A 70,852-nucleotide genomic window follows, 5' to 3' on the forward strand; every position below is an offset into this window, starting at 1 on the left:
AGATGATTATGTGATTCTTACTGCTCGATATATGGCCAGGATCTACCTTGCCTCTTGCCTAATCACTTGGGGGTTGCAAGGGGCTCCGTTCACCGCCACCTTGCACCGGAAAGGTTACGCAGATAATGTGTGGATGTGTGCTTGACCACAGACATGACGGAATCCAGCAAATGGACTGGTTCAAATTACCTAGGCCGGTTAGACTGCAGTACTGAGTCGCCGCAGTGATGCTAACTGCTAATTATTACACGGTGAGACAAAGACGTGACTGAAAGAGCTAAAAAATTGCAAGGAATTGAGCGTTTTATTGCAAAAAATTAATTTAACCATCTGCAGATATCAAGTTTCCGTCTGAGTATTTGATTTTAGCTCTTTTCTTTGACCGCAATATTTCACCCAGGTTTTTAGTCATGATTTATCTAAACCTTTAAATGTGGAGCATATTCATTGATTGAATTTTGATGTGGTCCAATCGTGAATGTGCAGCAAAAGCACACGCCTTGTACTTTTGGGGCCCTGCCATCTGGTCCCCTGGTGGGACATCAGAGGTTAGTGCTTGCTTACTTGCTACTAATTTTTATGTGCTGATGAAGCAAGTGGTACTCGATGGAAAACGGGTACATTTTGTGCCGATCCCCGAATCCAGGATGGAAAATCTGTTTACTAGATTTCACAATTTAGGTCATTATGTCTTCTTTGGCATTAAAAAAGAAATTCCACTGCCCCTTGATACAAACATTTTTTTATACAATTTCACAAAGTCATTTAAAGTTAACCTGACACTCCTGCCAACCTTTTTCCAATACTGGAAGAGACTTAGCAGCTTCTTATAATAAGATTTTGTACAAAAAGTCAACGGAAAAGGGATTCCTGGCTCAGGCTTTGTCAATATGATTCAAATTTTATGAAAATGTAAATTAGAAGAAGGAACAAAGAAACATGTTTTTAGTGGTCATGTGCAAGCAATGTTTTACACAATCATTTATTTGTTATGAAATTGGAGTATTTGATCCAAACTCACGATTATGTAATGCAATAATTATGACTTCTTTTTCATCAGACCATCATAAATCTTTCTGAATTCTTACACCGTGAACAATTTTCACTCCTTGGAAAATGTCATAAATATCATAAACCCTCCCGTTAATATGGAAGTGAATATGAGTGGAGCATTATATTAATTATACGATTATGAAATCTGACAGAGATGCTGCGAAGGGTGGGACAGTTGCATATTACTATCGCCGCTTGTCGCATGGTCTCGATAGTAAACATGAGCTAATGTCGTCAAACTTCTCTCTTTGTCTGTTCGGGCAAGGTTAGCTGTCTTATCGATTCTTTTCTTTCTTCTGCAGGACAACATCGATTTCATTCTCTGCTTAATCTTCAGTACCTCACACTGGCAATTACGAGACGAGTCTGACTAAAATAATGGCTGAATTCATGTCAGAAGAGAAGATATGAAGATTTATGAGAGGTTCTCCCAAAAGAATTAAGATGATTATCTACGTCTTCAGTTCTGGCAAGGTATGGATACGTTATCCCTTGATGGCCTGCTTAATTAGAATGACTGAATTATCGCTTGTTCACACGTATGGAAATTGCTATATGATTTTTATCCAATTCTGCGCATGCACCAAATGATCACAACTGTCATTATCATTATGTTGATAAAGAGTGCTGCCGCTTAACAGTTTCACTAGCCAGTTTCACAGAGAAGCGCGGAATGGAAGGGGAACATTTTGTTAATTGGAAATCGAGTGCTCTAATAATAAGCTACGCATAGCGAGATTTGCCTGGAAGAGCCGGCCGGGCTCAGGATTTGCTCGAAGTGGAGTTATAATTGGCCCAAAGATGAGGAGCTCAAGCCAGCTGTAAGCATTCAGACTGTGACAGTGGACTCATATTCGCTTCTCCTCCGTGAAAATGAAGATTCACAGCCTCGGGAGACATAATACATGTCACAGCCTACAATAATGGTTAATTTGAAATCATGTAGCAGCCCTCTCACTCCGTCGCCATCTCCCCCTTCTAGTTCACTTCCCCTCACTCTCCCCCATTCATCCTAAAAATGGTTTTCATCTTTTCCTGCCTCCACCCCCAGCCAACCCCCGCACACCATTAGTCCCATCCCTCCATGCTCTAACGACCAAATGCATTTCCTAGATTTTCTCTGTAGCAACCATTATTATCCTGGAGCTAATGTTTTAAATTCAATTGCAGCAATCCATATCCAGGCCAAATTACTGTCTCCCCGTTTTAAGCGGGGATTCCCAACACAAGAAAGCACATCTGTGGAGCGAAGATAAAAGCAGCTGGCTCAACATGTATGCAAGAATTCCCCAACAACAAGCACATTTGTTCATAATATATTCACACAAACTGCCTCAACAATACTCAACCTCCTCCACCAGCCTTTGAGCACACGAAAGCCAATGAGCTGCTGAGCATCCGGAATTATATACATTAATAAAAGTGATCACACACACACACACACGACCTGCTTTGCTCTCTTTCCAGCTGTAGGAAAAGTGCAAGGAGGGCTATTAATGTTTCACCACATCGCGTATCTATGTCTGTGTCTCCGCTTTTTTTTTCTTCTTTCTTTTTCCCCCCCCAAGACCACACGGCCACAGGGAACACGTGGGATGGGTTTGCTGGAAGGTTGGGTGTTCAGACACAGACAATATTTCCCCCATCTCCCATGCCTCACTGCTTCACTGCTCGCCAGACTCAATCACATGTGCGCTGTGCTTTCATGAATTAATAACAGGCACTTTGGAGGCCAGGCAGGAACATGGTGACCACATGCTGATGGAAGTTTAATGAGCAGCACGGGGACTGCGCTGCCATGGCACCGGCGGGTCTCCCGGCGCAATAGGCCATGTCCCCGGCCCTCCCCGCAGAGGCGCAGTGTTTGGGCTCTCATTACCTAGATAAATATATCTGCCCCGTCGATCTGCCCCACAGGCCCCGCTTCTTCCTCCTCCTCCCACCCGAGGGATGATATCACGACCCTGATTACTGTGCCCTGCCCTCGGGAGAATGGCTGGTCTGGAATCACAAGGAACACAAACATCAGTCTCGCTTCTAAATATCAGGCAGGTTGAGGGTGTTCCGGGCTCAGATCGCTGAAAGCTGCAGCTCGACTGCGTTTCCTAATAACAATTACCTGAATTGGATAACATTTAGTCACCCAATCATTAAAGAGGTTCGTATCGCCAACCGTAGAAGCCCTGCACCCCACCTCCGCTCAGAACCTCCTGTCTCACCTTCACTTTTCTCCTCACACCTAATGTCAATCTCCCTCATCAACCCTGTTCTCTCTCTCTCTCGCTCTCCTTTCTTACACCTGCTCTCAGGGGACGGTCCACTGATGAGGCTCCGGGATGCAACACGCTCATTGATTGAAGAGCCACCGCAGACATTGATTTGAGATGGCCGAGCTAGCGGGGCACGGAGCTTCCTGTCCGCCTTAATGACTAGATCAAATGCATCACACCTCGTCAACGAGCCGGTCCAATATTGATTATGCTCCCGACCAAATCCAATCATTTCAAGTATTGTGTATTTTGTGATCCTTCTTTACTTAAACAGCGAAGGCTGTGATCCCCGATTTGCACCAAATATAGTGGAGATTTGACTTAAACACGCACAGCTCCCTGCTGGCAAAATGGTTGTTTACAGTTGTTTATAACGGGGATGCACTTATAAGCTAAACCAGCATTCATATAGGAGCTGCGGAACCGTCTGGACAGACACCCATTTTTAGGATGGAGGATGGACGGCGAGGAGTTTTTAAAATGATGGACTAAGCAAGGCCGGAAAAGGGTTTGTGTCCATCCCTTTATTCGTCCTTAACCGGGTCAAGTACCACGAGTATAGAATTCAAATATTTGCACTCAGCAGAATGAAATCTTTTGATGCTAATTGCGTGTACTGGCCCTTTAACTAAGAGCGGGCGAGAGCGCGAGAGCGACAGAACTCAGTGGGCAAAAACAAAAGTGTAGAGAAGTAGTTGAGGGCAAAAATAACCATCTTATGTTGAATTTCATTTGAGCAAAGGGATGCAGTTCAATAAATCTCGACAATGCAACACCGGTCCGAGCTCATCTGTGAATTTGCTTCGTGTGACAGCAACAGTCTTAAAAAAGGTTCTGGTACACTCTGTAACGATAGCTGTGTTTGGCGTTGTTTGGGGAGTAAAATGTGTCTTTCAGTGTTTATAATATAGATAAGACCCCATTTAATACGGTGGAGACTGTATTAATGCATATAGAAATCCATTTTTATGGCTAAATTTAGCTATTTTGGCTTTCGCTCAAGTGTGTTTTGTAGTCCGGAAATTACGTTAAGGGCATGAAATTAGCCAGCTAATATTTATATGGTATGGTCAACTGCTAGTTCTAACGCTAACTGCGAGCTCCCAGCCGATGGGTTTACAAACTGTCAATTGTCGTCAAAGTGAAGGTACAAATTTGGTTATCGTTGACCATATGGTTATCGTTACTAAGTTTTAAGTTTCTGGATTACTTACACCTGTGAGACAGTTATCGTATGATATATCGTGATAGCACATTCAAAAATGTGGACGCATCTGCGACGACTTACGATTAAAGGCTTTATGATGGTATGATGACGAAGATAACGTGACCCCGGAGAACATCTTATTTCTATTTTATAGGTCAAACAGTATCTCCGAATAATTTAATTTTTCCCTTCACAGCTCCACTCTGTAGCTATTTATTTATTACACTCTCTATCATGTTTACACACAGCACACTCGGGTCTACTTGCAAATATTAAATTAGTTAGCCAAGACTTAGACTTGAAAAACATAACCATAAAGAATCAGGTACTGTGTCTATGGGATGAAGTGGATCAGCAAATAAAGTCCTCAAACATTGACATTTCCTAGCCAGTGCCGTACGGTTCATAATCACATTATTTCAAATTCTTCACCATGGTATTCCATCGTGAAATTCCAAATCCAATGTGACTGCAAAGCATCCGAATAAGTCTCGTCGAGCGCGCCGAACAAGACACCCACGACATGCATTAATATAAAAGCGCCGTGTTTGTGCATCTGTATTCAAAGTGCAACTACTGGCTTTCGGAGTCAGATGTAATATGCACGTGTAATGAAATGGGAGGACCTCTTTGAATTCCCCGGTGCGGCCGGCCGGGCCCTCTTGGTTTTCAAACGTCTTGCACCTCTTGCTCTCATGTTTATATAACAGCATCGTCTCAATCATTCTCTCCAGCTGGTTGAAGGTTACCCGGGGCACTAGGGGTAACAAATGGGCTCGGCGCGCCATCTGAGAGCGAGCAGGCTGAAGGCTGGATAATGGCCTGTCATAATGGACAATATAGGCAGAACCCTCCTGAGACCAGGAAACCAAAGAACAAGTAGGCTGAATTATTCATGGTTACCATGGCGGCCCACACAGCTGCATTGCATTAGGCTCTTCATTAGCCGCGGCGTATTCTACAAAAAGCTTGAAACTAAAATACGACCAATATTTCCCATTGAGAGAACACATTATCATAAGCTCTCAAGGGGGTTTATTCCTGCTTAAATGCGCCTGAGTGCTGACCTTCGTCACCACGGTAATAATGTGGTAAGGATTAAAATGTGATTCCATCCACGACAAGAGCTTCTCATTCTAAAGATGGCTGCACTGTGACAGCTTGGGCTGCTCTGACATTGCAGTCATTTCCCACTAATAAGACACTTAACACAGGGCCCTCTCGCCTCTCTTGTCTCTCCGAACGCCGCAATGAGGTAGACACAAGTAGGATGGGAAATTGCTCTCCGAGTTGTATTTGCTTTTTAGCTAGGTGCAAATGCGTCTGTCTGTCATTTCATAGAAATGAGATCATGTGGAGTGTGCTGGGAGAACAGAAGATACTATTGTTTTCATCACTAAACAGTGTGAGTCCAAATGTCACAGCTTCTGCTCTGGATATTGAAATGCAATAATCTAAATCCAGGATTTTAGGCATAGCTGTGACACTTTTGTTTGGAAAGATAATTAAGTTACATTTTGTAGACTGCAACAGATGGGCTTGGTTAATCGATCAATAATTAATGCTGAAGAACGGTGTCATCTGGAATGAGATAGCACTGAGGTTATTCTGTTTTGCTGACACGTCTTGTTGTTGTCTAATCTAAATCGAATGGATTTTAGCCCGGGCAGCCAGTGGCGCAATTTAAGACCATTAAGTCCAAATTGAAAGAGGTCAGTTTGCAAAGTCAAATGTGATGCTGTTTTGTCAGTCACAAGGTTTTGTTTTTGTCTCACCCTGACAACATTTGACCTCTGCCTTGTATTCATCATGTCGCTAATCTCAGTCTTTGTCAATTTAGTGCAATTAGATTTTTTTTTTTTTTTTTTGCTTAAACAAAACAATTAATATGTTGCTGCGATGATGGTGACATGATGTAATCGATTCTATATACTTTACTGACATACTGTTTAAAATGCTTAATTGGTTGCTCTTGAAGTAAAGTTGCATGAAGCCCATCCAACATAATTGGAAGGAGGAGCTTAATTCAGCAGAATGTAAATGATGTTGCAATTTATTGCATGTTGCACATACACTTCATAATTTCATCTTTCAGGATGATCGGTCACTACCTTCCAAGACCAATACTACAAAATAAAATAATAAGTGTCTCGTTTAGTTCCGTATTTCTCGTACTGGAGGATATTACTGCGTTCAGACCGGATGTGAGCTGAGCAATTCTGGAGGCATGTTTCGATACTATTCGACACACTTTGCGCGGTCAGGCGCGGATGCGTGCCGGGTGCCGTAGATGATGCGTTTGAAGTGTAAATTTTGCTTCTTCGCACATTTCGCCGTGGTTGAGAACGTATTTACATTGCACGCCGCAGCAGGACAAGCACGGGCTGATGAAACTAGCAACGGGGACGGTGGGACACTATATGACAATATAATCCTTGCGGTCTGCGAAACCGAAATGTATCGAACACAGCCAGGTTCCAAGATTGTATGGGACTGGGCCAAAAAGGAACAGGCATAGAGCGAGGAAGTTAGTGTATCTGGTGAGTGTATTGACCTGTTTACTGCTTGTGAACAGTCAACCAAGATTGCGGTCAAAATAATGTATCAGAAAGAATTAATTCTGGAAAAGAAGTCACACTTTCTGGTGAAATTAATTTTCCAAAAACCTAGACCAACGACAGTAGAGTTCGCACCCCAAATCCCCGTTCTGTTATCGTGGCTGTGTTCAGAAATACGCTTCGAGCACACATATATGAGCTCTTGATGTGTTTATAACATAGGCTGTGTTTGTAAATTATTGGGAATAGGTCCACGATCTGGCTCTCCGAACACACACACTCCATGAATGGTGTTTGGACGTCAGAGTGAATTTCTGAACGCACCCCCGTGTTGATGGCAGCGAACGAGTTCCGATTCGATTGGAAATCTCTGCTTTTAACTGTGGAAATGTTTGAAAATGCCTTACCTTCACTAGTATCATGCGTTGGCTATTACACATTTTGGTGCTTTGAATCCTTTTTGTAAGGAAGCTGCTAAAGTAGCGATACGTCACACATTAGTTGCCATGACAACACATTAGCCTGAACACATTTGCTGCCGTCCACATGATTAGAGAATGGTGATTTTGCCCGCCAGTCTGAGCTCTAATTTGAATCCACCCAAGTCGCATCCGAGTATAAGTTGCAGGACCATGTGACTTGCAGTTTGAAAAACACGCTGTTGATTTTGAGGCACTGAACTGAACTTGAATTCGGGCAAGTGGTATTTAACAGCAAAACGGATCTTTGATCTAATATCATAACCGGGAGCCTGACACATATCCACCTACATGTTCAGTTTCATGCATACTGCATGACAAATCGAAACGCGTCACCTCTAAGCAGCCTGTTCTGCACGCATGACCTTTCATGCATAAACAACTGCTCAGATGCAGACACAGACGTCACGCTCACCCGAACACACACGCACACTGGATCCAATTTCAGCAATGATTAGCCCCGCTGAAACATGAGCAGTTATTAAGAAGTCAATACATTGTCATCTTAGTGTGGATTGTTCCCCCAGAGTGACGATATCGATCCATTCATGTGCTTACCGGTCATCGACCGAGCCTATAATCCCCCCCGACCTCTCTCACAAGCGGATGTCTTTTATAGAATCTAAACATACATTGAAATGGAGTCATCACTTTTGTGGGGATAGAGAAACGTTTCAGCAATTATGTCGTTACATAATATATTTAATAAAGGCTTTTTCTAACGTTGACCCAAACACAATCAGAAGCACTGACCTTCATTTATAATTTACGTAAAATGGTAATAATTGATGTATAACAGTCTTTTTTCTTCATTTCATAAATGTTTACATTTTTCCATCCTTTCATTTGTTCATTTACATTTTATGTTGGTCCCTCTGATTGGTTCGAACCAAATATGCCCACCAAAGATAATTTTACAGGGCAATGCAATTAAAAATGTGTTTTTAAGGTGTGCTTTTCATTAAAAGATGGACTTTGTGAGGCTAGTTCAACCTACACCATTGCTCGCTGGCGTTTTTCAATCCGGAAAATGTTTGGGGTTTTTTTGGGGTCACTATTGAGTAGCTTGTATGAACATTACATGAGTGCTATCTTACACAAACACACCGGAGCAGAGAAATAAGGTCTGCATGACTATCTTAGGCAGGGGTGGGCAAACCTTTTGATTGGCGGGCCACAATGGGTTCTAAAATTTGACGGAGGGGACCAGGAGGAGATGGATGGAGTGTTTTGGTAAAATCAGTTCATCAGATTAAAAAAAAAACAAAAAAAAAACATTTCATTTTAAATGAAAGTGAACAAAAGCATTACAACAAAATATATGTCTACCACAGTATTTAGGAAATAAAACATTAACATGGTTTATTCATTACATTTTTTTCAAGTTCGGCGGGCCTGATTAAAACATCTAACGGGCCGCATGTGGCCCCCGGGCTGTAGTTTGCCCACCCCTGATTTTAGGTAAGGGAAAAACTCTAGTGTCTGCAGAAAGTGTAATTGCGCAAACAAGTATCACAAGTTATTCTACGGTATTCTGTCACATCAAATATTAATAGTTTTCTACTCATTTTGTCCTCACATCAACTCTTTGACAAGTTTGCTTGTTCTACGTGATTGCTTATTTGTATTTTTCCGAGGTGATTCAAATAAAGGTCTTGTCACCAGGGACGCATTTAAATGTGACTGTAATCCTTTCATTTTATGTATGCTACGTGATTCACCAATAAAGCGGAGCAAAACCTATTGGAAAATAAAAATTTCTTTCTGTAATATTCATAATCCTTTTTGAACTGTAAACTCCATCTGTAGTTTAAAGTGATGACTCATTCAAAGCATAATCTTAATCCTTTTTTACGCAGCTTAGTCCTGAAACCAAGGGGAACAGGGGAAATTGAAAGCTGCCATCAATGCAATAAACCCGATTCGGCTACAAGCGGAAGGGCACAATGTCATTTTCAAACAAGGGCACTAAAGCTGTTCATCTGTGTCCCTCGGCGGCAAGCATTGTTACTTACACAAGCTGCAAAAATATCCTGGTCCTCTGTTGTATGTGTCCATTTAACGTTGCAACATTTAGGAATGGATAGTCAGAATGATCTTATTTGTTTACTTTAAACCAGGTGTGGGCAACCTATGGCCCGGGGGCCACATGCGGCCCGTTAAATGTCTTAATCCGGCCCGCCGAATTTGGAAAAAAATTAAATGGATAAATCTTGTTAATGTTTTATTTTCTAAATACTGTGGTGTGTCAAAGACATATTTTGTTGTTATGATTTTGTTCACTTTCATTTAAAATTAAATGTTTTTTTTTTCTCAGATGAGGTGAGGTTACCAAAACACTGCTTCCATCCGGCTCCTCTGTCAAATTTTAGAACCCATTGTGGCCCGCCAATCAAAAAGTAACCCCCCCACCCCTGCTCTAAACAGATCGCAGTCAAGTTAAGCGACTGGCATATTTCACTGCGGTCAACACAATGTAAACATACGGACACCATAAGGGGAGCTGCAATTCGGAATATGAAGCAAATTCCTGTTCTGGCATTGTACCCCGACACTGATGGAATTGGCACAATAATAGACTTGTCATTTTTAGCTCCCACCACTTTTTTTTCTTCAGCTTCACATCCATTTTGGCAGATCCCAGCTAGCTGCTAGTGTGCCATACAGCATTATGCACTTCTCCTGGGTAATCACACCCACTCGCCCTGATTTTCATTGCACAAGAGGTGACATTTGTGTTGCCGAGTTGCGGGCTTGGAGAAGAGCCAGAATAACCTTGCGCTGAGCCATTTTGTCTCATCAGTTTGATCGTCATGAGGCAATATTGAGTACAATGACAATAAAGGGATTTCTAATTTCTAATATTGAGGTTAAAAGTGCATGACGGTTAAAGAACTTTTTGGCAATATGTTGGTTATGATTGATTGGGTGATTTTGTCCAGGGCATATTATGAATTTTGTTATTTTGGTCAATTTCAGGATTTTTTGGGGAGGGCCATTCTCAAAAAAATCCCACTGTACCATTAAAAATAGCCCCGGTTATTAACATTAGGAGGATGTTAATACCTTTCGGTATCATGAAGGAAGAAATACATTATTATGAATGTTTTATTGTTGTATAGTATGTATTTACCATTTTATTCCAAATTAATGTAATAAGAAAAATATATTTAAGCCTCCCACACATTCTGTAAGAATGTCATAAATTAGCGCAAGTGAATAATTATATTTTACGTGACGTTAGTACATTTATTTCTATCCATTGTAAAAAGACTGTTCCTTCAAGAATAATTGTGCATTCTGGAAACGGGAATGGCAATGGCCAACTCCGTCTATTCTTTTTCTAGCTTGGGGACAGCGTGGCCTTTGGAACATCAAGGATCCTTCTGTCTCCTTTGGGAGCCACTTGGCTGAAATATTAATGCAGGCCGTTTGCTTGTTGTGATGCCTTCTGACCTGTTGTGTTGGGACTGTCTCTGGGTGATAATGAGAACGCTCAGTAAACTCTAAACTCTGGATAACAAGTGAGTCACAGAACAATCAAGCTGATAAGTCTGAGTCAACACAAGTCCTGGCCAGTCAATAATTCTCTTTTATTTCGCAATCAATAGTAATGTAAATGAACCCAGCAGTCGCCTTATTTATTGATTACGTATATTCACTCGATGGACTAAATACTGGGACCATTACTGATATAGGGAGTGAAAATAAAATAAAAGAGGACTGGGTCTTATGCAGCTATTTACAGCTTTTTCTCCTCACTTGGGTGTCAATTCATTCAAACGAACATCGTGTAGTTCATCCGAGAGTTGTTAAAGTGACAATGAAGTTATGCCGGCACAGAAAAGGCTCTTCAAGTATTTCCTGTAATCACTGTATAGCGTTACTGTTTATTCATCATCTTATTTGTCCCGAACAAATGCACTGATGCATCGCAATTTTCACTGATTACCGAGTAATCCAAAAAAAAAAAAAAACATTTTTTAAGTGTGTCAGGTACAATATCTACAGAGATAGTTAGCGGATCCTTCCTGTCCTTGTCTGCACCTGTTTTCATGTTGTGAGGCGATGAATTGAGCACCGGGTTAATTAACAGAGAGAGCTCATCTCATTAGACAGCGGCTGGCATCCGTGCTGAGTCGCCAACATGCAGTCTGAGTGCTGATGATACATTCCTTCGCAGACTTTCTTCAACAACACCATTTGTTGGGCTGTGTTTAAACGGTCACTACTTCACTGTTCAACACATGGATCGCTCGCTTCATGTGCCATCCCGCTTTGCTCACACAATAGTATACACCCCATCCATTATGCTCATAAGCAGTGTGTTTTTGTTTTTGCAGTAAATGACAGATTTATATGGCACTAATCTACAGTATATGCTACTGGCTGGCAACAGTTCAGGGCCGCCGCGCCGGATCATCACGTTGTCGTCGTGCGGTGGCAGAGTACCCATACGGGGAAACCAAGAATGATCCAAAAACCCGGCGTCCGAACCGAAACTCTGTTTCGCTCCCGGACCCACACCTCAATGAATAGAGGTGTAGCCATACGAAACTTACTTACAGTATATGCTGCCAGTCTTTTTTTTTTAATTTTTTTTTTTTTAGGTCTGGTCTTTCACGCTGCCTTTCAAAGATGCCATGTTGTCTGCCTTGTGTCCTTTTTGCATTGAAACCAATTTTACACATCACTGGCAAGTGTGGCAATTGCATGCGGTTGCAGCCATATCCTGCTTCACTTGGTTCGGTACACATTTCACTGTACATTTGACTACAGTCTATTTCATATCGGACATTTGTCCATAGCCGATAACGATATAATATACGTCGCCCATGATGTATGCAATCAGTTGTCTTGTATAATGTCCTGACAAGAGTGAATCTAATTTAATCCAAACTAGGAATGCATGCTACAAAATGTCCACAATGTGTCTGAATTGAGTTTTCCCATGCATTGTCATAAATGTTTAATCAATAATATCATACACGTATACTGTATTTGCTCTACCAAGTGTGTGAATCGATATGATCAAATAAGCACAAATGTTTTCAAATATTGAGATTTCAAATATTTTCGTAGACACAAAAAAATGACATGTTCCTATTTAAGTATTTGAACATTTTTGGTCAGTATTTGAAAACGTTCTATTCTTCTGTTTCCTCGGTCCTGCTAATTAAGAAAGTGAAGGAAAAAAAAATCTTGACAATGACTCGTTTAATTTCTCATTTTGTAATCAAGATAACCACAGGGGGCTTTGTGTGTAATAGTCCAACACAGATCATTTGACAAATCGCCTTCACCCCCACCTCCACTCCGTCTTAATGCCTTGTGCATATTCATAGCTTTGTTAAATTTGCCATCAGCGGCTGGCAGGTCTCCGGTGCGAGCTGTGCCTCATTTTGCTCTCTGAATCATTCATGCTGTTTAGCTCACAGTTGTTTGGGTGCATCTGGCTAAGGGAGGTGCGAGGCTTGGCCAAATGGAGAGGCCACATGGCAGCTCCAGATGTTTTGCTTTTGTATACTCGCGGCTCATAAAAAAAAAACAGCAAGCAGTGCCACCTTGGAGTCCCTGCCATCTGGGGAAGACCAGAGGAAAGCATCCCATCCCCCCCCCCCCCCCCCCCCCCCAGGTGAATTGCTGGTTGCAAATTGTTTCAAAACATATGAGGTACTTTCAGTTAAACCCGTAAGGCCGTCGCCACATCAAGAGAAAACAAGCTAGCAGTTACTTGTTAATCCATTATCAGAAATTTAACAAACAACTTTTTCTCAGACTGCCAGGGGGTTTGAATCCGTGTGAAACTACAAATCAGGGTGGCCGTGGGTTATCCAGTGACTGAAAGCTCAGTGCTTAATTAAATTAAAACTATAACGACAAACTATTCTAGAGGAGCATTTGGTTTCAGCCATGCTAAAAAAGGTAAAGCAATCTTTGCTCTTCTGAGATCAGAACACTTCGGTGTTTTCATTGCGCTTGATCATTATTATGAGAGCGACGTTCAAGAGCCGGGGTTGTCTTTTTCGACAAAGTTTTTAAATATCCGTCACATTGCATTATTCCGAGTTGTCGTGAGCTCTGTTCTCCGCAGGCTCTTTGCGTCCGGCCCCTGTGCACATCACACCGCTTCCCAGATCGCTGCCACTCTCAGTCAAATCATTATTTAGTCCTTTTGTAAGCAAGCAGTGTCCCAGATCACAAATTAATCTTTCATACGTTTCCAAGATCTGGCCCTCTGTAATCCCATCTGTATGAGACACAACAAAGCACAGCGAGAGAACCTATAAATTATTCATTCATTTCTCATGAAAGCCTTTCGTTATGTCTGTCATGTTTCACTCTTGCGAGGAAAACCCATTGATCCTTGCCTTCTCGATGACAAAAAGAACAAACACGTGACATCACACGCGGCCGCGCATTTTTCCACACTCGTCACAGATCTGAGGGAAAATGCGCCAACGATACGGCAACGAATACGATGCATAAGCGGCTAATCTGTACACACATTATGTCGACGTGCTCACACGCGCGCCGCATTAAACACATCGCCATTCTCTTAACTAATAGCTGCCAGTGCAACCTGAGGGGAAATGTTCCAACGAGAACACACAGGCACTGTGCATCAAGTCACATGCGCCTTGCCACAAATCATTTCTTCGCAGTGGTATCATCTAATAGGCATGACTTGGTTCTGACATGTTGACTTCATAATTCAGCACAACAGAATAGAGAAAACAGCATTGTTAACAAGAAATTGCTTTAAATCACAAGCGTGGAGTAAATTTCCTGTAAAATATTCATGTGGAAAGTGTGTTTGTGTACAGGGAACAAAGGGCAGAGTGTTGTACATCAGTGGGCTGACAGTGCTGCAGGCTCTGCTTACTCGAGCTGTGGCACTGTGTGTGTGTGGGGGGGTGTTTGCGTGTGTGTGTGTGTGCGGGGGGGGGGGGGGGGGGGTGCATTCATTTATAATGCATAGGCCTGCCAGAGCATGAGGTGTTGGGTCTGCTCAGGTTGTGTGCTCAGTTCACTGGCTGGTCTCCATCTCACCCCCGAGTACTTGCCTTATTTACTTTAAAAGCTTCCCTCATGTTTGGAAACGTGGCCTTAATGGATAAGAGCGATTCAATTCTCTAATACGGGGAATCGGACAAGTATGAGAGCAGACACAAAGTCACGCATTGTAAGCTCACATTAGTGTCTTGTACGCTGGGGTGTAATACGTTTCAGCAGGTGACTGACTGTTGGCAGGACCTTCTTACGGTGCCATTATGATTTTTTTTTTTCTCTTTCCTCTTTTCATCAATATAGTATAATCGAATCGTATACTCTTTTTGCTTGAGTCAGTTGCAATTGATTACTGTAGGTGTGTTTCGGGAGGACGCATTGCGTCACGCGGTGGCCGACGTGCTCCTTTGAGCAACATGCCGCGGAGGTTTTTGCACGTGTACGCGAATAGTTAGCCAGCTAATGAGCATTAAATCGTCTGTTAAGCCGTACGGTCAATGAAGCCCATCTGGGGATCATCATCTCTATCGTTAGTTTGCTTCCACTCCATCACGGATGGCAACAAACAAACGAAGGACGTCAGCCAACTTTAGCTCCGGAGAGGCCGTCTAACCAACTCACTCAGCTTGTCCGCAGCAATGACGATAAGATTACGTACAAATCAAACGGGTCTCCTTACCATGGCCTGCATGCAAACAAGTACCATTGCTCTCCTCTTTTGTTGATGCCAACCGATAGTCCGAGTTGATGCGAGACCAAACATGTGACACCTGTGCCTTGCTTTTGTCTGCTCAGGTGTAATTATCTCACATTTGCCAGCTGCTTCGCCATGACACCAGTGGCTAGCGCTGATTGTGCGCACTTGACTCTGCCCGTTTCCAGCAGCTTACAGGAGAAGAGTGCTGTTGTTGGCTCATGCTGCCTACTCCCCGCCTGTCAGCGCCAGGCGGAGATGAGCTGGTGGCCCGCTCTGTGTGCTGTTAATCCTGCCTGTTCTGCTTTGTCAAAGCTGCTGTTTGAACAATGGAGCTGTCTTCTTGTCTGCTAATTTAGGAACAAACATTTGTCTGCACGGCAAACAAGCTCTCCCAGGAAGTGCTATTAATAGGATAATTAAGCAGATGGTAATGAGCAGGATTACTGCTAATTATGACAAGATTTGTTTTGGCATTTGCCTGAGAGGCAGCAGAGTGTTAAAGTCTGCACAGGAGTTCAGCACTGCACCGTGCGAGCGGGCACCTGAGTAAATAAGCTTGGATGCAATTTGGGGGCGGGGCATATGTACGTTCATATAGGTGTGGAGTGGGCAGACCAAGCATACGTAGACTAAACATGTCATGCTCATGTTTTGATATGCTGTGGTTGTGGTTTGAACCGTTACACAATATGCAGTCATGAACACTGTTGGGATTGCAACAGTTTCTATCAACGCCTTTTTGATGAAGTAACTGCTGACAAAAGCAGCAAGATGAATTCTGAAGCCGAGTCAATCCCCTGACCTAAATCAATTTCATTTGCTGAAGACAGAACTGCAACAAAAATTTCTGCCTTTACAGAAAAGCTTTTTCTATTGGCCTTTCTTAGATTCGGATAAAAGTAGTGATTTGGCATTGGTTATAACATTTGTTAGGTTAATAATGAATGAATTGAGTCTAAATAGTTTTAATTATTAGCACTCTTTCCCGGATAAACAAAAGAAAATATATGGCTGAATGGGTGGCTCAAACTAAAAAAAAATTTAAAAAAACCTCTCAAAAGAGAGAAAAAAAAATAGTCATACATTTCATACTCAAGTGGCAGCCCATTTTTTTTTTATTGAAGTGGGACACCCATTTTTCAAACATTCTCGTCTTGCTGCATTGTTAAATGTAGTTGAATGATTTCAAGAAATGACAAACATGCATTGTCATTCAAAATGTCTCATCCAGTGAAAGCAATTTCGAGCTCGCCTTCAAGTGGCAAACAAGTGTTTGTCGTCAAACTTTCTTTTTCTAACGTGAATAATTCTGTGATCAAATTTTGCTCTCTTTGCAAGTTCCCCCCCCCAAAAAAAAGGAAAAGCAAAATCTGCCCCACTCATTGTAATATTATTAAAAGCTTTGTTGCCAGAGATTAAACTTGAATGTTCCATCTTGGAAGCACAGTCGTCAGAAGAATTAAACCGCGGGGTGACTTTAACCAAGACGACATGAGATTCAATCAAAAACTGACAACAAACATGCCTCGTCGAGGTGAAGGCGAATCTTAATGCGATTCGAGCTAAAGCTCAGACGGTGAGCCGCCTCCATTAAAGCATGCCACACGGCCCAGATAAGACAGCTGAGTCTGGGATTTACAGCTTTGGCTTATCGGCATCTTCACACACTGTCTCACCGAGAGCAAAGTACACGGCCCTTAAATCCTCCGCGACTGGGAACCAAGTTTGTCTTTAGGCTGCAGGTGCCGCCCAAATCGGGCGCAGGTACTACTAATGGCTCGGAACGCTTCGATAGGAGCCCCCTCGTTCGGCATTCGGGAAGCGCGCGGCATCTTCGCCGATTGCCAACATTTCACATTCTGTAGCAGAAGCTGGGATAAGATTATGGAGAGTGGAGCACTGTTTCAGAAATAAAATTGCTTTTATTCCACCCAACATGTGTTCTGTGAGATTAACGCATAATCTTACAACGTTTAATAAGTGCCGGTTTGTGGGCTTCCGGCTGAGGCAGGAAAAGTGGAGCATGCCTGCTCTGCTCTACTTTAAATCCTGTTTATTGAATTATAAAGAACCTTAAAGGATCACAAGTGTGACTCATACATTTAAATACTTCATAGTAGTTTGATGTCAAAGAATGTCATCAAGTGCGTCGAACAACTTTTTTTTTTTTTTTTTAATTCGACAAATTCATTTTCCAAATATCACAGATGGATTGTGCAAATCCGTGCCAAGACTGAATAAGTGACTGAAGAATTAGCGAGGATACCGAGTAAAGCATCGGTAATGAGCACTTAATTTAAGGCACCAACGAGACAAAATGGTAAAATGAAGAACATTTGCCCCTCGACTAACATCCAAATCCTGCTTTCTTCTCCACCATAAGGCCATACTGGAAATCCCTAACCTCAATTTATGTAATCCAAAGCCCTCGCATGAACTTCAGCTTGAGCTGCGGCTTTCGAGAGGTATTTGGAAGTTAAAGTCTCAGATCAGATTTGGACAGATTAGAATTAAGAGTTGGGAGTCTGGGAGGGGTGGATATGAGGATTTGTACTGCTCCACGAGACGGCCTTGTCACTGATAAGTTATACTGAGCCGTGGGTAAGAGGATTGGCCGGACTAATCCAAATCAAAAGACATACCATGTGAATTACATCCCGAAACAGGTTCGCTGACAAAGATTAGGAACGTGCATGGAAATCCTGTCATACTCTACTTGCTGCTGGAAGATGAGCCAGCAGAGTCCAAACACAAACATGTGCTTTGTACCCTGCTGCTACTGCCAGATACAGCTGGGCAACCAACATCCTCTGGTTCCTTGATTGCAGCGGGCTTCGGTTTAGTTTGTCCAAAATCAAACCATCGAGTTCAGTTCAGCTCACCGCCGACGGTTGGAACAATGAAATGCCTCATGAGTGATGCTATCTCACGACATGGTTGGAAGTGAACAGGAGTGTTGTTTTTAAAATTTTTTTTTTTTACATGTCATTCACACCACGAACTGCATCATCATATTTTCACACGTATCCTCACAGGCGCCAGTTAGTCATTAGTGTGCTACACAAACCAGAAACATTCTCCTCAAATATATACGTCTGCGGCAGCAAATGCATTTCAGTTGACAAATATAAAGAGTGAATGAGTATTTTTTTTTTTTTAATGAAACGCTTTTTAATTTGATAGCATTGTCGTAATGAGCTGTCATGATCTGTTTCGATGATTTCTGTTTTTGACTTTAGTTTCATGTTCTGCCTTGTGTTCCTGTTTCTTCTGTCTCGTCACGTTGATCGTTTCCACCTGTGTTGACCTTGTCAGTGTCCATGTCACTTGTCTTCCTGTCTGTCTCGTCAAGCCAAGTTAAGTCCTTGTGATTTGTTTTGTACTTTTGATATTTTCATTTTTTTCCCCACGCCTTGTTCGATTTACGTTCAATTTCCATGAAGTTACTCCTGCCTCTCTTCCCTGCGAACTACTGTACCACTGTGGACAACAAGAGAAGGTTTCCAAAAGTATATTACCAAAAGGTTGTTTTTTTTTTGTAATCTTCCATATTTTTTTATAGAAATGTAAAAATCTTCGAGCGTTATGGCTTCTCTATACACCAATCCGACATAGACCGTTATGTCCAACTGTCGCGGCAGCCTGGAAATCATTCCAGGTCATTCCACGTCAGGCCGGAAAACAACCAAAGAACACAAAAGCCGACGGAGACGCCAACTACTCTGGACCGCATGCGTGAGAAGTCGGACCCCTCAATGTCATCGGCGGCGAAAGTCATGAATGGGCTCTTCCGTCCAGTAAGTCGTTATCCATAGAGGAGCTGTGAAAATGATTTGCTAGCTAACAGCCAAGCTCATCAAACCCGAGAGCCTGACCCGATTCTACATGTTGAATCGGCCGAACACTCCCCAACAACGACTCCGACTTTACGACGTGGCGCACAACACCAATCAGACGGCATGTTCCGACTTTCCGACGGCCAACATCGGATTGGTACGTTGAGGCTTTAACGAGCAGTGTTGTTAGGTTAAAACAGGTCTTAAGATTCCAGGATGGAGTCTACGGCATGCTAATTATTCCCAGCGCTCTGGCGACCTTGCTGAGACTCAAGGTTGAGAATTACACTTCCCAAGAGAACCGACACCCACATGCTATCGCAGCCTCCCCAGTACTCATTTTCTCCTCCGCAATTCCTCTATCCCTCCATCACTAAGCTGTGCTCTGGTTCAATGAAGCATTTATTTCTCTTCCTATTTGACATGGGGGATTCTACCAAGGCATCTGGCAGCAAGCGTTGTAATACAAGGATTTCTGTTCTGTTACTGTGGTGAAAGAAAAAAAAAATAGCTTGCATTTCTTCTCCTCACTCCCGCTCCAGAAGCACTGAACAAACAAGACTTGTATCCCTGGCCCAGAAATGCTTCAAAGAGCACATGTCTGCTGGGACTGGCTGTGAAATGTAGAGCAGTGTTGGCTGCTTAGCTTTGCGTTTCAGCCAGCGTAAGCTCTTAAGAGGACCGCGGAAGCCTGGGCAGAGCTGTAAACCAGGGAGAGCGGGGTGCGAGGCCAAACCTCTCGCACAGCGGCATCTTGAGGCGCTGCAATTGCAACCCAAGCTCCCTGCGACTTCATAAATGATGATTTCATCTATTCTGGTCTACATGCTCATTGCTGTGATCAAAACGACATGTGATAAATAATACAACACTTTAAAGACAGGATTCGTTTGTTGGGCCTTGTACACACACGGAAGAGATGGTAGTCACACCCCCTCCCATCCCATCAGGACCTGTGAAAAATGCAGCAAAGCAAAGCTATTTTGTTGCCGATTGAATAGATGGAAATTCTGGAGGGCACGCTGTAAACGTAAAGCACTGAGACGAAAGCAGCAGGAGTGAGCGTAAGAAAAACCATCAGGCAATTGTGCAGAAGTCTGTGCAGCTCTATGGAGCATGCCGAATAGAGGTCTCTCGCTGCAGTATAACGGCTCATAAAGCCGCAAATGGTATTTCCACTTCATTCAGTCTCAAGGCCAGGTTCCAAGCAGCTCCTCAACGCCGGAATTGAACCCATTAGCAATCGATTAAAGAACCAGCAGGCAGTCACTACTCAGCCGGTGGGGAGGGTGGGATCTGGCGGCCGTGGGGGCCTGTTGGCGAGCGGAGACTCCTGGGGATTGAGGTTCAAATCTTTGTTTATGTAGAAATAGTGTCAAGCACTCTAACCCTTGGATTGCACCCCTGCGGAGCTGATGAGGGATGAAGCGCTTTACGGAATTTCAGATTTCATCATCCTATTTTTTTAAGTGGTAGATTATTGTTAAATTATTTTAATATTCAGGCGTGGAACAAAAACTGATTTGAATCCAAAAATTGGTTTTGAATTAAAAGATGACAGCGTATTGAACCGAATCTTTCCACTTTAAAAATGTAGCATCCTTGAATTTTATCACGTATTGAATCAACTTTTAATGGTGAGGTAAAGCCCACTAGCATACATGCCTGTAAAGACGTCACCTTTTAGACCAAAATCAAAAATCAAAGCTATTCAGTCCTTGCATTTAATATACTTCATATTTGGTGATTTTGTATTACTTCCAAGATATAATTTAAATATATATTTGTTACAAGCTACACAAAAAACAGTAGTTGAAAAATTAATCGCAATTAATCATGGACATTTTTTGTGATTAATTAGTTAGAAAAAAAAAAATATATATATATATATCCATCTGTGTTCTGTTGTTCCAGCTAGCTAGCGATATGCTAAGCTAACCGTCGCGCCGGTCCTGCTCAATTCGAGTCAAGCACAGCTCTAGTATATCTGTATTACGTGAATGTAATGGTGGTCTAAAAAGAACCCCTCTGAATCAGAAAATGGGCTTCGATTTAAAAGACGCGAGTGTATCGAATGGAATCATTCCACTTTAAAATGTACCATCCTTGAACCGTATCACAACCGCTGTTTCGAGATAAGTATTGAATTGTCTTTAATTGGAGAGATGCCCACGCCTATTTATAGATTCTACAAACAAACTGCGAGAAAGAAACCGATGTCAACTCTATTGACTCATTTCTGTGATCACCACCCAAATTCCGCACCAAGGCAAGATGACCGTTAGCTTAAGATATTTCCACAACTTCCATGCTTGAAGTTATTTTGTTTGCTGCTCGATAGTTTTTGCATGTACACTCGAATTATGAAACGAAAATTTCCAGCCGCTCTCACAGTAAGCAGAGCATGAGCGCTTTTGATGGACGTTTCACGTCACTGTTACACAACCTGCCACGCATGCTGAAGATAAAAAGGGAACCCAAAGGACACCTGCTTTGCCTCATGGCTAACCAATTTGATGAAAATATTCATAAGTCCAATCGAATCTTTGAGCTGTGGATATTTACCCAGACCATGAGATATGAATGATGAACAATTTGACCTTTGTAGGTGCATTTGAATTTCAATCAACTTAGCACAAACTAATTCACGAAGCTATATATGAAAATGCAGAGTGGTTCCATGTAATTAGCTCAGGCTTACAACAATGTGCTCTGGTCATTAGCACGGGTCCGTTGGGCAAATAATGAGCGTGCATGTTGTGGTTGGGGGGGGGGGGGTGTATTCATTCAAGCGTATAAAAATAGAATTCATCCTACCCGCCAATACAATACGCGCTCCATACATAGCAGCCTGTCAGCTTTTATTCATGGAGTCGACCTTTGTCTGCACGGGCCTCATAACTGACATTTTCAATTACACTGCAAACAACTTATCAATATGCATGGATTTGCGAGCCAATATCAGAGCAAACAGAGTCGTTTGGCGAGCCGAGTCTGTCAGGGGAGAGAAATAGGGCAGACATGTCAAGGTCAGGATTTTGTTAATGAGGGACGGGCCGCTGAATAATTGAATGGGCTGAGCAATATCGACTGTTGAAGCAGAAGCGTTTAAAGCGTTGGCGATCGTTAAGGAAAATCCTCCCAGCACTTTATGTTCTATGGCAGTAATTTATGCACGGGCATCCAAGCGGGTGCCCGATGGTTCACAGCACTGAAGGCACAAAGCAATGAGTGGATTAGCCAAGCACACTTTAGAAACAGCAGCCAAGCGTGGAAGTCATCGCTGTGGATGAAGTGATGGCTCTGCTGGTGCAATTCTTCGGCTGTGCATTTTAAATACGCTGATAAATGGCAAGGAGAGAGGTGCTGAATATGTGCTTTGTGCACCTTGCGGAAACATGGAAAAACGTGGCGAGAATGTCAATTCTGAGAGTGCTCATGCGTCACACTTTCAAAATCAGACGTGCTGCAGACGTGACCGAATGCCTGCTGTGGTTTTTGTAAATGTGTTTCTGAAAGAAAAACGGCATGGCTTGCTCACGTCTGGCAAAAGAAAAAACAATGACTCCAGTAGTGACTCCAGTACTCCAATTTCTTCCGACATTTCAAAAAAATTCTTCTTAGTTTAATTGAAGATTCTAAAAAAGTGGTCTCAAACGTGCGGCCCGGGTTCTATTTGCGGCCCACGGGTTGCGATTTTGCGGCCCCCTTCAGGACATCAAAATTTTACGTTTTGTAATGTTAATAAAAATGTAGTTTTGTTGTTGTTGATTTCACTTATTTTTTTAATCACTTATGGACTACCGCAGCTCATACACACAGCAGCTTTCGGGGAATCATAATTGTGAAGTGACACTGAATGGAAGGAAACGACGTACTTGCACCTAGACATGCCGTTTTCAAAACCTGCCATGAACAAAAAGATTGATGAGAAGAACAGACATAAAAAAAATAGAAGAGGTTATGTTTTTTTGTTGAGCACAGGGGGCACTCTGACATGTCGGCAAGCTGAGGAGGATGGAAGATGAGAGGGCGGACCGGGTCACCAGTCTTCTTCATGTTATGAACTGTTACTAGTAATAATTCAGAAGGTTGGCTTTGTGGTTGTTGTTTTTTTTTTTTTTCAATACTTGAACCCACTTGATGCATGAGTACAGACACACCCAGACTTTATCTCCAGTGGCACTCGCATAAGTTGAGTTTGAGACCTCTGCTCTAAATTGTTGACATATGTAATGTGGCAAAATGGCCGCCCCCCGAAATGGATAAAAAAAACTGTGGTGACTGTTGACTTCCCATTTCCCAATCCCAGCTAGCAAAAGATGTTAAATCTTTCAAAATAATGACCTTGGACAGAGTTTTCCAAAAGCTTATTTGTCAGTCCCTCAAAATAACCTGCACCATAAACTGCTCAGCAGTTGTTGCGGCAACAAGCAGTTCTCATGCCTTAAACCTTCAACTATCTCTTTGCCCTACAGGTTGGGAGCTACTGGGGTGTGCACCTAATCCCTCAATGCAATTACCGCTCCTTGCAATGACCACAGCAACTCAGTGTAAATCAGATTAGCCGCTCTAAATCGCTTTCGTTTCTCTCGAGCCCATCAAAGAATTCCTTATCTCCACCCAGTGAGCTAAACAACGCAGAGACAGCTCGCCTGCCACCTCCCACCCCCGAAGACACAGCTTGTTTATTTACTAGGCGCAGTAAAGCAAGTGCTTTCTACACGATACACAAACAGATTGGGCACAACCGGCCTGGCTGGGTGGCCAGAATGCAAGCGGAGGCGGGAATGACGACATGCAGATAAGCGCCACCATCACGTCTTTGTAGCAGCACAAGCGAGGCGGACGCGCCGAGCGGACAGCAACGTTGCTCGACGTGCTGTAAATAAAAGCTCGGCGGACATGATAGAGATGTATTACTCCTCCCTCCGCTGCCTCCTTCCCATCCAATTCATTCCTCAGGTCTTACATTTACAACTTTAGAGAGAAGAGGAAGTGGGGGGTGGCGCCGGGTTGGGGCTGCTGAGAGGAAATGCGGCTCTTCAGTGGGAATAGAGACAGGCTAAAGTAAAGAGGGGGAACAAATGAGGTCTGTGATCCTGGCTGCCCCCCCCCGCCTTTTTCTCCTCCTCCCTCGCAAGCAAGCCCCAATCAGGTTGAAGCAGAGCTCTCAGCATGACAGCCAGCCTTTTGTTGCTGTCTGAATGGAGGTTAAATATCCCTCCAAATCAGAGCTCTTTGGCTTTCTGGAACCATCGTCTGACAGCAAGTACCTTTCACATGCTAATGCACGTGTTTTTTTTTTTTTCTTTTGTAACCATGGCTGGACAGTGGTATCATGCTAGAGGACGATGAATAAAGCGAGTGAATTTGTTTTTTTTTTCCCTTCAACTTTCTTTACTCACTCGTTTCTCTCATCCCTCTTTTTATCACCATCGCTTACAGCCAACCCACACTCCCACCCCCCCCCCCCCAAGAGGGGCGGGGGTTAAAAAAAAAAGCACAGATGGTCTCCCCTGACCCGCTATTCATCATTGTGTCAAACGCTTTGTCAGAATAATGCTCCCCAACAACTAGCTGGAGGATTTTATTTGTTTCTATTGATGAGGCCCGTTAATTTCACAGGCGTCTCATTAGGCTTAAAACCACCAATTAATTCCTTTTGTTCTCATTAAGCGGCTAATTCCAAACATGAAGCGCCATGACAATGAGTGCTGCTCAGAGCTAAAGCCAGACAACACACAGCCAGTGGAGCGTGAAGCAGGTAGGTAGAGGCAGAAAATTGCGGGGTGGGGGTGGGGAGGGGGGCGAGAGGGGGAGCTTGCGGGAGGCGTGAGCGAATGAAAGTGCTTGAGCAAAGAGCAGCCCTGACAAAGGCTTCTGTTAATTTGGACGGCGCCTTAACACTTGACAGCGACTCATTAACTGCTGGAGATGTCCCCCGTCCACCTCAAGGTTATCAGCACAGTTCGAGCCAGTTTTCGGGATAGAGGCTCCTCATTGGCAATGAGGGTGGCACATCCAAATCTTCACACTCTTGGGAAAGGAGATGGTCTCTAAGGCATCATTTCGATCAAAACAGGAACTACTCGGCCTGTAATGACTGTCCCCGTTGGCAAAAGGCAGTAGAACAAGTTCTAGAACCAATGGTGCCTTTTAACACGGAAACAACTTTGCTCATTAAAACAGAACAGACCCAAGAGAAAAAAAAAAATCAAGCTTTATTTAACGTATTTTCTGAACTATAGAGCGCCCCTACTGGTGAAAGAAATATCCACAGAAAAGGCGCACCGTTGTATCAGCCCCATTGTTCAAAATCTAGGAAAAAAGTAGCGGCTTGTAGTCCCGAAAATACGGTAAACAGATTCATCCGATCATTTCCATCCATCAGCGCCCGCTGCTGTCGACTGAAATTGAAGTCAGTGTCATATTGCGGCCCACCTGTTTCTAGGTAAGGTCATGTGATGTTGGCACAATTTGATGCAATTTGAATAATGCATATACCGTATTTATGTTTATATATTAAGACATTTCACCGCGATCATTAATGCTGTATTGCAACTATAGATATGCTAGATTGTGATTTGTTGATCCCAGAACTGTGCATACGGGGTGGGCGGGGCTGTATATATGCATGTTTTTTTTTTAGTTTTTGAATGTCAGGACCGGGACGCCTCGCCGGTTTACGACCTGCTATTGGTATTACGCTTACTGTCACAACTTTTATTACTGCTACTGCTATTTACAAATTGAGCGAGTCTCTAAAGCACTGTGTGGATGTTTGGTGTGATGGTGCGCAATAAACAAAAGGAAAACTATAGTCCATTTGGTCCGCCGTGTCCGTTCTGGCAACTCCTTCCCGAGGGAGTTAATTTGAGAGTTAAAAAAGTTGCGTTTAATTAAAAGTGGAAAACCACCGTTGGTATGCGGGAGACAAAACACTCTAATAAACACACATACTGCTCCGATTGGCTGGCAATCATTCGAGGGTTTGCTGGGATAGGCTTGAGGTACTCGCGACACTAATGAGAACAAGCACCATAAAAAAAATGGAAAATGTGGCTTTTGGTCTGGGCATGCAGTATGATACTCGGCTGTCTCCTCAGGCTCATCTCAGATCAAATGTGTTATCTCTTTGAGGCCAACAGCTACATACCAAAAAGTAACTAAAGGACACATCGATCCAATATTATTGTTAATATGCCTCATTTTGAGTGATAAGGTCCGTGCGGAGATATTTTGCTGCGGACCACAGCGCTATTTTGAAGTGGAAAATTGACCATTGGTAGCCAAGTAGACTTGAGGCGGTCGTGTGCAGTGGAAAAGAGGGCAAAGTGGTTTCTGTTACTGGTTTCTTGAAAAATGGAGGCCATTTTTTCAGTGTGCACGAGTCACAGACTAAATATTGGTAGAACGCGGCATTGTTGGAGTGTAAATTTTCTAGAGCGCAAAATGGCCTCGCTAGGCCGAGGTAGCACAGGTGACCAACTTGCGTCCTTGAGGCCCACTATCCGTCTGTTTTACGTTTGCCTTCTCCAACACTCCTGATTCAAATCATGGGCTCATGAGCACCCTCTGATAATAATCTCGATAATTTGAATCGGGCATGTTGGAGGAGGGAAACATCACAAACATGCAGGATAGCGGCCCTTGAGGACCGCAGTTGGACACGTGCGAGGTAGTCGAACCAGCCAAGCGCCACAGAATAATGATATTTAAAACAAACGAAATATTTTATAGTCATTAATGGTGACATCTCACGTGTAAGTCTTAGTCTTGAGTGTCTGAACCTGCAAACCTGCCAAACAGAAAATGTGAATCAGGGCCAAGGCCAAGGAAACCTATTATGATCTTTATTGCCTGCAGGTGTTTCCTTTACGTCAGACTCAAGTAGACCTTAGGGAAAAGTGTTGCAATCATGAGATGGTACAAGTGGCAAACACGTTTCAAAAACAAACAAAAAAAAAGAAAAAAGGAATAACAAAACAATTCAGTATCCAAATGGGGATTTGAAAACATGAAAGCGAGACCGCGGCAGTCATTTTTCTATTGGTAGTGTACTCACAAAGTCGATGTGGTGCCTCCACTCCATTATCAGAGTGCAAGTTGTCATTATGGCCAAGGATATATGGAAGGCTCATAATATCCAGAGATTGCTAGTTTGCTGGACAGCAGCGTGCAATTTGCTGCAGCCTTGAAGGATCCTTGAGCCTCTCCTGACAATTTACCAAGGGAATTGCCCAACGTTGCCTTTTGTCTGCTGGAGACATGGGGCAATTATCCAGCCCCCAGTAATGTTTCCCTGACTTTAATCTCTTGGCTGAGCGCGTAAAGCAGAATGGGTAGTCAGGTTTCAGAGTGCCTCTGGGTTCTATTAAAACACAACGGCTGTTTCTGCTCGGGCCAGGCGGCCCAGAGAGGAGTGCAATCTGACAGACGGCTCTCCCCTGGGCTTTTAAGGAGAAAACATGATTATGTCATAATATATTTTTGAAAAGAGATCCATTCCAAAGATTGCTCGTCTGTCTTTTCAATCTAATGTGCCTCTGCTTTTGTAAGGCTCAGTGGGAATACTGGGAGTGACGGATGCTTCAATGGACAACAATAAATAGATATAGTGTTTTACTTGTGAGAAAACAGACGAGGGGACAAAAAAAAATGAGTTTGAGAAGCCAGTTTCTGCAGCAATTGAATTGAATGTTGGCATTGCCCTGGAAACCAAAAAGTTGACTTAGGTCATTTGTAGTAAGCTCGCTGCTAGTTATTAACAAAGGGATTTTATCTTGATTGTTGACACAAAACATTAAAAATAGAAAGACTAATTTAATGAAAACAGAATGCAACTTAACAAAAGAAATTTTTAAAACGGGTTACACGTAGCAATTTTTTCCAAACAGGTTTAACGTTGACGATTGTCCGTCCTGACTGGTTTCTAAACAGATCGTTGAGGAAAACCCACTCTTAACACCCCCAACAGCACAACATAGGGTACTCAGTCAGGATAGTCTTTTACAAATTGAGCCTTTCCCCACCTTGACCGTAAGGCACCAGAATCTTTCAGAAAAAAGACTTACCTTTGTTAGTTTGTTGAATATAAATATTACAATAATCGTATGCAGACCTATCTTCTTACATTTTTCAATGAAATGGGTGGTGTGGGAATACCATACGATATTCCTGTCAACTGTTTAGGAGTCAGTTGGCAGTGCTAAATATTTTTTTTAAATTCTAATGACTTCTATAATTCACATTGCTGTATTCCTCCTATGGGCTCTGCGGTGGTAGATGGAGAGGGCAGTGCCATCTTGGTGATCTTCTCAGCAATTTTCCTTACTCTCTTTAGGTGTTTGCGGTCTATTGCAGTAGTGCTGTGATGCAGCTCGCCAGGATACATGCCACATTTTAGCTGTATATGTTGGAGAGAATCTCAGGTTACTCTCTAATCTCGTTGCACACTGTACAATGACAATAAAGGGATTTCTGATTCTTCTGATTCTGATTCATCCTCCTGAGGGTGTCTGCTAAGCCTTCTTAATCAGCTGTGTAGTGTCCAGGTGAGGTCTTCGCTGATATGAAGGTGCAGGTATTTCGCTCCTTCACTAATGAGTCTTACGGTATTCCTGTGATCTCCTCGGCCAACTTCAGGATGATGTCTTTGTGCTTGTGGGTGAACAGGAAGGGGCTGAGGACGCATCCTTGTGGTGCGCCCATGTCCATGGTGATTGTGACTGAAATCCGGATTCCAAACGAGATCACTAAGAACGGAAAAGAACGTTGTAAAAATGTTTGAAAAATGGCACGCATCTAGTGACCTATCTCATTTAAAAACCTCTCGTGGGACAACAACTGTAATCCTGCGAAATAATCCCTTTTTTTGAAAAATCTACCTGTAATATGATAACAGTTTTTCTGTAACGCTCACAAATTGGTGTTACAATTTTGGGCTATCCTGAATACGCGACACCAACACGTATTCTGTTCCTCACCAAGGCTATGTCTGTATTCGTATCGCAGGGGTCCAGTGTGTCTGGTATGTTACTCTGGATGTGGGCCAACTCCACTCTCTCAAAGCACTTCATCATGATTGGAGTGGGTGCTACTGGTCATTCAGGCAGGTGGGTGGGCTCTTCTTGGGAAGAGGGGCGATAAATATTCTTTTCAAGTTGAAATGTGTTACTTACTTCCTCGTTGTCACTGCTTGGTGTTGAAATTTGTGGAGTTACTTACATGCTGGTACGTTAGTGTAAACACAACCGTATACATCTCTTGACATGTAAGGAACACGTAAAATAAAGTTAAACAATTGAATAGCCATGAGTAAATGGGAATTGGGCACTTGGAACGATGTAGTGAAAATCCAGCTCAACTAAAATAATTAGGGCTGTCAAAATTAAAGTGTTAACTAAAGATTTTTTTTTTTAATTAACACAATTAAATATTTTAACTCAGTTTTAATTATTTTAAAAAGTATGCATTAATTACCAGATATTAAGTAAATACCTGTTAAAAGCCTCACAAAAAGAGTAGTAGAAAAAATGGGATTAATCGCAATTAATTAGGAAAGTAGTAAAAGTAGTTAAAAAAAAATACAGATTTTTTTTACGATTAGTTTTAAAAAAACAATTTAATTATTTTTAGCACTAAAAATAATAACATTTACTGTATGTTACAGAAAAAGACATTTTTTGTAAAATGACTAAATGTGAATAGGTTATTACTTTCATCCAAACAAAAGAGCCAAATATAAACACAGGCACACAATTAGGCCAGAAAAAGACGGAGCTCCCGACACTGAAGCTCCAGCACAATTTTTCTGTGTAATTAGTCATGTTGTATTAATACTGAACCTTCTTCAAAGTATGTGTGTTCAAATAAAATAATTATGTTTGCATGCTGAGCCTGTGCATAATATTGACGTACATAAACATATATAAAATAACATTTGGGAAGATGCTTGGCACAAAATCAGAAGATGGCTTTGAAGAAACAAATCCCAGTTATCTGTACATCAGAAAACTATGAGAAGATTTGGAAAGATATTTTGAGCTCATCTATAGGTCGTTGGTTGTGTCACGTCCCCGCTAAGACTGAAAAACGTGATAATATCATGGCCAAGAGATTACCACTTTACACCAACTGAGCGCACCATAACTCCAGTAAAACTCTCAAACTTCCTTCAGATTTTCAGGTTTTAGTCTGAGACTACGAAAATCGGCATGTAGTGTGTTAAATAAACCTCAATCCGCGCTAGTCTTGGCTAACATGCTAGTTGGATGAACAAACACCATATATTTAGCACTACTAAATAATTTTGGGACAAACTGAATAGTTTCGCGAGTAACCTATAATGAAATGACACCCAGGTTTGGAATCACTGATCTAAAGTCGCATCAAGATCATTATTTTACTGATGTCATGTCATTCCACAGAGTCAACTCCAAACTCAAGTGCACAAATCGTAAACACACACACACACACACACACACGTAAAAGAAAAAAAAAAAGTGTAGCAGCAAAAGCAATCCAGCCTAATCCAAATGAATCCTGGTTTTACAGGCTTCTTCCACCCTGGTTGGAAGCTGATGGCGGCTCGCCTTGGCTGGGTCGCTTATCTTCTGCCTGTGGTTGTTCGTTGGCTGTACGGGCCTCGTCTTATCAGGACCCGGCCTGCTAGGATTGGAGGGTTCATGGGAAGTAAACATAGAACCTGTCCTTTGCTTATCTACCCCAGGAGGCTGTGTGCGTGTGTGTTTGCGCGCGCGTGTAGGGGATGGAGAAAGAAAAGCCTGTTTCCATGACAACCTCTTCCTTTAACCCCCCTCCTCTGGAGGAGAACCCCGGTGGTCTTTGTGTAATGCGATTCCACTAGAATGCACTGTGGATTAGAGTTACACAGCCTTCGGGCCCAAGGCAGGCCAGTGAAGACATGATTACCCAGATCAAATGCTGTAATCACTTGGCACTGGAGGCTTTCACATCCATTGCAGATAAAACCTCCAACTGGCAATACTCAGGTGATTAAGGGATTATTATTATTCATTTCATCATGGTGCCAGTCCCCCTCGTTCCCTTGCCGTCGAAAGAAAGGGTGCGATGAGGGTGGAAACACTCGGTTGGCAGACTGTGGCCAAATCCTGGCAGCAGTCATTTGCGTGTATTGCCATTCGAAATCGCCCCCCCCCCACACACTTCTCCTTTAATTTTCTAGAGGGTCTTAGCTTCAACAATACAGGCTGAAGTGGAAGACCGGACCGTGTTCTTATGTTTGCTGTACAACACTCTTGTTTCTCAGTATGGGCTCCTCCATGAGAACCGACTGAAAGCCCTCAATTGAGAGGTGGCTCGGCGGAAGGCGAGACAATGACCCCTGAGTACGCAGCAATAGGTACTCAGCCATACAACTTTTCATTGGGAGATATTCCACTTGTTTGATTAAGTGAGGAAGAAAACTGTACTTGAGCAGGAAGCTTAGGCTGCAAATGTTGGAGGAAGAACACACTTGAGCCATGTGGGAAAAGAAAGACTATAGCCGTTAACAAATGGGCCCGTGAGAGCGGGCCACGGCGGTTGGCTCCATGCTGAAAGCATCCGGCCCACCTATTAGAATCTAACAACAACATCTGTGAAGAGGTAAGCCGTAAGAAGGGCTCACAAAAAGTCCTGGAGGAGCTTGGCTGTGGAGTGGAAGGACTGGGGCCATTCAACTCAACCCCGCTCAAACGTACTCGTCGACCGAAAGGCCACTTGAGAGGATTCAAGAGCTGCATTTGCGTCATATTTCTCATGTGTTGCTGCATAAAGTCTCAAAGAAATGATTGGGAGCAGCATTAAAACCTCCCATCATATGCCGATTTAATAAAAAAAACTGTTTGGTTGCCGGGCATTGACCAATTTAAACTGGTCAGCAGACAATTTGTATCTCCAATATTTATGCAAGTTGAGTCATTTCAGGCTTCAAGCTCCCTTCCGTCTCTCTCAACGGCACCCAGAATGCTGTCCTTTCATGTTTGTGCTTCTCCAGAGACACTCGTCAACTGTAGCCTGCATGGATTCATTGCCATTTCCTGACATTTACTGTCATGGAAGAGATGGTGCTCTGCAAATAGATGCAGAGCCAAGCCAGACACAGAATGGCAACAATTACAAGAAATACACATTTGAAACGTATCCTCCTCAATTGTTTGTGAGGCTGTACAACAATTGAGCAAAACATATGGTAGCCAAATTTTGAGTGAGTTCGTACTTGTTGATAAAATCTAGCATGCCCACAACCCTTGAGAGTTGCAAATTCCCCCATTGTGGAGTTAAAAAAAAAACAAAAAAAAAAACAGTATTCATGTATGGAAACATATTGTTTTGGACATTAAATTGTTTTGCACAATGTCAAACCAGTCAATTTGAATTTTTCTTCCAAAATATATTGCAATAAAAGCATGCGTTTAAATAATCTTTGCAGCCTACAGATGACCGCAAATCGTTTGTAACCTCTGGTGGGAAATGCTGATACCGTTCTGTGATTAAGGGCGATAGAAATACATTTGACTTGAGTTGAGCTACAACGGATATATGGGAGGTTAAAGGTTGCGTCGAGGCACCTTTCATAAGCCGTTTTACAATTTAAACAACCTTTGCTATAAAAAAATAAATAAATAAAAAAATCGGAATCCAAAGTAGCCCTCTGTATTTCTAACGACACAGAATTCTTGAAAAGGGAAAAACTAAACTCAATTCTCAACCAGCAGTCCCAGCCACATTTTTTTTCTTTTATACGAAAACAGTTTATTGACTTATCAACAACTGCCAACTGTACAGTCTTCAAGGATGATGACATGAATGTGAGAGTCAAATGTGTTTACGCAGAGACAATTCTCGTCTATGATCAGGTTGTGGTGGAATATTCTGAAATACCGAGGAAAGCAAACGGCGCCTACGCAAAATGTCATATGTGCTGATGACGTTTACTTGCCACCGTAAGACTTGCATATCAGTCACAAAGTGTCAAACACCAGCAAGACAGAGAAGGGCCATTGAGACTGATGACTTTGTTGAACGAGGCAATGAAGCATCACATCAACAGGCTGAAAATCAAGTCACAGCTGCTTCTCCACAAAAGCCATCAGTCCTTCAGTAGATAATCCAGTTCAATGTTATTGAAAGCAGCCAGAGTCCACAGTGAGGTCTTCATCAAGTTGCTTTTTTTTTTTCCTCCAGAGTTTGAGCAAAAAAAGTAGCACAGACCATTTTCCACCTTCCAGTCAGACAAAAAGATTTTTCGAATTATCCACTGCTAAAATCCACGGGTCAACCATCTGTGTTCTGTGTTAAAGCAAATTCCAGTGGGGGAAAAGGTTGTTTTTCAGGGAGGGGAGGAGGGGGAAATCCAAATTAGATTTCTGTAAAGGTCATCCAGCACAACCATTGTGGAAAAAAAAAAGCAGTGAAGGGGGAAGGTGGGGAAGGAAATAGAATATCCTCTTACAAAGTCCTAATCTAATTTTCATTCCCAGAGGGGACAGAAAATTACAGAACAAGAAAGAACCATCACAAGCGTAATTGGACACCAAAATATAAATCTATAAAAAGGCCTTTTTTTTTTTAACTCCATTATGTACACTTTTCACAGGACCTCCAACGAGAAACTCCAGAGCGAAGCGCCGCTTCTAGGTGTGTCATGGAACTTTATTTCCACATTAAAAAAAGGAAGAAACATCCGAGAAACAAAAAAAAAAAACAGCAAAACATTTTCTTCTTAGTGCCTTTGGGAACTGCTCTCGCTGTACAAGTGTTAGTGGGATGAGTGAGGAAGTGCAGAGCCGAAGATCACAACATCCGGGGGCCAGAAAAACATCCACCTAGGTCTGGCACTGCCAAACCTCCATGAGGTTTCCACGAGGGGGCTGCAGGCAACATCCATGCTGTCTGTGAAGGAGTCCACGGAGGAGGAAGAGGAGCGCGCCGGTCCTGAGCACGAGCATGCTGGCAGACAAAGCGCTCCGCTCTGCTCTTAGTAGATCACTTCATACACTGTGGCCTTCTTGTCACCAGAGCCCGTCACAATGTACTTGTCATCCGTGGAGATGTCACAGCTCAGAACAGATGAAGATTCCTTGGACTGTCAAAGAGACAAACAGAAGCGTTTCAGGCTCGGGTGCAGTGCTCGGCGTCATTTCAAGTCAAGTGAGGAAGATCACTTGACTACGGTGCAATATTAGATTGCAGCGATTGTCAAGTGGTGGCCTGGTTCAGCATCCAAAATAAAAAAAATTTAAAAAATTATTTGTCAAATCAATAACTCGGGTTTCACTGATAGGGGAGCAGACGCCGGTCGCGGTGACCTTCCGCATAGTCCAAACAAGTGCATGCTTTGGACCAGTTACAGAAAGAAAATATTGATCGACAGGATATACCTGGAATATGCTGGCGCCGTAGGGAGTCCTCCAAGCGTTCAGCAGGTTGTCCTTCCCAGTGCTAACAAACCATTTCCCTTTAGGGGGAAAAAGGAGATTAATCATATCAGACGGAACTAAAAATAGAAAAAAAAAAGAAGAATTTGAAAAAAAAAAAAAAAACGGTGCTTGCTTGAGTCCCCAAACTGTGCTTCATTCAAGTTGGTAATATATCTTATTTTGCTATCATATTGCATTGCACACTGACAAAGGTTAAATAAATTAACGCTTCTAACCAATGAAGATCCATAAATGTCTTGATTCATTTGTTTTTATTTTAGCATAAGACTAACCTATCAGACCGAAACACTTATGTTTAAGGCATTCGACATTATTGCTTGAGTTTGTTAAAAAAAAAAAAAAATAAATAACTACATGGGGGGGTAAAAGGACCTTGAAAAAAAAATGGTCGATTAAATGGCAATATTGAGGGCAAATGCGCATTCAAGTCTGCGGTCATGTTGTTGACAAACGAAACATCTGTGCTACGTCATCTTCACAACCGCATTTGCAAAGGTCTTCGAGCCATGAGCGATGCAATAAATGAAACTCACCCCTCGTAATAGGTGGATATTAAAGTGTAGTAATAGTATCAATTTGTGAAAAAAAGGCGATATTTGGACATATTGGGTTTCCACCTGACAGTGAAGATATGTCAAGGTATCATTTTAGTGCATGTGCATACCACAGTAGGCGAATTTGAGGGAGAGTACGCAGCTCTCGTGCAGGTGCAGCTGATACTTGTCTGGTTTGGAGTGGTGCAGCACTTCCACATTGCTGCTCTCCATGCCCACAGCCAGCCACTCGCCAGTCGGGCAGTAGCCAAGCGAGAAAATCTGCCCAAAAAAAATAAATCACAACAATTCAATGACCAAAAAATTGCGTTGTTGTGTCCTTTGTAACAAAACAATACAACTTTTTATATGTAGCGCATTTCACAACAGCTGGAGCTCTAACAAAATGCTTTCCAGATGGTGTGATATAAAAACTAAAAACTAAAACATACAAGAGATACCAAATGAACAGCGACAGTCTCATGTTGATTTTTTTTTGTTTTTTTTGTTCACGTTCCCCATTTGTTTGCCGTCGCACCTGTGAGGTGAAGTCGTGCTGCTGCAGTTGTCGACCCTCCCTCAGATCCCAGGAGCGAACCGTGTTGTCCAGGCCGCCTGTCCATAGCTTAGTGCCATCGTGGGATATGTCAATGCAGCTCGCGCCATCTGTGTGACCTTGGAACTGCCTGCAAACAAAAATAAAAGGACACCAAACATTACAGACGTCTCCTATTTAAAAAAACAAAAAAAATGTCGTCTTGAAGCGGCCCACGCCAGCGCCACTGCTTTCTTCCCACCTGACAAGAGTCTGATTGTGGAGGTCCCACACGGCAATATTTCCATCACTGCAGCAGGAGAAGCAGACTTTGGCGTCGGGGCTGATGGCCAATGCGTAGCACGCCGGCGCAGAGGAGGTGAGCTCAGCTTTGATGCGTGGCGTCTGAGAGGCCAGATCCCAGATGGTCAACGTGCTGGCCTCGCCTCCCACGATCAATGTGCGGCCATCAGGCAGCAGCTTACACGAGCGGATGTAGTTATCCCTGTTCTGTTGCACACGGGACACACGAGGCAATCAATGCGCGTTCGAGGCCAGGCGGCTTTGGGAGATTTAGGAAGAAGTCGGTGGCAAAGTGAATGAAAAAACAGCTGTCATAACAAATCAATAAGAGGGCTTTTCAAAGCTAGCCGGCTCTCTTTTCAACAGATGTTTACGGTCACGTCTCCTTTTTTGTGTTTAGATTTTATTCATTTATTTTTTTTGCAAAAATGTCATGTAATAGTTATCCGCTCCTTCCTTCAAAATTTGCGGTCCAGAGGGCATGTTATTATTGAGTGAAAGCTTGCTTATTTTTTGTTAGAGTGAAGCTGTCAGCGCTGTGTGTGTGTGTGTGTGTGTGTGTATATATATGTGTGTGTCTGCCGTGCCGCTTATGCGTAACAAAAGATCATCCCACTGCTAATGGAACAAGCATTTGTTTAAACAGCTCGTACCTGTCAAAACAACAAACTAGCCTGCGAAAAATGCACACGATGAGTGAGCGGTGAATCAGCGGCACGCCTCACCAGACAGTCCAGTTGGGACACAGGACTCTTGCTGCCAGGTTGGCTGATATCCCAGATTTTCACGCAGCCTTTGCCGCCCGTGTAGACATGGCGTGTGGGGTTGCTAATGGTTACGGCACACACCACCTCGCCGTGACTCAGTGTGTTGATCTGACGAGCGTGGCGTGGGATTCCGGGGCCGATCAGGGCGTCGGGTGGGAAAGGCACAGGCTGCATTTGGCCATCGGCACTCACGTGGAAGGAATAAGCACTGGCGAGGTAAGAGGGGATTGAAAATTACTGTTGACGTTTTTGCACGTAACGAGGAGGCGGCTTCAACAGTCCGGCAATAAGTAACGCGTTGTACTTACGGTTTGCCTCCTGAGATGGATGTGAGGCTTGCTTGAAGTCCGGGAGCTCGCATGTGGGTATGAGGATCAAACCCCTGAAAGAAAAGAAGAAAAAAAAAAGCAAGGCTATTCAATACCGCCACTATGGCTTCCACAATTGGCACTTGAGAAATTAATGATTAGCTAAAAGCAAGTTTCAGCTCGATCCAGCATTTATTCGCAATTCAAGGGTAGAACATGAAAAAGAATACAGAACTTAAATGCCAGGAGGCCAAATATTCAACACAAGAGGATGAGTCACCATGGGGGAGCGTCCATAAGCTGCAGCGGCTGCGGCGCTCATCTGAGGGGAAATGTGGAGACCAGCATACACGCCGGGACTTGTCAGGCCTCCGTTCATTTCATGATGACCCATCATGGCGAAGGGCGTCGGGTAGGAGCCTGCGATGGACAGAGGTGTACGCAAGGCCGGGGCTGCTGTAGACAAAGGCATGAGTTTGTGACGATTGAGCCCAGACAGGAAAGGAAAAGCCTAGCGGTGTTTCATAACGTCTAGAGAGAAAGGAGAACGTTACCAACCGAGAGCCTCCATGCCTGGTGGCTTGCCCAGGATGGGTCTGAGCCCAGGAGTGGAGCTGGTGCCAGGGGTGGGGGCATCATTACGCGGGGTGGGGGTGTTGGACTTGAGGCCAGGCGTGGAGGATTTGTCATTCTGTCGAGGGAACGATGGAGCGAGAGTGTTCACAATCTGGGAAGCTGGGCAGCATTCAGACTGACGATTTGAGAGCAAACTGTACTTAATCCAGTCTAATTCTGACAACGATTACAGTCCTGCAGAGCCATAAACTGCTATTTATTCTAAAACCTATTACAACCACAATGGGGATAGGCACTTTTTTATCCTTTTACTGCTTTGGCTTTAATCTTTTAGTGAGGCAGAGGGAGAAGGAAAAAAAAAAATCCTGGAATCGTTAAATACATTGAGCTATTAACAGCGAGGACCTGACTGATCCTGATTCGGGACAATATTATCCCTGACGTTTAGTCATGCACTTAAAGCATAGACAGCTATTCCCTAATCCACTGCCAAAAACGTCCTAGATTTATTCGGACATATCCCTTTGCGCGCTCTTTTAAACCGCTTTCTGGCCTACTTTGAACTAACTCTGCTGCCTTACATGACTGAGTTCCTTGGCCTTGGACGATGGAGTGCTTCCAGAGGACGCCACGGATGCAGGGCTGTTGGGTGTGTCCTTCTTGGGGGGGCGGGGCTTATCGATGCCGTTCTCAGGCGGCGAGTGTGCTGGGCTGGCCCGAGGCGTGGCAGGGTCCTGGAGAAAGTTAAATAATTTAAATCTAGGATGGGCAACAAAAATGTTGACTGGAGTGGATCAGTTTTAGTTGCAATAACTTTGTTAACCACTAGATGGCAAACATGGCTCAAGAGCAACTCCAAACCCAAACACTGAGCACTTCTCAACAAAGAAGACGCCAGGACTAAATGAGGTCAACATAATGGCGTCTTTCAGGTCAAACCAGCATATGTTCACCGAATTAAAAAAATAAATAAATAAAAATTAAAGACCTCAACCCAACGCCAACCCAAGACCGCTAAAAAAAAAAAAAAAAACTTGACATATTTGTTTTTTATAATTTTCTTTTTGTATACATCTGGTTAGGAAGCATGCGGTCTTATGTGACCCCCCAGTAGTGCTGATGAAAAATTGCGCACCCCCCCTATGGTGTCAGTTGCCCACCCTTGACTTCAATGGTTGCCAAAAAGAGCTGCTAACAAATTGTATGCTCACCTCATTAGAAACATCTACCACCAAGTCATCACTCTTCTCTCCATCGCTGTCCTGTAACAACAAAGATCTTGAGAATAAACACAAATCTATATCGAAAGAAATATTTGACGTGCACCGTACATACATATCTGCTCATGCTGTCCTTCTCCTCCACTTTGCGCTTTTTGGAGTCCAAACTGTAGTCGGAGGAGCTGCGGTGCTTCTCACTGGCTGTGCGTAAGCTTTCGGATGGTGATATCGAGTTATTCTGAAAGCAGAAAGGCAAACAAAGGCTTTATTAGCTTTTCATCTACCAGTGAATCATTCATCCGTTACAAGTTGCTCACAGGGAACGCCCTGTGCCAAGGCAAACACTAAAAGCGTCTCATTCGCGCAATTACGAATGCCGCAGACTCTTAAAATGCAGCTGTGAGCCAGCACCAAAGTGTACCCTGACACCAGCCAAGCCCAATCTCACACACACACACACACAAGCCTGTCTCTGGCCGCACAACAGAACGGGCCATTATCTGAGCTGAAAGGAGGATGGCTTGTTTTCTAAGCCGGGTTCCCGCCTTCTCATAGCTGGACAACAAACGACCTCACGGGGACATGAGCAGAGTGTTGTGGCTGAACAGAGGGCCTTTTCTCTGCAGTCACTCAGGCTAAGCGTGAGAGAGCGCGGGGAGGAGAGAATGTGGATGTCGCGGGCATTGATTGCCGCAATGTGCTCGGGCGCCGTGTCAGCTCGTCCTTTGAGGCAGAAAGACAAGCTCGACGTTGCCAGTGGGCACGGCACCGTGGGACGAGACGGTGCTTCTCGGTGCAGCCTGCACACCCACACAAACATAGACAGCGCGCTCCCAACGCCAACGGAATGGGAGCAACTGGGCCGGAGTCCAGCGGCTCCCCCTCGATTCCCCGCGTCGAACAAAAGCTATAATGCGGACAAGTCAGCAGCAGGCTGAAGAAGGGAACAATGGCCGACGGACTGGCAGCCCGGGCAACAGGCCACTGTCTGTATAATGACTGACCTTTAAAGGGATGCTTAGCGTGACTCATTAACCAGAGTCACCACTCGGCTATCAGATGACCTGGGACGAGAGCGCAGAAACAAAAACAAGGCCTGCTAATCGCCCCGGGAGTTCCATTTCTTCAGACATGACTGAACCCATTGAGCTGACCGAGTCTACAGAAACCCAATCTCACACGCCCATCACAAGCCGTCAGAGATCACAGCCATTCAAATTAAACGCTCGGGAAGGTCCGCCCACGAAGCAATCAAAACACTTTCCCATTTGTGCCTCTAAATATTCATCACATGCCAAGCGGGAGAGCGAACGAGCTGGTAACAGAACAGACGGGAGACAGTGGAAGGGATCAAATAAATCCTTTAAGACGCCAACGTCCACGTCATTCGATAATTGTGATGAAATTACATGGCTTCTAATCTCTTCGGCATGATACCAGTTTCCCTCGTGGATTTTAAACACTTTGGATTTACATGATCTACCTTGACATTTTTTACCTCCCTCTCAAAACTTTGCATTTCCATTTGTTTTGTCAATTGATCAAATGATGCAAGAACGACTTCAATCCATGCATTTTCCTCGGCTTATCCAGATCCTGATTGCTGGGGCATCCTCTCTTCCCGCTCCAGTTGGAGGATCCTAAGGCGCTCCCAGGCCAGCTGTGAGAGTCCCTACAGCATGTCTACGGTCTTTTTAAGGCCCCCCCACGAACACCTCTGGTTGACAAAACTCCACTAAACTTTCAACAATCTAAACCTTAATGTCCATTTTCTATATCGTTTGCTCTCATTACAGTTGCAGGTGAACGGAATTTAAGAGCTGCTAACTTTGGGGCGGGGTATACACTGAAAATCAATCACACATACAAACCAAAAATAATTCACACTTACAGGAAATTCAGTTATTCATAGTATTCAGTTAACGTAACATGCATGAGTACATCAGAACGTCGGTCGGCAAACGACCCGGATTACCAACAATTTCTCTCTAAGAACAATAAAATCAGGTGACGACATTTTTGGTTTATGAATAACCTTGGCATGGCTACGGAAGGGTCAGAACCTCAAACTTTGGCTCCATGCTTAGCTTAGCATTTTGGACTAATATGGCCACCGCATCCCACAATGCAATGCAAAAGCTGTGCAGAATTGTGGGAGATGGTGGCCATTCAGTTGTCACCGAACAAATTAAATTAGTAACCAGAGTTTACAATGTGCCTGGAATAACGTCACACATAAAGGTTACTGGCAAATTTTGGACATCCAAACGCCGATCAGTGTGCTTCCTACGGATCCTACCGCTTTCTACTTAACATTTTTGACTTGTGTTAAAAGGACAAACGTCTATGCTGCTGATGGAAAAAGTAATTGTTACTTTCACACTCACCGTGCTCTCTGAGTGGCAAAACATCACCATGTTGGTCACGATGAAGAAGATGAAGTCAAGCATGACAAAGAAGAGAAAGAAGCCGGTTAGCGTATCAGAACAGATGCCCCCTGGCAGAACGTGTGAGAATCAACTTGAGGGCATCAGGCCTCACTTATCGGCTCGCTAAAGCTGTTGAATAGCTTATGCAGTCATGGGCTGGGAATGTATCAGCTCATTACCTCGACAGAATGTGAACAGACAGGATGTGCTCATCACCTAAGGGCCCTGCCACTGCTCTATGGAGACGGAGGAGCGCTCCGCCATGAGATGTTTTACCCTTGTTGAACATCGACACAGCTGTCTCAACATGAACCTACACATGCATCTGTTGCTAAGTGGACCTCACCTCTGTGTTCCAGATCATGGTGGTTCTTCTCATCCTTTACCGGAAGGTGGGCTTGGCTGCCCAGGGCTCCGAGCGCGAGCAGGCCCGATCCCGAGCCCGTAACGGGAGGGATGCCGGGAGGTTGCAGGCCGGACGGGTGCGGGGGCAGCTGGACGGGAGGCCCGTGGGCGGCATGGGAGAGGTGCTGCGCCTGGAGCTGCTGCTGCTGCGAGTCGACACGCAAGACACCAAGTGGGTCAGAGGGAAAAGGCAAGTAGAGAACACGTACTAAATGGAAATACGGCTGATCTGTTGATGATATTAACACATTGACACATTCTATTAGCGTCAGGATCAGAATGCGACTCCGGGCGGCGCTATTTCTGGACTGCGCCAACCGTAGCTTTGCACACTTGAGAGGAGCAAAAGTGACTTGTGTTCACCCCTCTTTTAGAAAACTCACGCACGAGAAACACGACGCTTGATTGCGCAGCAGGAGCAGCATGTCGAGTGAAAGAAACGGTAACGACAAAGAGCCACTTTGAGTCGACCTGCACTTAATGGAGAGTAAACATTTCACTTCAGGTAAAATAGTGCACTGCAGCACGGCAGCACTTTAGGCTCCTCTGCGCCATCTGCGGGCAATCCTCTTAAGCAATGTGAGGATGTGTAGGAATCTGTCAGTCTGTGGGCTAAACAACGACACTTCCAAAAACCCAGGCAGCCTCTTTTTTACCCCCATCATATTCATGTTCCTGGATGAACAGAACATGAATCATTTGCGCGGGCAGACTTAAAAAGACTGAAGGAACGCTAAGTGCCAAGAGCTGGCACTGCAGCCGTCTCACTTGGAGTGTCTGGAGTGTGCGTTTTGTGTGCGTCTGGAGGGCTGCCGTGGGAGCCGGGAGCAGGGGGTCCCACGCCGGCACTCACTCAACCCTCCCATATTCGCCATCAATATTTGAAAGGCACAGGGAAATGGATGGGAGTTAAAAGCCCCTTAGCATGGAAGTAAGCAGTTTAAAGCAAGGTTAAATAATACTTAGCTGAGACACCAATAAAAACATCAGCAATTTATTACCCGTCTGTGAGCCAGCTGAATAATTCAGCCTCTGCTACGGCGTGCGCTTCCTCGCTTTTACAAGAATGGCTTCAATCAGCGGCCATTATCGCCACTTCACCAATATGAGGCACTAAAGATTGGGGAGGTGAAACAGCAGAGCGCCAAGGTTTTGTATTAATTGCTTCATTCGTCCTGCAGTATCTGTCCCAGAAATTGAGAGGCCTGCAAAATGGCTGGCATGACTTTACTTTGCAAACTCGTCGTTTGCCAGATAGGGCAGACGGTATGTCAATGTAATTAGGAACTATGTGCAGGACAGCGAGGGAGGATCAGAGAGAGAAAAAAAAAATCAGGACAGCAAGTGTGTTATAATATTGCGTCCATGAGGGAAATTAAGGGTCGTCAGCAGGGGAGAGCCATCCTTGCTCATTGTGTTTAATGAGCCACTGATGGCTAATATGCATGGTTGATCAGCATGAGCCCTCATTAGAGGACCATAAATGAAGACAATAAATAAAAGGAGTCTAGTCGTTTTCCTCAAATTTCATCTTCCACGATAAACACATTCTTTCTTCTTGGACTTGGTAAAAAACGCAGATAAAACCACACGTCATCTCTTATGTACTATCTTGATTAATCTGACCGCTCATTTGCAGAGCGCACACGCACACAAACCAAAAACAATTCTGACCCTTAACATAAATTAAAAAGACATTTGCACACACTGCAAGAAAAGCAAATGTGGGCTCCGCACAACGTTGTACATTTGGTCTATTAGCGACTCAAACTGGAACCACTCGAAGTCATCTCAACACATGCAGCTGCCCTACTTGCATCCTATTAATGGCCCTCAGCCCCATCAATAAGGCATGCAGCCATCTCCTGAAGGCTGCCTGGCACGCTCTTTCACCCCACCTTGCTTTACAATATGCATGAGGATTTTGGCATGCCTTGCAGAGCTTCTCCTCAATGAATAACTGATGGGAAGGTGTTCGTAAAACATACAGCAGCTACATCTCCAACTCTTGCACCACGAGCGGCCAGCGGGGCTCGGGCGGGGGCCAGAAGGCTTCAGAATGTAGGGTGGGCGACAAACGGGATAGTGTGGTTTTACACAACACAACAAAAAAGGAATAACATGGTGGTGGTACCAGAACGTATTTTTCCAAATGTGTCAATAATTTATATAATATTTGATTTTTTGGGGCAATTTCTCGGTAAGTAGCAACACTAGGTATCGTGTATCGAGTTCTCGCGAAGGTTATCAATGTTGAAGTAAGTCCTCCTCCCCACTAGTGGGCGCTGCACTGTGGCTGTTTGACGCATCAGCAAATATGAATCACAAAGAAAAAAAATGAAATCTGATCAAAAGTTCAAGAGATATTCGACTAAACAGTAAATATCCGTACTGGCAAAGGTCTTAGTCAAGGTTATTTTAGTTAATGACAACTAACAAGCTAAACTAAAATTGAAAAATTAATGAATGAAATTAAAAAAACAAAAATAAATATTATTAAAAAAATATATATATCAAACTTTTTTTGATATTTACAAAACTAACAAAAACTATCATCATAGCAAAATTGGCTTTTGTTTTGTCTTTGGAAATTAATTTAATACATGAGCCTTTCGGGTTTATTTTACACACATTCATTTCTCTATTAACAGCACAGCTGTGAGAAGGTCGAACAGTGATCCGGGAGTTGTAGTCCTCTTAATGAGCGTCACACAGAAGCGACGTCATTAAGCAGCAGCCATTAAAAAAGAGCCACCAAATGACGTCGCTGTTTTTGAAAAAGCTAAAACTAATGAAAACTAACAAAGCTGCCCTGAAAACTAATTAAAAATTAAAATGACTACATTTAAAAGCAACACTCAAAACAAAAGTTTCAAAACTGTAACAATCCGTTAGAATCACAATCGTACATCCCTAAAAGTCACCTCCGACCGTGGCACCTTTGACTAGTTCACACTTTGCACCGCAAACAAATTGCTGCGAGACAGTTTAAGTGGCTTAAAAAACACAACCGCTTCATCAATACCGAGCAGCATTCGTTAAGAGTAATAAAACATCTGGTATCGTCCAACAGGGACCAAAATCCATCGTCTCAAGACACCCACTCAGAAAAATTCAGTGGAGAAATCATCCTGGAACAAAAAGTCCCCAAGGGGGCATCAATTGAATTCCAATACGTCATCCAATCATCCTGCGGGGCCAGCCTCGGCTAAAGACTCCGCAAGTGGAGTCGATCACTGATAGCGAGAGGGTGAAACCAATCACCGCGGCGCTGGGAGGGCGCTGATCAATGAGGAACAGATGGTGTTTTTAAGGCGGTGATGAACACAAGAGTGCCGCGCCTGTGTGCAGCAGAGGCGTGATGGCCAATTGCTGCGTGCGCTGCCTCAGCTTCGGCTTCAGCCGGCTGTGTTGTGCTCACCCTCAGTCTTTTAATTCCCACAGCTATCCAGGTCAGCAGTGAGGGATGAGGCTCCTCGTTAAAACCTTAACCAATTAAAGCAATACTGGCTGAGAGGAGGATTCTCAAGAGCTCTCAGGCTCTCTCATTTATAAACGCACAACAAGGCAGTGAAGACGCCACAGAGACCCAAGTGGGAGCAATGCGAGAGTTCAGAGTTCTGCTTGTAGCGTATGCAGCTGGAATTTATCCATAAACATAAATACATATTTATACACGAGGGCTGCAACATATCGGTGTTGACTATTACGCTATTTAAGATGTACCTGACGGAATAACATTTATTATCGAAGGAGGTGTAACATTAACAGTTCACAACATGGGATACATAAACAGCAATTGACAAATATGTATTGGGCCTTATAGGCACAAACCAAGATTTTAAAAAAGGAATAAAAGGGGGTACACACGGTGAGAGGCAGATTGGGAAGTCCACGTACCCCGATGATGGCATTCAGCTCAGTCATAGTGACCTGCTTTGCCCGCTCCACTGCCTGAGCAACCTGCTGTTGGTGCTGCGGGAAGACATAAACACGGACGCATTAGGACACCGCTTTGTTTTCATTTCAAATGTCAGTGCAAATGCCATTTTCAAGTGCAGCGGAACCTCTTCAGTGGATCGATTTGAAATTGGATCGGGGTAATTAGGGACTGGGAATAGGGGGAAAATGTCGCCCAAAACTTTGCAATTCAAACCGAGGTCCTGACCTCAGTGCAGAGCATCACAGGCGGCGTGCTTTGATTATTGGGCCTTTTTTGTTTGTTTTTTTAGTCGCAAAATAAGATGACACTTCAACAAGGTTTGCTCAGTGAAGTTAGGTGAGAGAAGCAAACTCAAATTTGTGTCTGGGAAGCTATCCGCGATCCAAGTTGAGCGTGTAATGTGCAATTTGCTGATTTTTAAAAACAGAGTCTGTACAGTTAAAATCTTCATGATGACTAAAGTTTAATGTGGAATTAATCATTTGTGTTTCGATTATCAAAAGTTGCTTTGAATTTAGGGCTGCAACGAACGATTAGTTTAATAATCAATACATTTTGTCAGGGAATCGATGAATCTGCTAAAAACAAAAAAAAAGTTCATTTTGATGCCTACAAACAAAAGAGAAAACATTTCAAATTGACAGAACAGAAAATTAAATAAATTTGTAGTCAAATTTGGTTACTAGCTTGTTGATTATTGTGTTCCGAAGTCAAAGCAGATGTTTGCAAATGATTATTTTAATTCGACACAAAGATCACTCTGACTACAAAAACCTGCGAATATTTACTGTTGACAGGCTGAAATTCTAATTCTAATTTCATCGTCGATTAACTGCGGATGAATCCTCGCACCTCCATTTGAAATCCAAACAAATCGAAGGCAAACGAGCATTTGCTATATTCGACTTCCGAGGTTCCACTGCGTCATCACGGTGAAGTGGTGCAATCTCAGCATCAAGTGTCTTTATCTTGCAAGTGTAATGCGATGGCGTCTACATTCAAGACTCACCTCTTGTGACAGGAAAGGCATAATTTGAGCTAAGATAGCGTTGAGCCGTTTGGCAATCTCCGTCTGGAAGACAACAGAGGAGCAAAAGGAGACGTGAAAATATGGAACAAACAGTGGCTTTGCGTAACCCCGCCTTTAATGTTTACACCGATTAAGTCAATTACTGCGGCAATCAGAACTGCTTGACTCAACATCCTCTAAACAGCATGATATTGACATTTGAAAGATTTAAAACATTAGGCGAGCCCAGGGGGATGGAGCACAGCTGTGCTGAGAGTGCACTCCATGCTAAACGGATATGAGGCGGCAGGCAGAGTGCTGCCGGATTGAGAGGATCCTCTCTCGCTTTTGCCCTCCTTCCCCTCGACGGAGAGTGCACTGTCCTGCACTTAACCTCCATGCTAAACCGCACAACCACACCCCGGGAAGTGGGGGCCCACGAAGCAAATTGGATGCTTTACTTACATGTGACATTTCGGGCAGTTTGCATGCGCCGTGTAAAAATGACACGACGTCATGACCTCGAAGGGGGAAGACGTGGCAAACTTAGCAGTATTTTGAGAGGGCCATGCTGCCTTTTTCCCTGGTCCATTTGTCAGTGCAAAGCAACTGCCAGCACCCTCCAAGCCCCCCATCCATCCACAGAGCCCTGCCTCCATTCTTCCGCCTGTCTAGCAAGCGCCATGGCAACGGCTGCAGCCCTATCTTGCTGGGATCATTATGCAAATGGAACCTCTCCTTGACCGTAACAGGCTTTAAAATCATATTACGTGCTTGGAGGCAGGTCATTAAATTGAATTTTCGGCCTGTCGATCACATGAATGCTGCAAATGAATGTCGGGTTAAAAAAAAAAAAAAAAAGGAGCAGTGGGAGGAGGAGGTGTGCGGAGGGGGTGTGATCCCCCCCCTCTTGTAAAAACACTGCACAGCTGGTTTGCTCTGCCTGCACTTTTCTTCCAGGGATGGAAGATGAGAGTGTTCAGGTTCAAGCTCTGCACTGGGAGCAGAAAAATAACAGTGCCAAAGCTACATCATCTATGGAATTTATGAGCTGCAGTTCATCCCAGGGCCACTGCGGAACACAAACACATCACAGGGATTTGCTCTGATTTTTCATTTGGAGCAGCGCGCACGCACACACACACACACACACACACACACACACACACACACACACACTACTTCGCGGGAGCGCCAGCTTATTTATGACACATGGCAGAAATGCCAGGCTGTTTTGGCAGCCTGACGCATTACCTCTGAGCAGCGCCAGAGAGATTGGAGAGTAATGTGCAACACATCGAGACCTGCTGACCCAAGCTGCAACATGGATAGCCACTTAGCATAGGCAGCCAGATGGAAACATGGGATTTTTTTTTTTAATTGGATTTTATCTTGTTCAATCATGTGTTTTTTTTACATAAAGACGTATCGTCTTTCTTGTACTGTGACAGAAAGTGGATTGTATTTAGGGCTGGACAATAAATTAAATTCAAATCAACATTGCCGTAGAACTCAATTTTCTCAAGACTGCAATTCAGAGAGAGAAAAAAAAAGAGGCTTCATTTCAGTTGATCAGTGCGCTTCATTTTTTTTTTTTTACAGCGTCAAAGAGAGCAAGCCATTTCTAACACTTTAGATCGGTTAATAATTTACAAGTGCGCGTTGAGTTCAAACCTAATTGAAGTAATTTGTATAGAAATAAACTGTCTTTTATATTCACGTACGGTTCATTTGCCTTAACTAAAGTAAAGAAGCCCGACCTAAAAAAAAAAAAAAACTTTTTGTATAACTAATCTGATATGCTTCGTTGTTCAAAAAAAATATATGCGAAGATGACTTTGAAAATGAATCGCAATTGCAATATTAAGAGTGAAAAAAACACCAAATAGATTATTTTCTGAAAATCATTCCTCCCTAATTCAGTTTTTTCTTTGGCGTATGCAAACAATGTCAAAATTGACAGCTCTGTACAGTACAGAGTTACTCGTGTTTGGATGAATGATGTATGACATCACACTGTTTACATATTTGACTTGGCAATCACCATCACGTCTCCATGGTGACAATTTGACAAACACGTCAGATAAACGCTTTACCATTCTAAACTGGTGTGACAAACAATTGTATCACAAACGCGGTATCAAATTCACAGGATGCAATCGTCCTCAAGACAACACTACAGATAACATTTTGCATGACAGAAAGACATTGACCCCTATAAACTAATAAAACTGATCACCAAGCAATGAAGACGGTTAGATAAACGCTTTTATGAGCATCTGTATTAATGCACTCGAGTGCGTGAGCTCAAGAAGGGCCTTCAGAAATGGCTGAAACGCAACCTCGCCTGCGTAATCCTTGTTTGTCCAGATAAGCCATGTCAATAGCAGCCCAACATTTGACAGGATTTGTGAGAAGGCCTTGAGCGCACGGCCCGTTCCTCTGTAGCTTAGTGTCACCGTGACAGCTGGCCCAAAGAGGTCAGGAGGTGGCTCATCCACTGGGCCCTCAGCAACTGGCAGCACACGCACACACAAACGCAAATACACACACGAGGTGTCAACTCAACTGCTTCAAAAAAAAAAAAAAAAAAAAAGATATAGTGCAGAGCTGAGGGGGAGTTTTTCCCTGTTGTTGCTTCGCTGGCGGATAAAAATGGGCGGTTACTGTCACTTTCAGCAGATGACAGCTCTGCCCTTGAGAGGCCAGCTTTACGCTGCCACTACACAATTACAGGTACTCGGACTTGTGTAGCACCACTTTAAGAGCACTCTCGAGCTGCTTTGTCAGAGGCATGCAGCGAGGTGTTTGCCTGCAGCCGTCAGCAGAGGGAAAAGCCAGGCGAGAAACGGACGAGGATTAAATAACGAGGGGGGAAACAACTGGTCACGTGATCTGTCGGCAAACAGTACTTGACCTGTTAGATTGAAAGGGCCACCAAATTGCCCAACTCGCGAGAATCACTAGTCGGCCTGTTTCTCTAGCAGGCGGAGAATTAGAATACACTTACGCAACAAATACCTAGTAAATACAAGACCGTCTTTCATCGGGGCTTCTGGAATTTGAGCGCAGGCGAAACAATCAAGGAGGTGCAAAAACTGAATTTACAACCAACTGGCGGAGGTTATTGAGATCTAGTCCATTTGCACTCGATATGCCTCTTTTTGAATGTACACAACTGGCTGGTTGTTTATTTTGTCCCTACCATGCTACGATTACAACGCTGGAAAAAAAAGAAAAAAATCCCACAGCCTTTTTTTCCTCATTCCTGAATGACGACTGCAGGTTTACTGACCAATCAGACAGAGGTAACAAGCACCAGATGACCGTGATTACCAGCAGACATCGCATGTAACGTGCCGTCATATATGATGTCGAGGAGGAGGGTGGGCGGGGGGGTTCTAGGGATCAAATAGTAGCACCGCCTCAGTCCGCTGGGGCCGTAGTACGCATGCCGAAATATGAATTACATCGCGCCGAGAGGAACTAAGGCACGGTTATAGGAATAGATTTCCTCACTGTGGAATAAATTCTGCTTGCGGGAAAGTAATATGCTTGTGTGCATCCAATAATCCATCCCAGCTTCGCCTGTTAACCGCTCGCGATCTACTCCCTCCCCTCCCCTCCCTCGTCTAAAGCAGAAAGCTGGGTGAGCTGCGTGGAAGGGGGCCACACTGTTTGCTCACAAACACGCCGTTCAGCAGGTTAGGGCCCCACTGATGAATTATTCAAGCACTTCCAGCAGCTCTTTTGAGGTTACTGATAATAATAATAATAAAAAAAAGTCAGCCGCTAAAATGGATCAGTCGATTAACCTGTTTACACAAAGCTGGGGTTGTCGCCCCTCCTCCCTACTAGTCTCTATTCTGCTACTCGTCTCCCATCCCCCTTGCCGGCCCGCCGGTTGGCGATAAGTGCCTGACAGAAGCTATCAGAGTGGCCCCGGCTCTGACAGACATGTAGCAGCGTGACACACAGCCCAGACTCTGATGGATCACCCTACGCCTCCGGCACTGTCATTAGCCGGGCGGGGTGATGGCGGGGGAAGGGACAAGCACACTGCTTTGAACACCAGGGAATCGAAGGACTTAAGCCATGTGTTTAATGCACTTCAACCGCTTTAGTGCAGTTTGGGTTTGCATTTCCACTGGAGGGTGTGTAAGCTGGATGATGATAGCTACATCAGCTAAATATATGTGGGGACATTATTATAGCGTAAATCAGTGCAAGGACTGGTAAACTATTTTTTTTCTTCAAAACTTTAAAAAAAAAAAAAGAAATTAAAATTGGGCCGGGGGGAATCCTAGGCAAAACCCGTGCAAGAGCTTCACCAAAAATCATGTCAAACGCCAAAGAAAGTCAAAAATACTTTGAGTCAATCAAGTCAAATACAAAGTCAACAATCAAGTTAAGCACCAAGCAGAACAGGTCAAAAAGCAAGTTTGGATTGAACCAGTCCAAAACCACATCTAGAACCATGTCGAGGTCCAGTCCAAAACCATGGCAAGCGTCAGATAATAAATAAATAAATACAGAACCAAAGTATATAAAAAGTCAAGAATCAAGCTCAGCACAATAATAGAACTAAGATCTGGGAGACACGTTAATTTTTCAAATCTTTATCTGTGACACAACGCATAAAAATAGAAAATCAGGCATTTAATAGTTTTAGTCGCAATGTTTGTAGACTGCACTTATAAGTTCAACACCATATACACACACACACACACGCACACACACACACACGCACACCCCAACAAGTTAAGATTTTGCCCACCATCAATCTTGAAACTTCCTCTGAGTCCGAAATCTGATGTGATCTCACAAAAACGGGTGAGAACAGACACTTCTGGATAAGCTCGGCTGTTTTGGGTCGAGAATCAGAGGTTGTAAGACGGTGATATCGGCAAGAAAAGACTTGCTTTAGAAAATACTCCTTGGTGTCTGGGGAACCCATTTTTAAACCAAAAAACAACCTTGGGCAGCGCACATTTAGTTTTATTTACTGCCGCTTCTTTGTTCGTCAGTCAGGGCGCTTCTTTAATCTGTTACGTTCACATCCACTCATCCATTTGTTTAATATTAAAGATTGTTGCCCCGACTCGTTTTGGACCCTATTATCAGGTCAACTCAACTCTTAACACAACTTAGACAGAAGGACAAGATGCAAGTTAGTTGGTCGATTGACATCCTTGGTCGAAAGTATAATCAGAACTTTTTTGTGGTTCACAACGGTCGCGCTGTCAGACTACAAGATCATATCGTTTTGTGTCTTGGAAAGAGGTCACACTACATGTCCGTCACCGACCAGACGTCGCATACTTCCGTCAATATTCTGTATATCGGCGCAGGTCCGTTGAGGAGGCGGGACAAGCAGCCGTCAAAGTTATGTTGACGCATGTGTTTTGTGCAAGCGTGTTTCAAAAAGCAAAAAAGGAGAGTATGGACGCGTTCCTAGAAGGTGAGGAGAAGGCAGTCTGGACTGTCTATACTTCGAAAAGGACTTAGGAAAACAAATTTGTTTCATGACACCACGTTTGCTAATCAGCTACTGGCTTAGCAGTTTAGCAAACGTAAAATTCCTGACATGCCAGACTTTCATTGTGATGGTCGTGAAGCGACCAATTGTTGCGTATGTCACACTACACGGACTCTGATGCGTCAAGACAATTCACGACGTTTGTCTGCGACACATGTCAGCCCAAAATTGGGCTCTCTTCGTGTGGTCTGACATCCGCATTGTGTGTCCTCGGCGTAAGCCTTCAACGAACAGACGGCAGCGACCACGACATTGTGCCAGTTAATTCAATTCCCACTGCAACCTTTGACAATAGATTCAAACACTTGTCGATCAAATGTTACAGCATTGCACTACTTGACGGAAACGACTTCAAGGATTTCGTCCGTAGATCTGTGAGGCAACACGAGACACTATCTTACGGATAACGATAGATGCATAACCACCGACAAAAGGACTTTTGTCCTCCTTCCTGTAATTACCAACCATCCCTGACCCTGATCGTTAATATGCTGTCTTGAATCAGGAAGTCAAAGGTCCAGCCAGCCAAAGTCTACTTAAAACTAATCAACAGGCTGAGATAAATCCAGGATTTGGATGTCCAAAACAATCGTCTTACAATATTTGACTCATGCTCATCAAGAGAAACTTGCAGCGGGCTCAGAAAGTCAAGATGTATTAACTGATGTTCCATTTCGAACGGAGTTGTGAATCATTGGTGGAGAGCCACCATGTCCCAACAAAGCTGCGATGCCAACAAGCAGAAGACGAAGGGAGGTTTGTGTGCTTGGATCAGGTGGAGTGAGATGGGAAGGTTTTCTAAATGAATATTGCCCACCATAGTGTAAAAAAAAAAAAAATAACGAAAAAGAGGAACCATGCCTTCCACAGTAAAATAATTTGCATGCACCTTGTATTGATATATTTCATTGTGTAAGAGGAATGAAAACTCTCCTGGCCGCAACCCTATTGAGAAATGGTTGGGAATCCTTAAAAACTATTGTTGCGTTCAAAGTTTCAATGCATGAGAGAATGGTTAATGTTCACAAATAACGTGATGGCAATTCTGATTTTTGGTTATCTTTGAGCAAAAAGTGAAAAATACGCCTCATGATTGAAACTCACAGTCTCACATGAGGTGATTAAAGCGACCAACGAGAGGGTACCTACCTGTTTGTGCATCTCAATGTTGAGTCCATAAGACATCTCGTAGTACTGTAAAGCAAACAGGGAAGACATTTCGTTAGCATGAGTTAGTTGGAACTATGAAGTCAAATCATTTATTTTCACGAGCAAATTTCCGGGGCTGGGCTTTTTTGGAGCACTTAAAACATTTAGATAGTCGCCGTGCTTGATGCCATGAAAGGCGTCTACATATTGTCGTATCATATCTCAAATCTCATCTTACATTACTACTGTGCCCATTGTTGATTTTTCCACAAGTTCATACAGGGTCAATAGTTTTAAAATCCAAACAAAGCATCATATTGTGTTTGACCTCAGACGTTCCACTGTAGAGCGAGAAAGATCAATATCTGAATTGAGCACTATGACGTTCAAAATGTGTCAACCATGCAGCAATTGGGATCACGATCAACAAAGATGCGACGTAAAAATCAGATCCACGCGTGACAAGCAATAAATTGACTTTTTGTTTTTCCAGTGATGGCGCAGAGCATCAAAGCGTTCAATGTTTTGATCAGCAGCCTCCCTCGGATGTCCAGGACGTCTATTTACTCAGCCTAAAGTGTTTGCACAACACTTGTGTTATTTCTAGCCAGGTCAGTGTGTCTGGCTGAATCCAGGCAGACCACATGTGGCAGTTGGGGCAGAAATGGCTTTCCAGTCAATGTCTATTTTGATGAAACAAATGCATTATTCAGTCCATTAGCGTTGAAGAAAAAAAATGAGTCTCAAACAAGAGAGGCCTTCTGTCTGAGATTAGAGCCCCTGCAGTGTAAGCTGACACCCCGTACTTGCTCACGTGTTTACCTAACCTCCTCCCCGTCGGCCTGACATGTTGTTTTCCCCACTCCCCAAAAAAAAAAAAGAAAAAAAAAAGGTTTCGCTTCAACCTGCGTGTTGCCGCGTGTCGTGTTTACCTGGGACAGCGGGGTCTCTTATTGCGTCAGGTGGCAGCTAAATATCCCGCGTCACAGGCACGCCTACATTTTCCAAACCCACAACGGAACTTTGTGCAAAAGGAGCCGCATGCATGTGAGTGCCTCCATTTTGTTTGGCCGCATTTTCCCACACACCGTTGCCCCATTTACAGCCATGCATGTGTGCGAGCGGCAAATCTCCTAGGAGAATAATCAGATCAGCACACACAGGGGGCAACGCCGCGGTCGACCTTTAGAGATCAGGGGTGTGCTTTAATGGAGCCTCAGCCCACCGCCTGGCTGTCACTCACTCCCCCTGTAACGACCAGCTCCATCAAACCCTCCTGGGGGATTTCACAGGCCCGTACGCGACACTGGAGCCGCCCTAACAACCGCACAGGTGATCACAATAGGGGCTGTCTCACGCCACCCAAACGAACTCTTCAACAAGCCGTGCAATTTGGCACAATAATTGCTGCCCATGGCAACATTATCTTACCATGACATAGTGGCGCTGCATCTCCGTCTTCTCATTGGCCAGCTTGTCATACTCCACCTTAAGACTAAAATAGGAGAGAAGGTGTCAATTACAGGCGCTCTGTCACTTGCATAACTCACTTAACCACTTGGCAGCGGATTACAGGGCATTTCCATTCTGCGTGCAACCAAATATTAGCCGTCACCTGCCAACGTACTGAGAACCGAGTGAGCGATGACATCTTTTGTCAACAGTACCTGTGATACTGGGCTTGGAGGAACTGAAATTCATCTTTAATTCGGTCACACGACTCCGCTACAGTGAATTTGAATCCAGGCTGGCCAGGCTGGTGAGGAGCCTGAAATACAACAATGAGAAAGACCTAGTCACAAGTTTTTCGCCAACCCAAAATGGCACCCATCTTGATATTAACACCTCGGGATTGTCTCCAAAACATTGGGATGGGGCGGGATAGCAAATAGCATCTCGAAAGTGAATTAAAAAGTATTGCATGAATCAGCCGCGTCCCCTTGAAATACAACCTTAGACACACGATGAGGAGCAGGAGGCAAAGCTCAGTCAGGAGTCATGTCAACACCACTAAAAAATATGTCAAAATTGCATTGCACAGTGGTGGAAGCGCCTCTTACCGGATGCCGGCCTTGTGGATACATCTTGAAATCGACCTTTGTTTATTTCGGCAGGTCCTTTGGCAAAATGGTTGAAAAGAGCAGGCAGCCGCTGGCCTTGTTCTCGGTGGAAGGGGGGGAGTTGGTGAATAGCCTGTGTTGGGAGAACGACGCGGTTTAATCACCAAGGGTACAATCAAACGCACTTTTGTTTGCAACTAATAATCCCTGTGAGAATAATGCAATCAGTAAGTGGAAGCCAAAGAAACAGCAGCGCCTCGAGGGTGACCTTATTCGGTCGCGGTACACGCACACACGCACACACACACGCGCGCGCGCTTACACGAGCGCACGCGCACACGCACGAACGGACACAACAAGATTCTCGCTTTAAAAAACAACGGAGAAATGGGAGTAGCCACTTTTACGCAGGTGGTGTGTGAATGACGGCGGTTGATGGTTTAAAATGTGAATTAAAAAAAATAAGAAGAGAATCAAGACGAGCAGAATCAAGCAACGGCAGGCTTCGCTCCGTGCGCGTGTTCGATCTGCCCCCTAAAATGTCTTTAAAAGCCGAAAAAATGGTACCCGTCGCTCGTTTTTGCACGTACCCGTCACCGAGGAAGAGAAAGCAGCCTACTATCCACTCGTTTAATCCGTCCGAACGACGGCGTGGCGGAGCATCCTGTCTCCGGAGCGCACCCGGGCACACCGGGGGGAGCAGCGGGCAAAAAAGAAGACCGTGATGCGGTCGAAGCTCCAACAAAACTACTTTTCTCCTCGTCGAGCCGCCGCCGCGAACCTCCCAGGAATTTGGCTGCCGTAATCCCCGAAAGAGCGGCGAAAATACGACTCCGAAACCGCTCCTTCCGCGTTCAAAAAAAGGAGAGGAGATTCTTTAAAAGCGTAACATGGTGCTCTCCACCATCTCGCGTTTCCCCCTCAGTTGTCCAGTTTAGCCCGGTTGCCACACACAGGCAGCGGGGCTGAACTACCGTGAAAGCGCCTATCTGTCCAATCGGATTACTCGCCAAGACCACGGCCACATCTGCCTATCGGAGGGCGGCGGCCCCACGTGGGGTAGCGGTAGCACGCCGATGACGTCACCGCGCGGAGGCGCTCGCTCCGCCCCTGCCTGATCCGCACACACACGCACACGCACACACACGCACACAAAACAGCCATTCAAATTGGACCAAGACAGCACATATTGCACGTCCTCATTAGCGCGCTAGTTTGCCGCCCAAATCAAAGTTTTCTTGGGTGAGACCAACACGGGTGGGAGAGGGGTGCGAGGCGTACGCGAGCATTTTTAATTCGACGCCTATCTCCGCGGAAGCCAAATGAACTTGTTTGTGTGCGAGACGTTGATGCAACATGACACGGTTTGCGGCCACATATGTGAAGTAAAAGCCTCAAATCAGACGCTTTGCTCCTTCCCGCCGCTCTCCACAACACCGTGAAGGACGCGTTAATGAACAATCGATCCACGATCAAATTAAAGCGTCGGAGCCTTGAATTGTTTTTTTTCTATATGTACCGTGATGGTTCTTACGACATATCCCGGACGCCCTCTGAGCTAATTTCGGTTGCTCGCCGCGCCGCGGCGTAGAGGACAGCCGATTGCCTTTGTCTGATATTAACATCAGCCATGTCTGAGCCACGACGCCTTGTTTTGAAGCGCTAACTCTACCCCACGTGGGACGCCTCTGTGGCTTTAAGCCGTCTCGTCCAATGGAGACGCGGCGCACTTACACGCCGGCTTTCCGATTGGACGGCGCTCGCGGAGCCTGTCAGTCACGCGGCGGCGTTGTCAATCAATACCACGCGGGGTCAAGCGCTGACAAATGCCTGTGCTCCTCGGTCCTCTGCGTGTGAATAGAGGCTGCAATAGCTGCTTAATTAGCTTCGAATGGCTTTTCTCTCCTGTTCAAACAATCTGTTACCACCACGTGGTAATGAGAGCCAGCGTTAAACAAAAGAGGAAAAGGAAGCAGTTGTAACATTACAACCTGTAGTTTTCCCTCCACAAGGGCAAAGTGACTCGAATGTTTTAGCTTTTAGCATAATGCTAATCGAGCTAGCTTGCTTGCAGCCTCTCACACGGGGCACAACAACATGCGGGATGGATGGATGTTTGGACAGCCAAGAAGAGTATTTATAATGGCTGTGCTCTGAATCACGCCCCATAGTGACCTATATTTTGACTTTGCAATTTTGTAATGTTTTTCAATTGTGTAGTTCCCTCAATGTATCCAAAAATACAATTTAAATTGAAGTAACGTCTGATGGCCACGACAAAAATAACAAACAACGATGCATTGCACAAACAACGTTTTTTTTCTGTTGTTTATATTCATATTTGTAGAAGTGTTGCAACAATGAAAGACACTCAGTTTAATTATTATTATTTATTTGTTCAATGCTCCAGCTGATTCGGTCAACTTTTGTAACTACACAGCAATGACGACAAGCATATTAAAATTTTTCATTTCTCTGATGAGTGAACTAAATTGTCCACTGTATAAAAATAAATATAGTAATTCGAGAGTGAGTAATGAGTGAATGATTCTTAGCACTGCAACAATGCCATGCATGGACACTGACACAAGTCCTGTATGTATTAATATTTAAACTAGTGCCGTCAATGGGAAATTAAGGACAATGCTATGGTCACGCATATTTAAACGATATCGCTATATTTTACTATGGGTCTCTTTCCTCTGGTTAGTGATGTTCTGCCAGGTCTAAAGTGTGAAAGCATGCCGCGTTTCACACTGCTTGTATAGTAGCCCGTTGGCAATGCAAAGGTCATTGTGTCATGTTAAGGTCTGAGCGCAGCAGCGGTCTACTTGTCATTCTTGTCAGCCACCTTGAGGAAGTGGGATGGCTGTGTTTTTTTTTTTTCTCTACCATCCCCTCTCCCCGCAAAAGTAAGGACTCTGTGAGAAAACCAAGCACACACAAGAGCCTAATCTGAGCCAGGCAACCCCCCTCGCTGTGCAATAGAGAGCACTTGGATTAAAGGCAACAAAGGCTCGGCCAAACCCCCGATAGAGGGGGTTGGTTGGGGGCAGGGGGGTGGTGGTGTTCCACCCTGTGAGACCCCCACACTGTTTATTTACACGGAAACCCCAGCCTGACTGGAACACCCAGCCCTAGGCATTACACACTGGCCTATTTGCAGAGGTGGCTCAAATTCTTGACAGAGCAGTGATTGTTCTCGCTGCTGCTGCCAACCGGCTCACTTTCTGCACAACACTAACACAAAACAAACACTCGCTACCACGGAACAATTAGTGTGAGATCATACTAGTGTTCAAACGTTTCACTTTTATTACTCTTAGACATCCTGTTTGTTAGTGCCACTGCAAACTTTTAAAGGCTGTATACATGACAGAAAAAAACAAATGTTGTCTCGGACAACGGCGTTTAAACATTTACAGACACGGCAGGAGATTGTTAACATCTTGAAAGATGTTTTAAATGAACGAGACCTCACACATGACAAGAAAAAAAAAAAATCAGCTATTGTGTTTTTATTGCTGTTATAGTGCGCGGTGTCCTGGAAATGACCAACTCTGCGTACATAATGATATCTCCACAGACAATCGTACCGCAGGGTGTACCAGACTGTCGTAAAATACAAAGAAGAAAAAAGAGCAAACTTCGGGTCGCTTCCATGTTGGCTACCATTCCGTTACATGTCACAATCATGGACGTACTTAGTCTTGACCACACACACATATCCTAATTAGAATTATTGAACATGTTCAATTTAACATTTACGATTGTTAGCCCAATTGTTTTCTGATTTTAAACACTACCACAGAATAATTGCCCATGATAATCCTTCAGAGACATACAACAATTGGGTCTTTGCTGACTTTGATCAGAGAGAGGAATCTGCTCTAAATTACACCAAATGTTTTCCATTTTTTTTGCTAAAAGTCAAATTATGGAATCTCTTCAGAGGGAATGAAAAACAGTTTCTTAGCATTGCCATTTATTGCTTGTCTCTTTCTTTTGCAAGGCGCTGTGAGAACAGGGATTGTTTTGACAACAATGTCTATTTGTGAAACGTTTTACAATTTTATTGACGCCTCACTTGACACTGGCCAAAGAAACACCCTAGCTCACGAAACACACGTGCAAGAACAGGCAGCTATATTGCTAGCATGACTAGTTCATGGTGGAGTAGTGCCAAAAACGAAATTTTACCGGTTTGATGCATTTTTTATTGGAATCAGTTAAAACATAAAAAGCGATCAACTTAATCGATGACCTAATCGGAACGGTCACATTGGCACAGATGGTTGCAGCTGGAAGCACCCGCCCAAATTTAGTCGTCCGCGCCTCAAACGACACAAGCCCATGACATGAGGTAGCGAGCTTTCCAATTCCTTCATTTTAACTTCTGTTGCTAACTGGAATTAAATAACATCCCAAGCAACTACAATCGTCATTTTTGTGAGAGCCTCTGTGAGCGGCAATGCGCATGAGCCAGTGACTCGTTAGTTAAGTTAACAAGTGTTGTTTTAATCGCAGTTAACTACACATTTAAAGGATACAAATAAAACCAGCTGCAGTATATAAACATTAAAAAAATAAAAATAAAATCACATATTAAAAATAATAATATATTTTAACCATTAACAATACACACAATCCACATAATGTGCCTTTAAAATGTGCCATTGCCACCTACTGGTCTGGCATGCGTATTACAGCATTTCCAAACATTTTTGCTTATTAGTATAAAGGGAAATGGTTTTCCGGAGTCCATAAAGGACTCAAACATTTGTCCCTTGGTGCACGTGCTTGTTCATTTTGCAGAAAATGTTGGTTTCTGTTGCTACACAGGCAAAGTTTGTGTTTCACTTTCACATTGGCGCTGGCTGTTTACACAAAGAAGCACGCTCGCTGCAGTTCACTACCACACATGTACTTTTCATTCATTCATTCATTCATTCATTCATCTAAGCAAGTGCGTTTCGTCAAGATGAATTGCCGCGACTGTATTATGAGAGTGACTCATAAGCCAGTGATCGGTGAGGACTGAATAATGCGTTTTCTATCAGAGAACAAAAATCCAAACAGGACACAAAGAGACACTGAAGTTTATTTTATTTTGCGTTGATACAAACAACGTAAAAATATCGCCTCACAATGAGCAGGCGTGTTTAAAAATACATTGTTTGCACAAGTGTGATAAGATTAGCTTTGCACTTATCTTAGTCAGATAATAAAAGAATAAAATGACTCACGCTGTGTGTGCAGTTATGCAAATGTCATCCAAGAATTTGAATGTGACTTCTGTCACATTTGTCTTGCAACATCTCATTAATGAAGGTGCCGGGGAAAAAGAGAAACAACACCTGGGTGTGTGTTCACATGATACTGTAATGATTATGTCGTTAATGAAGTTGCCAGTGCTACGCTAACACACACACACGCACGCACGCACGCACATACCTACACACGTTGCTATCGTTATCTATCTATCTATGAACTTTTTGGACTAACAACTGGCCTCTCCAATGTTTGTCGTGCCTAAGAGCAAGGAATTGCCTAATTGTGTTGCTATGGGGCCGCACAGTGGACTAAGGTGTAGGATTCATGGCTCTGTCCTTGCCAAGTTGAGCTTGTGCATTGCCAAGGCTAGGTTGTTGTTTCATGAATTGCAATACTTGATACAACGGGGTGTGTTTTCATAGAGAAGCACTAAGCGTAAAAACTGGTGCATCTTCTTTTTCATGCCAGGGCAAGTCGAACTTACCGCATTTGGGATTTTGGCAGTGCATGTTCCACCATGCTTGGCGTTCCAGCAGACCGTGGGTGTTTTCTTTGACATGCCTCCGGCACACCTGACAATTAAGTGACAGAAAGTAGACTACAATTTAGTAGTCTAAAAACAGGTCTACGTTGTGGCGCAGGTGGTGTAGCACAATTTTGGTGTACAGGCAGGCAAATTGTGAGGTCCACAGGTGTGTGTGGTGGATGTGATCGCATTTCCTTATGGTAAAATCTCTCTGAATTATTGTGGTAATCAACTAATTGAACAAATTATCATCATTAACATTGTAAATATATTTTTAAAAGTACCAATCTACATTTCCAATACTTATTGGAAAAAAAACCCAAAAAAAACCTAACAGTCCTACTTCTAAAAAATAAAAACTCGACTGAAACCTTTGAAATCTGACTACAATTAATTAGCATTTTCATACACTAGGCTAAAACTCTTGTTGTCCAAAGGATTTCAAACCCTCTATTCAACTGTGATTTGACTGATAGTAGCCCACCGTAGTGGACGTTTTTTTTTTGTGCAGCTACTTCACGGGCAGTCTGTCTTTGCTTCCTTCTGGACCTATTCCACAATTTGGGACACAAACACCTTCGAATGATTCAACACTAAGCACATCACAGGTTCAAGCGGTACCAGTGGACTAAGCCTATCTTGAGCTCATTTGCTGACTTTAATCCAGTTTGCTAAATGGTTGATGTGATTAAAAAGATTCTTTCGGGCCTAAATTCAGTCAGAGTTCATGATTCCATTCACATGGCATGGGAATGACTTCACATGATCGTCTGCCCGCCTTATCAAGGCAATGAGCGCATGCTGGAAAAATGTAATTAGGACTGAGGTCAGAGTGTGTGAAATGTTTGCCAACGAGCGTCTGGTGAGGGTGTACATTATCGTCACTTATGACTGACCTGCTATGAACTCCTTTGGACGACGCCTCGTTTCACCTCTTCTGCCTCACTCACGTTGCCGAACACATACAGCAAATCCCTGATTAACGCCAGGGATATGTTCCTGACCCACCTGCGATCAAAGAAAATATACGACATGCACAGACCATACGTTTTATTATGAGAATGAATGAATGACTAAACTGTACATTCCAACTTTACTGTAACAGGACATTTAATTCAGAATCATTGAGAATCACTGGGGTGTTAAGGTAATTTGAAAATTTCAAACAACTTCTAATTTAACACACATAAAAGAGTTACACACAGGAACAGAGCTTACAACATTTTCTCTGTCGGACTGCGAACAACAATTAGAATTTCAACTTTTTTCCAATACCAATCGTGTGCAACTTCAAATTAGCATTCCCTTGTGTACTATAAAACCCCATAAAATTGCTTAAAAATCTCGATATACTGTAGTGCGCTTCCTCTCAAGTCCTCCCGTACCTGCTGACTAACACACGCAAGGAGAAAATAATCCCCTCACCAGGAGTCAGCATGGTGGCCTTCTCTGGCGGGCTATTTGAGTCCATTATTGAGTTGAAAAACAGAGGCCCGGCGAGCAGATGGAGAAATGAGTGAGTGCAGAAGTATCAGAGAGAGCTGAGGAAGTTGTCAGTAAAAAGTGTGACAGCAGATCAGAGAGCTCAGAGAGCTGGAACTTGTGCTCATGGGCCCGCCGGAGCAAAACCCAGCGCTCCATGGGGATGATGAGCTCGGCCGGCCGGGAAACAAGCGGCACCTTTTTCACTTAATGCACAGCACAACGCGTACGTCAGCGCGGGAGAGAGACAACTTTGCTTTGAATGAAATGTTGTGGGAGATCACGACCTTAAATGAGTATTTAATAATAATTCAATAAGAAGTTTTTCATAAAAATATGGTGATTGATAATTTGTCCAGTAAATAAATAATGACACGACTGAAATGATCAACATTCTGAAATTAATTTGCACACAATTAAATAGTGATGGATGAGGCGTATTGATAATTGGTATGAAAGCTTGTGGAAAAAATCTTACCTTCTAAGTGCGGTATTAAACTGCTCTGTTACAGCCTAAATTTAATTTAAAAAAAAACTGTCCTGTGTTACCCCTACACTGGTTACTAGCTATGTAACTGTATAAAACAGTAAAAACAAAATAAGGCCAAATGTTTGAACATTAAAAAAAAAAAAAAAAAGACAAATACCAATATGGGGCTCTGCCAGTAACCCGAACCGGAAGCAATTCGTTTTGTTTTGCTGAATGTAAAACTCAAACTTATCATGTTATCGCAGGATATTTTATCATGTTAAAACCACACAGTTTTTTCTCTTTCTGGTGTGACAGCCTTACGCTTATTATAGTGCTGTATCCTCGCACAAGGACGCAGAAGGGCTGAAAAACGTGAAAGTCAAAAGCCCTGAGAGAGTGAGCACGGCCAAATCAACAATTAAGCGCGTCCTGTGAGAGGCTATGCTTCTTATTTTTATTTCAAATGAGGATGGAAATTGACTTCCTTATTAAATCTAATTATTAGCCAGTGCCCTACAAATGTCTTGTGAAACCGCCTCCAGCTAGCGGCCTATTAGCATAAACAGCACCAGTGGCAAGCTTAAAACAAATGGTTTATTTAGTCAGTGTTAATGGGATTAAAGTGTGCCGGATTCAGGAGCAGTGCTAACAGTGAGTGTTGCATCTTCATTTCCATGTGCACTCTCTCCCTCTTTGTTTGCCTTTCAGTCCACTCTTTTGCCCGGTGCTCATCTCGGTGTTATTCAACAGATTGTGTTCAATCTTGATCCAAAAATCCCAGACAATCATAAATAATAAAGGATTACACCAATCTCACACAAGCTGGTGGCCCGCCAGTAGCGGCGCACACACAGAGAAATAATTGCCGGCCATCTGCGTATCCCACTGCTAGGACGACGCGTAAACAAAGAGCACAGTGTACCTGCTAAAGATCCTTCTCGGCCTTTTCTCCCTTCAGCCGCACGACATGAAAGGCTGCGGTGATGCTCAGCCTCGCGGAACGCTCTGGCTCGCTCCGACAGATTCTTTGATTAGGGATGTTTCACCAGCACATACTGACAAGCTGCGCCTGTCAGGGATCAAACAAAGCCGGTGGTGGTGGTGGTGGTGGGGGGGGGGGGGCTGGTTATCTCTCTATCTATCAGCAGCCAAACAGAGCTGCAGTCAAGGAAGGAAGGATAATTGACCCGGCAAATGATCACATTTACATATCATGCACGCAGCTCTCCAGGAAGCAAAGGGAAAGCGCACCTCTGCAGGCCCATAAATCCCCCCACTGTGGATTTCGATGGGATTTACAGCCATTGCACTACTTACACACTACCAGAAGCTTCACTGGCGATGGATAAAACAACCATCCGTTGGTGGACATCGCCATTGCATTGGTGGTCAAGCCATGCATTTTTGGTGTGGGCTGTAAAAGTAACGGTGATGGGATTTATGTTGTGCACATAGTTGTACTGGTCCCCAAATTCAGCCCAGGAATGTCACATTGAGAGGCCCCCGGTACGCGACCGATGGCCAAACAGTTTTTGTCCCTCCTGTAGGCCCCAAAAAACGAACCAAAGAGTTTTGACTATGGTTTTAGGGCTCATCAAAGTAAATCTAATGATCACCATCAACGCACTTTAGCTTTAACTTGCTATAAACTGCACTGAATCAAAACCAGATCATGTCAAACATTAAAACACGCTGCAGCCTGCAGGCGATAGCGCTTGTGTCTCACAAAGACTTGGTTAAAAAAAAAACAAAAAAAAAAACATGCGTCCCGATAGAAACACAAGGGTACGTTTTTAATGGCAACCCAACCACGTTTGGGTGTGCAGGCCACCATTTGAAGATATTCGCGATATAGGAATTTTGACCTATTTAAAATACAAATAATGAAAATAATTAATTAAATAAACAAATACAATTAACGTTGGCAATTCGGGAATTGTCCCGAATTTCCCAATTGCCACCACGCTCCTGGACTTTTGCGCCAGGTCTGCTTCACAGTTTTGAAGTTCTGGCTTTGAATCTCAGCTCTGGCATTATTATGTGAGACAAACATCTTTGTATGTTGGGGAGGAGCTAACTTTAGCCTGGGTAGTCAGTGGAAGGTGCGGAGAGTCTTTGCTCCATGTGCATGTACATGCCAATTTTTGCTCTATTTTTTTTGGGGGGGGGGGGAACCAAATCCTCTGTAAGAGTGTGTTGTAAGTCTTTTAGGATGATAGTTTTTTGGTATATTTATAGCTTATAGGCAATCATTTTAACATGTCACAGTTGTTATTATTTCCTGCTACTGTCCAAAGTCAGCCACAATAGACTCCAGCTCACCTGCAACCCTAATGAGGGCAAGCACTGTAGAAATTGAATACCTAAAATATGTTTACTGGTCAGAGAAATAATCAATGCAGGCTATCTAAAAAAAAAAAAAAAAAAACATTTGCGGTATCCTAATTTTTATTAAGTGTATGAATTTGGATAGGATCCTGATGAGCGACTATATTTATCCTCGACTTCCCAGCGAGGGTGACTAATGGCGTTACAGCCTCGCTCCTATCCATCCTAACTGGAAGAATCTCATTATGTGTGAAATTCAAATAAATGGAGATAAATCGCACGTAGGATGCTGGAGCGGGAGACAAAGGACAGGACGGAGGACTAATGAGATGTGTTTATGTGCAGCGTAGCTTGACCTGCTGACAGCGGCTAAATAAGTTACAGTCAGGCGGGGGTTCTGCTGGTACCAATTAAACTCGCTGTCATTAGCAGGACGACGCAGGCTGCCTAATAAAATAGCAACTCAGCTGCATACACGCTAATAAGATCGGAATTATTCACATACAGTCACTAGTCGCAACCTTCGGTACACAAGCTAATGAGATCCAAAGCAAGGCTATATCAAATTTCTGTCGCGATTGCCACGATCTACTATCACTATTCCGCCTCCGCTATGACACTTGCACTTTGTTTTAGACCCACAACATAGCGCAAAGAATTGGCCGAGATACGTGAGAGCTTTTGCGAGACAGCAAAGAGATGATTTGTGATGTAACGGGGGATGAAACAATCGGAAATTAAATCATAAGACACAAATTAGTGGTGCATTTCCAAATCATAAAGACAGAAGTTCGTCATTGTTAATTACGCATGAATTGGTTTAACCAATTGGAAAGATGAAATCTGCGACCGTTTTTCAAAGTATTACAGACCATTGCGTCTTATTCAATTATGACAATTCATTCATGTGTTGGTTATTTTTCACATCCTTAGCAGTTTGAGTATGTAAATGCTGTTGTTAGTTTGGGCTTGGGCCTTAGCAAGTCACTCGCATGATTTGTTTGGCACAGTTTTCACGCTGGATGCCCCTTCTGATGCAATCCACTCATTTTTTTTTATCAGTCTGCATGAAAATTTAATATAACAGTCGGATCAGTATTGTGGTTGGAGCTAGCAGTGGAGTAGCGCTGTACTGGATTATACTGAAAGCTGTTTATATTGTTATCCATTCATTCATTTTGCATAGCATTTGACCTCATAAGGGTCACAGGTCATTTTGAACCAATCCCAGGCCCGTGACTGGTCGCCAGCCAATCGCTGGGAATATATAAACAAACAAAAATCCACACTCATATTCACACTAATGGACAATTTTGAGTCTTCAACAGAGGCAGCTTGTCAAAAGAAAGATGAGGACACTGCCCCATCATTGATGGTGATCAACATATTACTTTCTTTAAAGACAAAAAAAAAACCAAAAAACATTATGATAAGAAAAATATTTTTGAAATAGATGTATTTATCTTTTTAGATAAGCATGATAAATAGAGGTTGCTTTAGTAATCCGTCTGATAGTGTGCCCCTCATCAACACAAAAAATAGGACCAGGGTAATGAATGTTTTTTATGAACACCTCTGTTAGTCATATTTGAGCGTCAGTGCCAGGGCCCGACTTTTCTTTCTTTTTTTTTTCTATATATATATATATATTATATATATCATATATATATATATATTATATATAGATATATTATATATATATATTGTATTTATATATATATATATATATATATATATATATATATATTATATATATATATATATATTTATTATATATATATATATATATATTTTTTTTTTTTAATTAATCGTCCGTTTAGTTGTTTATCGGAATTTTATTCTACCAAATGTCGGACTCTGCTTTAAAAAATCCATATCAGTCCAATTTTAATTAGTACCTATGCAAAGGCAGATTTTTGATCAAATTCCTGTTTTGGATCTCATAAATTATGCAGATTTTCCTAATGAACTGAAGAGTGTGTAATAAAAGAGAAGAGCGGGTTAATTAGATCTTAAATAACTCCATAAATCCTCTTCAAGGTTTCCCAACTAGACACAGAGGCTGCATTTTAACAACGTGAATCAAACCAATATATCCATGTCCACAGGAAAACACTGTGTGTTTAGATTTATGAACTCGTCCATCATGTGCGAGAGGGCAAAGTCAACAGTATGTATCAGGCAGGAAATATCTGACACCTAAGTGAGCCGAGAGTGCGGTCTAAGCTCTGACATCTGGAAATGTTAAGTCACCGCGGAGCTGTTAAAAGGCGGGAGAGCTTTCTGGATGCACCGACTGCGGCCGAGTGCAAGCGAGTGCCATTTTAACCGCGGCTCCGTGCTATCCTATAATCCAGCTGGCCACTGAAGCCGCTGCTGTTGGCCGCCCGTGCAAGCCCGGGCCTCACTGTTTGTTTACGCAGCACATACAAGCGGCCATTAAACATGGCCAGCCTGTCAAAAATAAAAAGAGACTTTTCATGTTTGAGGGCTGCAATTGTGGTTCTTGTGTGATGTTTTTTTTCCTCCGCACTGACCCCGCGCTTTCAGGTCGGCGAGCCGCTTAACCCGGAGACGTGGAGCCGGCCCGTTGGCTGAGGCGAGCGTGTTTTTTGTGGAGGGTGCCTCATGCAGAGGTACGGCGGTTGCGTGCGATGACTACGGCGGCCTTCGCATCATTATAATGGCTCCTCAGGCAACCGAGCCAAAGATCCTTCATAAATGTGCAGATCATTTCCCTCATAATGACCACGTTACCTTTCCTCATGTTTCCCATGCTTAACCACTGGACAACGCAGAGCATTCAATTCGCTGAGCACCACTGGAAAATCCCTCTAGCCAGTATCACGCAAATAGTTTGGAACATCGCAAAACGCGAATTGGGTCCTTCTCGGAGCAACAATTTTTAGACAATTTAATTTCAGCTGCAACATTTTCAAAGTTGAGGTCTCCTTTGGTTTTCCCCTTCTTCTGGGTGCCGTCTCATTTCAACAGTGAGGTGATATGAGAGGAATGTGTACAAATAGTTTCACTTTTGATGGGCATCACTTCACTGGTAATCCTATCATAGTCGGTGAGTTTTAGCATTTTCTCCAGGCACCTTTGTTGGACCATATTGGGCGTAATTTTCCAAGTTTCCCTGTCATAAATGGCTGGTGGAATTGTAATGCTATATATGCTTTTTGATTACCATGATCCATGCGCTGGAATACACCTGCTGCCTTTCAAATTCTGCAGTTGACATTAATTTTAGTGAGGCCTTTGTTGGAAATAATCAGTCGCGGGTTGTGCATTTGATACGTTGGTCTTTGCTGGGGACTTCCCCGACGGAATCCTCCAGTATCATGTCGCAATTGAACCAACAATACTATGCATAAGTAAAGTCAAAATGAATATTTATCTAATGTAAAAACATTTAAGTGAAATACATCACATTCACAGGAATGCTGAATATTAAATGTACACGGATCACGAATCGTGCTTTGCTAGTCAAACTTGGCTGCAATGTGTTTTACTCGGACCAACGAATCACACAACTGAAAAATGCTGATAAGGAGAATTTGAAATCTGATCGGTTGCCATAGGTGGCCGTCGTCAGTCCGTTACTACATTCCCGTCAGTATTTCAGGCCGAGGGTTGGCCAGAAATACTGACAAGAACCCAAAGACGGACTAAAGCGCTGACGAATGCCCACCTCCTCCCATTGGCATCTCGACTGATTCTGAAGGCCCTGGGCAGATTAGCTTGATATGGCAACAGACAGAGGCTGAATCTGATTGGACAAACAAATCTAACATCCACATGTACTGAAAAAAGTGCAGCGATGTTAAGCAATACATTATAAGGAGAAAAGACTGATTGGAATAAAGTCATGCAATTCCACTGAACAAATATTAGAATTTAGGTTTCAAATAAGGGTCCGTACGACTAAAAGTGAACCAGTTGACCTGGTTTAAAACAGGATATGCTACAAGCTGTTTCAAATAGCGCCTCACTTTTCTTTTGCTCTGTAGTTAGCTTGTGACAGCCGTCAATTAGTTTTACGATCCGAGCGGCTTTGGGCCACCGTGGTCCTGTGACGTCATCACCTAAATGTGCCTCGCTGTGACTCAACGACAGGACACACGAGGGAAGCAAGAAAGTTGGCCGGCTCTCTGATAGCAGCAGATCAGTCGGCCGTGGGGCCTCTTATCTCATCTGTGGAAATGCAAGTTTGAGTTGGGCGGATTACATCAGTAGAGCCTCCAGGGGACAGAGTCCAGCCACAGGGTCCGGGGAGACCTGGATGAATACCCTCATGTGACAAATAATTCAAGCCCCTCTCACTACGCCCTGTGAGTCCCTAAAGGAAGCCGAATTATAACTGCCAACTTCCATGCATTCCAAATTGCTCAGCGCCCCCCCACAGCGTTTGTTTGCAGTGTCAGCTCCACGCTGCGTGCGGTGACAGTGATAACCGTGGACAGCATCGATCACTTTGCATAAACGTCTCCATGGGTTGTGTTGAGCTGTGTGTGCGTGGGGCGAGCGTGACCTCCCTGATCCGCAGACTGAATGAGACAGTGTGAGGTTTGTTTTTTTTTTTTTATGTGAGGAAACATAAAAACACACTTCTCCTTTCTCCATGTGTTTACTGTATGTACATGGAGGTGGGAGGGGGGGGGCCGGCCAACCCCCTCGTTTCACTTCTCCGTGCGCCTGTCATCCCACCCAGCGAGGGGAAGTGGTGAGGTTGGAGTGGTTGGCCAGACAGGGCCAGCTGTGTGACCACAGAGCTGTGAGTGTGTGGATGTGGGAGGGGAAAGAGCGAGGGAGGCCTCCACGGTCCTTATTACAGACCCGACTACACACCGGGCCTCACAGACAGCCACTTACCACCAAGTAGCAGCAGGAACACAGCAGCCTTTGTAGCGTGGCAGCAGAGAGCGTGTACACACAAGCACGGCTTATGGTCAACATTTTTTGAACACCTGCCTATTCCATTGACAGGAAGTGAACATGGAGGAAAATATAATGCTGCAGCTGTATGCAGCATACATTTTGGTCGGACCTTTGGAGTGTGTCCACGGGAATTTTGTCCATTCATCCAGATGAACATTTGTGAGGTCAGAGGATGTTTGGCTCATTTGATGGAATTGTGGTCAAGGCCAGTCATGATAGGCCAAAATGTCTCATTAAAATGAAATATTACACTCAAGGGAACTATAGCCACAACGTGTGATTAATTGTGGTCTGTCGCAATACGTTCGTCCATATGATGTATGGACTCCAGGATGGTCGAATTTGAGTTCTGAGATCAAATCTGAGCTCCTGCCCATGTCCTAAAAACATACATTTGAGGTTCATTTCAGACTCTCAATTGTCCTCATGTGTCTTGCCCCAAGTCAGCTCGTATATGGACTAGCTCGCTTGT

At 43.6% G+C, this 70,852-nt stretch overlaps 1 protein-coding gene across 1 annotated transcript; it reads right to left on the reverse strand.

Annotated features, from left to right (window-relative positions):
• Positions 1 to 32,873: 32,873 nt before the first annotated feature.
• On the reverse strand, positions 32,874 to 56,476 carry tle3a (TLE family member 3, transcriptional corepressor a). Its single transcript, XM_088298082.1, has 21 exons — positions 55,948 to 56,476; positions 55,358 to 55,490; positions 54,965 to 55,065; positions 54,729 to 54,792; positions 53,298 to 53,342; positions 46,610 to 46,672; positions 45,528 to 45,632; positions 41,594 to 41,803; positions 41,211 to 41,216; positions 38,939 to 39,061; positions 38,815 to 38,865; positions 38,185 to 38,337; positions 37,586 to 37,718; positions 37,308 to 37,483; positions 37,028 to 37,101; positions 36,678 to 36,927; positions 35,912 to 36,159; positions 35,653 to 35,800; positions 35,246 to 35,396; positions 34,522 to 34,598; positions 32,874 to 34,226 (listed from the first exon to the last, which is right to left on the reverse strand). The coding sequence occupies exons 2-21, from the start codon at positions 55,379 to 55,381 to the stop codon at positions 34,119 to 34,121; spliced, it is 2,310 nt and encodes a 769-aa protein (XP_088154208.1). The 5' UTR covers positions 55,382 to 55,490; positions 55,948 to 56,476; the 3' UTR covers positions 32,874 to 34,118.
• Between the last annotated feature and the right edge of the window lie 14,376 nt (positions 56,477 to 70,852).

The sequence above is a fragment of the Idiotropiscis lumnitzeri genome, chromosome 6 (assembly GCF_059441095.1).
Source record: "Idiotropiscis lumnitzeri isolate Australia: NSW breed Sydney's pygmy pipehorse chromosome 6, RoL_Ilum_1.0, whole genome shotgun sequence".
In the NCBI taxonomy this organism is placed as follows: Eukaryota; Metazoa; Chordata; class Actinopteri; order Syngnathiformes; family Syngnathidae; genus Idiotropiscis; species Idiotropiscis lumnitzeri.

Bases quoted from the DNA above. Each gene is read 5' to 3' on its own strand.
- tle3a (XM_088298082.1), bottom strand. From the start codon at position 55,381: ATGTATCCACAAGGCCGGCATCCG. The intron at 46,673-53,297 runs GTAGGTACCCTC...GTTGTCTTCCAG, and splicing joins ACATTGAGATGCACAAACAG to ACGGAGATTGCCAAACGGCT. The intron at 45,633-46,609 runs GTGAGTCTTGAA...GTCTTCCCGCAG, and splicing joins TGCCTTTCCTGTCACAAGAG to CACCAACAGCAGGTTGCTCA.